The sequence below is a fragment of the Hyla sarda genome, chromosome 2, assembly GCF_029499605.1.
Source record: "Hyla sarda isolate aHylSar1 chromosome 2, aHylSar1.hap1, whole genome shotgun sequence".
Taxonomy (NCBI): Eukaryota; Metazoa; Chordata; class Amphibia; order Anura; family Hylidae; genus Hyla; species Hyla sarda.
Genome location: NC_079190.1, coordinates 446,324,838 through 446,396,926, shown reverse-complemented (window position 1 = coordinate 446,396,926; position 72,089 = coordinate 446,324,838). Strand labels below are relative to the sequence as shown.

General features: G+C 44.0%; 1 protein-coding gene and 1 long non-coding RNA gene across 2 annotated transcripts; both read right to left on the bottom strand.

Moving 5' to 3' along the window:
• Positions 1-15,353: 15,353 nt before the first annotated feature.
• Positions 15,354-58,618, bottom strand: LOC130358051 (uncharacterized). The gene is made up of 3 exons (XR_008889382.1): positions 58,500-58,618; positions 20,941-21,129; positions 15,354-15,416 (listed from the first exon to the last, which is right to left on the bottom strand). It is a non-coding gene; the product is annotated as an uncharacterized LOC130358051 (long non-coding RNA).
• Positions 58,619-60,077: 1,459 nt separating this feature from the next.
• LOC130357496 (uncharacterized) lies at positions 60,078-70,483 on the bottom strand. Its single transcript, XM_056560195.1, has 4 exons — positions 70,087-70,483; positions 69,797-69,967; positions 66,181-66,528; positions 60,078-60,493 (listed from the first exon to the last, which is right to left on the bottom strand). The coding sequence occupies exons 1-4, from the start codon at positions 70,481-70,483 to the stop codon at positions 60,078-60,080; spliced, it is 1,332 nt and encodes a 443-aa protein (XP_056416170.1).
• Between the last annotated feature and the right edge of the window lie 1,606 nt (positions 70,484-72,089).

Here is a 72,089-nt window from a genome sequence, read left to right as displayed (position 1 = left end):
ACTTAATGGGGTAGTCCACCCACAGATGGATAGGGGGTAAGATGTCTGATCGCGGAGGTCCTGCCGTCATGCCCCCTCCCATAGACATGAATGGAGGGGGTGTGGTGTGACATCGCGAGGGGGTGATGTCATATCTCCAGCCACCCAAACCCAGCATTCTAAACATGCTGTTTAGAATACTGGATGCAGCATGGGTGCTTCACAGAGATTTTGAGGGGTCCCAGTGCTGGAACCCCTGTGATCAGACATCCTTTGGATAGGGGATAATAAAATGTCTGTGGACAGAGTACCCCTTTAAGGGGTACTCCAATGGCTAGCATTCAGAACATTTAGTTCCGAATGATGTGTGCGCGCAGGGGTCAGCCACTCAACCTTGTGATCTCAGGCCACGCCCCTCAATGCAAGTCTATGGGAGGGGACAAGATGGCTGCCACACCCCTCCCATAGACTTGCTTTAAGGGGGCATGGCCTGATGGCATGAGGGGGCATCGCCGACCCGACGGCGAACACACACCGTTTGGAACATTCCTGGCCAGTGGAGTACCCCTTTAATGATCCCCTGATAACAAAGGACATATCACTTTAATAGAAAGACTAAACTTGAATATTCACTACTTACATGTAATCATTCTCCTGGATTTATGTGTGTACAATAATCTTTTAAGCAACTGTATTTTTTTAAAGTGACACAATTTCAATTCACATTTATAAAATATTATTTCATATTTCTTTTTCATGACCAAAAAAAAGAAGGAAGCAAAGCAGATTGAAACCTTTCCAGAGAGCAAAAGCATTTCGATGAATTTTAGCAATAGGGATAGAAATGTCATACCTACATTTTATGTTATGTTGTGCTCTTGAATAATTGGTGCATTTTAATTGGCTGTCAGGATTCTTCATCCATATTTAAGCTATATACAATATATAGAGATGAGCTATTTTTTTTTTTAAACTGCTATTTCTGGCCTTCAGAGAGCCTCAATAAGGGTGTAGAACACTTTGCCTTGCTGTAACACGCAAAGGGTGTGTGCTTGGATAGTGAAATAATACTGTTATTCAGTATGACATGCAGATCAGAGGTGTCACTATTAGAATCACTGTCGCAGAGCAGTACAATGACAATGAGTCTGGAGGTGGCATCAGTATGAGGAGACCATATAGTGGCTGAATGACACAGTGTGGAGGTGGCGGAAGCATGAGGAGAACATATAGTGGCTGAATGACACAGCCTGAAGTTGACTGAAGCAAATAGTGGCTGAATGACACAGCCTGGAGTTGGCGGCAGCATGAGAACATACAGTAGCTGAATGACACAGCCTGGAAGTGGCAGAAGCATGAGGAGACCATATAGTGGCTGAATGACACAGCGTGGAGGTGGCGGCAGCATGCAGAGACCATATAGTGCCTGAATGACACAGCGTGGAGGTGGTGGCAGCATGAGGAGAACATATAGTGGCTGAATGACAGTGTGGAGGTGACGGCAGCATGAGGAGACCATATAGTGGCTTAATGACACAGCCTGGAGTTGGCTGCAGCATGAGGAGAACATATAGTGGCTGAATGGCAGCATGAGGAGACCATATAGTAGCTGAATGACAAAGTGTGGAATTGGCAGCATCATAAGGAGAACATATGGTGTCTGAATGACACAGCCTGGAAGTGGCAGAAGCATGAGGAGACCATATAGTGGCTGAATGACACAGCGTGGAGGTGGCGGCAGCATGCAGAGACCATATAGTGCCTGAATGACACAGCCTGGAGGTGAAGGAAACCATATAGTGGCTGAATGACAAAGCGTGGAAATGGCAGAAGCATGAGGAGACCATATAGTGGCTGAATGACACAGCCTGGAGTTGGCGGCAGCATGAGGAGACCATATAGTGGCTGAATGACACAGTGGCTGAGTAACACTTGCCAAGAATGGAATTAATAGGGCGAGAGTAGGGCCTTACAGGGGAAGTTATTACCCCCACCGGCTACAATGGACAAAAAGTTGCTCCCTTGCACTTTTTCGAGGAAAGAGTTACTTATCTTAAAAAGGGCGACCCCACACAGGAACCAATCCCTATTTCCACCTAAAAACCCTTGGAAATGGCAGTGTTTGTTGGTGGAAATAGGGAGATGTTCCTGTGTGGGGCCGCCCTTTTTATGGCGAGTAACACTTGCCAAGAAGGGAATTAATAATACGAGGGTAGGGCCTTATAGTGAAAGTGTTTACCCCCACGGGTTACAATGGACCATATGTTGTTCCCTTCCACCTTTTAGAGGTCTTTACATCACATCAATACTTGGTGGTGTAGGGGGCACATGGTGTTTTGTGCACACCTTTCCTTTGGTTTGATTTAATAAAAAATGTTGGGGCCATATATTTTATAGCATATAATAAAAAGTTCAGTTTTACATAATGCATATCCTCAATACTAACTTGTGCACACTAACACTTTTACAAAAGAGACTGTTTTCTTCTGCCTACCTGCCTCAGCTACTATTCTGATCCTGCCACCCGCCTGATGCCACATAACAGATGCAGAGTTCTCCTTTTTTAACCCACCTACATCACCGGGTACTGGTATTGCCACCCACCGCGCCACTCTGTCATCGGGTCACTTTCAGGACTCCTGATGTTGCTGCTGCCACCTTCAGGCTGTCTAATTATACCACCATATGTTCTCCTCATGCTGATGCCAGCTCCAAGCTGTCTCATACTGCCACCATATGTTCTCCTCATGCTGATGCCAACTCCTGGCTGTGTCATTCAGCCACTATATGGTCTCCTCATGCTGCCGCAACTCCAGACTGTGTTGTTCAGCCACTGTATGCTGCCGCCAAGTCCAGGCTGTGCCATTCAGCCACTATATATTCTTCTCATGCTGCCGCCACCTCCACGCTGTGTCATTCAGTCACTATATGGTCTCCTCATCCTGCCGCAAACTCCAGGCTGTGTCATTTAGCCACTATATGCTACTGCCAACCCCAGGCTGTGTCCTTCTGCCACTTTATGGTCTCCTCATGCTGCTGCCAACTCCACGCTGTGTCATTCAGCCACTATATGGTCTCCTCATACTGATGCCACCTCCAGGCTTTGTCATTGTGCCGCTCTGCAACAGGAATTCTAATAGCGACGCCTCTGAAAACCCTCGGGCAGAATTTAGAATATTTGACACAGTCCTGACCTCAGTATCTGAGGAAAGGGATTTAGAAGTAATTATTTTAGACTTAAATGGGTACTCCGGTGGAAAACTTATTTTTTTAATCCCTTAAGGACTGAGCCCTTTTTCACCTTAAGGACTTGGCCATTTTTTGCAATTCTGACCACTGTCACTTTAAGCATTAATAACTCTGGAATGCTTTTAGTTATCATTCTGATTCCAAGACTGTTTTTTTTGTGACATATTCTACTTAAACATAGTAGTAAAATTTTGTGGTAACTTGCATCCTTTCTTGGGGAAAAATCCCCAAATTTGATGAAAAATGTCAACATTTTGCATTTTTCTAACTTTGAAGCTCTCTGCTTGTAAGGAAAATGGGTATTCCAAAAAAAATAATTTTTATTCACATATGCAATATGTCTACTTTATGTTTGCATCATAAAATTGACATGTTTTTATTTTTGGAAGACACCAGAGGGCTTCAAAGTTCAGCAGCAATTTTCCAATTTTTCACAAAATTTTGAAACTCCCTTTTTTTTCAGGGACCAGTTCAGGTTTGAAGTAGATTTGAAGGGTCTTCATATTAGAAATTCCCCACAAATTACCCCATTATAAAAACTGCACCCCCCAAAGTATTCAAAATGACATTCAGTCTTCATTTTAACCCTTTAGGTGTTTCACAGGAATAGCAGCAAAGTGAAGGAGAAAATTCACAATCTTCGTTTTTTACACTCGCATGTTCTTGTAGACCCAATTTTTGAATTTTTGCAAGCGGTAAAAAGGAGAAAATTTTTACTTGTATTTGAAACCCAATTTTTCTCGAGTAAGCACATATGTCATATGTCTATGTTAATTGTTCGACGGGCGCAGTAGAGGGCTCAGAAGGGAAGGAGTGACAAATGGTTTTTGGGGGGCATGTCACCTTTAGGAAGCCCCTATGGTGCCAGAACAGCAAAAAAAAACACATGACATACCATTTTGGAAACTAGACCCCTTTGGGAACGTAACAAGGGGTAAAGTGAACCTTAATACCCCACAGGTGATTCACAACTTTTGCATAAGTAAAAAAAGAAAAATGTTTGCCCTAAAATGCTTGGTTTCCCAAAAGTTTTACATTTTTAAAAAGGGTAATAGCAGAAAATACCCCCCAAAATTTGAAGCCCAATTTCTCCTGATTCAGAAAACATCCCATATGGGGGTGAAAAGTGCTCTGCTGGCGCACTACAGGTCTCAGAAGAGAAAGAGTCACATTTGGCTTTTTGAAAGCAAATTTTGCTCTGGGGCATGCCACATTTAGGAAGCCCCTATGGCGCCTCGACAGCAAAAAAAAAAAACCACATGGCATACTATTTTGGAAACTATTTTGGGAACGTAACAAGGGGTTAAGTGAACCTTAATACCCCACAGGTGTTTCACGACTTTTGCATATGTAAAAAAAAAAAATGTTTTTTTTTACCTAAAATGCTTCTTTTCCCAAAATGTTTACACTTTTAAAAAGGGTAAAAGCAGAAAATACCCCCCAAAATATGTAACAAAATTTCTCCCGAGTACGGTGATACCCCATATGTGACCCTAAACTGTTGCCTTGAAATACGACAGGGCTCCAAAGTGAGAGCGCCATGCGCATTTGAGGCGTAAATTAGGGATTGCATAGGGGTGGACATAGGGGTATTCTACACCAGTGATTCCCAAACAGGGTGCCTCCAGCTGTTGTATAACTCCCAGCATGCCTGGACAGTCAGTGGCTGTCTGGTAATACTGGGAGTAGTTGTTTTGCAACAGCTGGAGGCTCCGTTTTGGAAACCGTGGCGTACCAGACGTTGTTCATTTTTATTGGGGAGGGGAGGGGGGCTGTGTAGGGGTATGTGTATATGTAGTGTTTTTTACTTTTTATTTTATTGTGTGTTAGTGTAGTGTTTTTAGGGTACAATCACACGGGCAGGGGTTCACAGTAGTTTCTCGCTGGCAGTTTGAGCTGCGGCAGAAAATTTGCCGCAGCTCAAACTTGCAGCTAGATAATTACTGTAAACCTTCGACCATGTTAGTGTACCCTGTACATTCACAATATGGGGGGGGGGGGACATCCAGCTGTTGCAAAACTACAACTCCCAGCATGTACGGTCTATCAGTGCATGCTGGGAGTTGTAGTTTTGCAACAGCTGGAGGCACACTGGTTTGCTACCTAACTCAGTGTGCCTTCAGCTGTTGCAAAACTACAACTCTCAGCAGTCGCCGACAGCCAACGGGCATGCTGGGAGTTGTAGTTATGCAACCAGCAGATGCACCACTACAACTCCCAGCATGCACTTTAGCTGTTTGTGCAAGCTGGGAGTTGTACTTATACAACAGCTGAAGGTACACTTTTCCATAGAAAAATTGTGCCTCCAGCTGTTGCAAAACTATAAGTCCCAGCATGCCCACAAGGGAATGCTGGGAGTTGTGGTGGTCTGCCTCCTGCTGTTGCATAACTACAGCTCCCAGCATGCCCTTTTTGCATGCTGGGAGCTGTTGCTAAGCAACAGCAGGAGGCTGTCACTCACCTCCTGCTGCTGCTCCGGCCACAGGTCAGTCCCGTCGCCGCCGCTCCTGGGGCCCCGATCCCAACATTGACGCCGGGGATCGGGGTCCCCAGCTCCCGGGGTTTTCTTCCCGCACCCGCTCACGTCCTCCGGTAGAGGGGCGGAGCGGGTTGCAGGAGTGACACCCGCAGCAGGCGCCCTGATTGGTCGGCCGGGAAACCGGCCAACAAATCAGGGCGATCGTGAGGTGGCACCAGTGCCACCTCACCCCTGCTGGCTATGGCTGTTCGGGGCCGTCTCTGATGGCCCCGAACAGCCTGTAATTCCGGGTCACCGGGTCACTGGAGACCCAATTGACCCGGAATCTGCCGCAGATCGCTGGACTGAATTGTCCAGCGATCTGCGGCCATCACCGACATGGGGGGTCATCATGACCCCCCTGGGCTATATGCTGCGATGCCTGCTGAACGATTTCAGCAGGCATTGGGCACCGGCTTCCCTCCGGCTAGCGGCGGGGGGCCGGGATTTGACAGGACGTACTCAAGCGTCCTGAGTCCTTAAGGACTCGGAAAAGGGGCCATTTGAGTACGTCCTGCGTCCTTAAGGGGTTAAATCAACTGGTGCCAGAAAGTTAAAAAGATTTATAAATGACTTCTATAAAAAAAATCTTAATCCTTCCAGTACTTATTAGTTGCTGAATACTACATAGGAAATTCTTTGTCTTTTTGGAACACAGTGCTCTCTGCTGACATCCTGACCACAGTGCTCTCTGCTGACATCTCTGTCCATTTTAGGAACTGTCCAGAGCAGCATATGTTTGCAATGCAGATTTTCTCCTACTCTGGGTAGTTCTTAAAATGGACAGAGATGTCAGCAGAGAGGACTGTGGTCATGAAGTCAGCAGATAGCACTGTGTTCCAAAAAAGAAAATAATTTCCTATGTAGTATTCAGCAGCTAATAAGTAATGGAAGGATTAAGATTGTTTAATAGAAGTAATTTACAAATCTGTTAAACTTTCTGGCACCAGTTGATAAAAAAAAAAAAAAATTCCCACCGGAGTACCCCTTTAAAGGTAGGAAGACAATAAAATAAAGGAGCAGGAAACGCTAAACAGAATGAATGTATAGGGAGAGGTATAAGCAGTAGAAAGAGAGAAGTGCTTATGCCGCTGTACTGAACACTGGTGAGACCTCACTTGGAGTATTGTGGGCAGTACTGGAGGCCGTATCTCCAAAAGGATATAGATACTCTAGAGAGAGTTCAGAGAAGATACTAAACTAGTACACAGATTGCAGGATAAAACTTATCAGGAAAGGTTAAAGGACCTTAACATGTATAGCTTGGAAGAAAGAAGAGACAGAGAAGATATTATAGACTTTTAAATACATAAAGGGAATCAACACGGTAAAGGAGGAGAGCATATTTAAAAGAAGAAAAACTACCACAAGAGGACATAGTTTTGAATTAGAGGGGCAAAGGTTTAAAATAATATATTACTTTACTGAGAGAGTAGAGTAGCCTTTCTGCTCCACGAGAGGTTTCTGTCCTCCCTGAGCTCGCCTGATGAAAAAAACAGACAGTTTTGAAAAGCGTTACGTGTACACATAGTTCTAATAAATCTATGAAAATATTTCAGACTCACTTTCCATTCTCGACAGCGAGAGCACCAGCTTCCACTTCTTGCCTCATCACAGACCTCAATTGCCTTCATGCCGATCAGTCGGCATTGGAAGCCGCTGCAGTTGACCGCTTTCAATGCCCGTCTGAGTGTTGTGCCTCTTGAGTACAACCTTACCAGGTGAGCAAGTTTCTTACCAGTCTCTCACCTTGGTGACATCACTGATTCCACACAGGGAGCACTCCGTGTATGTTCTGTTTTGTATCTCTCTGTGCAACAGAATGCTGATGTGACTGGGAGGTGAATCGTTACTGGAAAAATGCTTTTCTGTGCAACACTACAGCGCTGTCTGTCCCTCTCTATCTCTCTGCAATAAAAGGCTGAAGTAACTGGCCGCAAGATGGCTGTTGATTATATAGGGCTGTGACATCACAGGGGTGCCTGGCTGCTGATAGGCTGCATGCTGCATCATGCTGCTGCAGGCTGCATCAGGGTCATCTCACCTACCCTTCTTCCCGCCTTCCCAGTAATCCTTGCCCCATGTCCTCACATGTGGATCCACCATTTTAGATGCCTGGAGCTTGGACCGCATTAAATGGAGTATAACCCCTTAAGGACTCACCGTTTTTTCATTTTTTCTGATTTTTTGCGCCACCAGTTCTTCTTTGCAGTGACATTAGTCATTTTACCAAAAAATCCATGGTGAAACGGAAAAAAAATTCATTGTACGACAAAATTTAAGAAAAAAATGCCATTTTGTAACTTTTGGGGGCTTCCGTTTCTACGCAGTGCATTTTTCGGTAAAAATGACACCTTATCTTTATTCTGTAGGTCCATATGGTAAAAATGATACCCTACTTATATAGGTTTGATTTTGTCGTACTTCTGAAAAAAATCATAAATACATGCAGGAAAATGTATATGTTAAAAAGTCTCATCTTCTGACACCTGACAACTTTTTGATTGTACGGGCCGGTATGATTTTTTTGCACCGTGATCTGAACTTTTTATCGGTATAATTTTTGTATTGATCGAACTTTTTGATTGCTTTTTATACCTTTTTTCATGATCTAAAGAGATACCAAAAAAGACGCTATTTTGGACTTTTGAATTTTTTTGCGCGTACGCCATTGACTGTGCTGTTTTATTAATGATATATTTTTATAGCAATATATAGAAAATAGGAGAGACTCCTATCTGCTAGTCACCTTGATCCGAGCAACATAAATGGCACCTATACCCACGGTGTCGGAAAGTAAAGTGATTAAAAGGAAAATTTAAGCTTAGGATCTTGCATACTGGATAGACATTTATTAATTAATTGTTTAAAATATGTAATGTGCTCTGTGACGCACAGGGCCCTTGTGGGTCAGCGGGGACACAAAATACTATTTAATAAATTATAAAATTACATAGCATAGAATACATTATGATATAAAAGTATGTAATAAAATACAATCATTATAAAAGCCACATGTCTGTGGATATTCCAGCCTTTAAGAATAAAATAGTGGTGCACGTGTCTTTTGAATAGAAATGAATATGTAAAGTGCAAAATTGTACTGTTCAATGCACTGTTTGTAGAATGAGTGGTATCCATTGGCAAGCTTTTACTTTCATTTTAGACACGGCAATCAACTTTGATTGCCGCGTCTAAAGGGTTAATAGCGCGCAGCACAACGATCGGTGCCGCACGCTATTAGCCCAGGGTCCCGGCTATTATTAGCCGCCAGGACCGACCTGGTATGACGCGGGGTCAAGACGGGACCCGTTATATACTGGGACCAGGCGCAGGGCGTACATGTACGCCCTGCGTCCTTAAGAGGTTATTGAAGTGAACCGCACGATCGTGGTGATATTTGCATTCATTGCAAATCAAATTTTTCCTGAAATTCGTAATGAATTCGGATTCGTCAGATTTGATTCGCTCATCCCTAAAAGTATATACAATTTGTTATTTTGTGCTGAATCTGTGTTTTTTAACTCCAGCCTTTTCAATCTACTGAAGCAGAAGTTTTGTTGTTCAAGCCTAGTTGGTAATGCCTCTGTTGGTTTGGACCTTTTGTGCTCGGTAAATTGTCAGCCAGCAAGGAGCATTCATTTTCTTGAACATTTTGAATAAGAAGACATAAGTCTGCCTTTATTTGTTGAACACTATATAGGCCATTTTCTTTCTGGACTATGGTAATTCTCTTCGGAACCATTTTTTCTACAACTTTTCCAGAAATAAATATCTAGTGCAAGTGATCTCAAACTGTGGTCTTCCAAATGTTGCAAAACTTCAACTCCCAGCATGCCCGAACAGCCAACTGCTGGTGCTAGAAGGATACACATTTGTAAAATACTTCTATTTGAAATGTTTAATCCTTCCAGTACTTATCAGCTGCTGTAATCTCCAGGAAGTTGCCTATTTTTTGACCACCGTGCTCTTTGCTGACACCTCTGCCCATGTCAAAAACTGTCCAGAGTAGGTGCAAATCCCCATAGCAAACCTCTCCTGCTCTGGACAGTTCTTGACATGGACAGAGGTGTCAGCAGAGAGCACTGTGGTCAGACAGAAAATAACTCTACAACTTCCTGTGGAGCATACAGCAGCTGATAAGTAGGGGAAGGATTAAGATTTTTAAATAGAAGTTTACATATCTGGATATCAATCCGGCACATGATGATCTGAAAACCTTTTTTTTTCTCCAGAGTACCCCTTTAACCCCTTAAGGACGCAGCCCTTTTTCACCTTAAGGACTGAGTCCTTTTTCGCAATTATGACCACCGGCGCTTTACGAATGAATAACTCGAAAATGCTTTTGCCGAATATTGTGATTCTCAGATAGTTTTTTCGAGACATATTCTACTTTATTTTGGTGGTAAATTTTCGGCGTTACTTGCATCCTTTTTTGGTGAAAAATCCCAAAATTTCATGAAAATTTTGAACATTTTGCATTTTTCTAACTTTGAAGCTCTCTACTTGTAAGAAAAATGGATATTTCCAATAAATTTTATTTTTATTCACAAACACAATATGTCCACTTTATGTTGGCATCATAAAATGGACATATTTTTGCTTTTTGAAAAAATTTGAGGGCTTCAAAATAGAGCAGCAATTTAAAAAAATGTCATGAAAATTGCAAAATCTGAAGGGACAGATGTTACAAAACTACAACTCCCAGCATGCCTGGGCAGTCTAGGCATGCTGGGAGTTGTAGTTTGGCAACATCTGGAGGGCTACCGTTTGGGCACCACTGTAACAGTGGTCTCCAAACTGTGACCCTCCAGATATTGCAAAACTACAACTCCCAGCATGCCCAGACAGCCTTTGGCTGTCTGGGTAAGCTGGGAGTTGCAGTCTTGCCTTCCTAGTGGTTGCCACAGTAAAAATAACTTTACTTTCACGTTCATTTCCCCCCCCCAAAATCCCCCCCCCCATCGTTGTTTCCCTACCTCCGCCTGTCTCCAGCAAGGATCTGCGGTCCCCACGCATCTTCTCCTCCAGGTACCGGCCTCCATCTTCTCCCCACGTTCCCCACAACATCCAGGGGTGGGCAGAATGGGGGTTGCCATGGCAACCCACTGTCCTGCGCTGCCATTGGTCAGAATCAGTTCTGACCAATGGCAGGGGATAGGAGGAGATCGCAGCACTGCAACATCGCTCCTAGCCCTCAGGATGATCGGGGCTGTCACTGACAGCTCCGATCATCCCTATTTTCCGGAAATAGAGACCCGATCAGAACGGAATAGCAGAAAATCGCATGTCTGAATTGACATGCGATTTTCTGCGATCGCCGACATGGGGGGAAGGGGGTTTAAGGACCCCCCTTGGCAATGTGCCGGGATGCCTGCTGAATGATTTCAGCAGGCATCCCGGTCCGGTCCCCAACCGGCTTGCGGTAGGGACCGGAATTCCCACGGGCGTATGCATACGCCCCACGTCCTTAAGGACTCGGGATGCAGGGCGTATGCACATGCCCCACGTCCTTAAGAGGTTAAGGTTGACCTGACTGCAGCACCTGGGTGTGATTGTAATACAGTGAGATAGAGAGTTACACAGACACTTAGCAGAACTAAAGTGTACCCAGAACAGTCAAGCTGGATTTATGCAGCAGATCTAAAAAAGACCCTGTCAGAGGAAAAAAGGTGAAAATGAACAATTTGGTTGAAGGTTTCCAGGCTGCATTACAGCTAAAATGTCAATAGACTGATATTGTCCCAAACCACTACTACCCTTCAACAACTGCAAGTTGATTTAAAAAAAAATGTTTCCACTAGAGTACCATTTTAAGTCTAAACATAAAAAGTATACACAGTAAAAGTTTTCAAGATTGGACATTGTCATTTATTGACTCTAAAAGTTTTCATTAAATTAGAGTTCTACCTAAAACTGAATAAATTAAAAAGAGTTTGTACTAGGGCTGTCAGAATCAGACACAGGCTGTAGCATCAAGCAGCAGGAAGCTTCTTATTTGGACAATGATGAACATTTGGCTTGGAATGATTCACTCGGCATGCTGTTCATGGAGCCTGTCATTTCTGCTCTTCTCTTTATGATATTAAACTCTAATTAAAACCAATCATACTGACCTGTCACGGTTGTTGACTTCTCACAACCTACTTGGTCACAAAGTATGTGGGAGGTTAGGACTATTAGTGGGGTATTGACAGCTTGTTATCATCATACTCTACTTGATTATCACAGGAAAACCAACATTCAAAATAAAGTGATCCCTCAACATATGATGGTAATTTGTTCCAAATGAACCATCGTTACTTGAATTTATCATATGTTGAGGGATCCGTGCAATAATAATAGACAAAGTTATACTCACATGTCCCCACCGATCCGGGCCGTCTCCGCTGCCCTGGATCGTCGCTCTCCATCGCCATCATCCCGTTGCCGCGCATGCTGCTCCTATTGGATGGGGACAGCATGCGCAGCGACGTGATGACAACGAAGGAGAGCGACGGCCATGTAGCGGAGCATGAAGAGGACGGTCCGGAGCAGCGGGACAGATGAGTGACACTCACAGGGGCATATTAAACGGCTATCTGGCGGCAGCTGAAGCAGTCTGCGCTGCTGGATAGCCGTTTATGTGATGGCCATGGCATACAAAAGCATCATATGTTGATGCCGCCTTCAACATGTGATGGCCTCTGAAAGGCCATCGTATGTTGAAATTATCGCATGTCGAGTCACTGTAACCTGCAGTTATTTCATCCAAGCACAAATATATTATAAAAATAAGGAGTAAGGTACCTTTCACACTGCCGTTGCACACACGGCAGTGCGGCGGACATCAGGGAACGCTACTCTCGTGAGAAAACAACGGCACCCAACGGACCCCATAATAGTAAATGAGATCTGTCGGGACCCATTGTTGCCCGTTGTGCCCAGACCGGATAACGGACTTTAAAGGCGCAACAGCAGTGTGAAAGGGGCCTATAATATTGGAGGGGTACTCCATGGGAAAACATATATTTTTTTAATCAATTGGTGCCAGAAAGTTAAACAGATTTGTATATTCCTTCTATTTAAAAATCTTAATTTATCCAGTACTTATCAGCTGATGTATGCTACAGAAGAAGTTCTTTTCTTTTTTAATGGCTTTTCTGTCTGACCACAGTGCTCTCTGCTGACACCCCTGTTCATGTCAGGAACTGTCCAGCAGAGAGCACTGTGGTCAGACATAGAAAAAATTCAAAAAGAAAATAACTTCCTCTGAAATATACAACAGCTGATAAGTACTGGAAGGACTAAGATTTTTAAATAGAAGCAATTTACACATCTGTTTAACTTTCTGGCTCCAGTTGATTAAAAAAATATATATGTTTTTTACTGGAGTACCCCTTTAAAGGGATACTATGTTTGAGGGGTGGTTCACTGAGATATAAAGAGCAAAGCTCCACCCCTATACAGTACTGTACCACGGCTTATGCACTGTATACATTTGTCTGGATTGCACCCTCCCTGCATTGAGAGGTATCAGGTAAGTAAGAGAGCCACAGAACCTTGGCGCACTGTAGTAGTATAATGTAGTGGCACTTTGTTATTTACGACCGGCACATCATCTTTATACACACCAAAAAATTGTGTTATTGGCTAATAGTATTTATCAAATCAATCAGTGAACTTTTGAGGAGAATTCCCATCCCACTTATGGAAATTCCAAAGTCCAAAAAAGCATACCATTAAAACATTTATAAAAAGTGATCAAAAAGTCTGAGCAAAACAAAAATGGTACCAATAAAAACCAGATCACGGCACAAAAAATGAGCCCTTATACATCCCCGTATGTGGAAAAATTTTAATGTTCGAGGGGTCAGAAGAGTTCATTTTGAAACATAGCAATTTTCGTGCATGTATTTGTCTCTGTCTGCTGTCACTATCTTCAGTCAAGTCTATTATAGTCAGTGTGGCTGTCCTAAAGTCTGTTAAAGTCACTGCAAGTCCCAGCAAGCTGTGAGATACCCTGTGTTACTGGTCACCTCTCTGGGATCCTGGCTTAGCTGTAAAGACTGTACCATCTGTCTACCTCAGTAAAGCTACCATTAACTCTGACCTGGCCTTCAACTCTTATTTGCCCTGCCTAACTAGGACTAGCTGTGTTACTGTTCGGGTGGTTATCGGTAAAACCACTCCCTGGCATCACAAACATTTAGGGGTTAATACCTTCTGCCCCTGGGCTACAACATCTGCCCCTACACCTCACTTCACACCCCTTGGCACATCACAACAGACTATTTACTGTTGGAGTTTCTTCTAACACAACTACAAGTCCCAGAATCCCTTGTTTGTAAGTGTTAGGTCACACATCAGCCACTCACCCGTTGCAGTACAGCTGCAGCCCTGTGGGGAATGATCTCCCCCCCTCCCAGCCGTTGCTCCCCCCCCCCCCCCCATTAAAGCACTGCCATGCTCCCTTTCAACAACTGACTAGTGATGTAATGTTTTCGGCCGCACTGCAACCTGGGAAAAGCTGAGACAACACTAATTTTGTATGCTGCTAAAAATGAACATCGGGGCATAGATTGTAACGTCCGCCTATGGCCGTACACAAAGAGTTTAATGGCTTTAGTTGGGCTTGAGCTACTGAACGCTCACTTGTTCGTCTGGTTGTGGTTCAGGAAGGTGTATCCCTGATCACCTTCCTATATAAACTAGGTGCAGTGATCAGTCCAGCATCCGTGAAAGGTTATACCTTAGCTGACACCTCCTGCTTACTGGATATCTGCATGTTTATTGATCTTTTCCCTTGACTCTTCTCTTGCTCTACGTTTTTCTCCTGGTACTAATCTCGACTAGACTGATATTGATTTGACCCTGCGTGTCTTAGTTTATTTCTGTTAGTTTGTGTGCCTCCAGCTGTTCCCAGACTCCATCTGTTTTGTATTTTATTATTTTGACAATGCTGCCTCAGCACTTAGCATGGAGAATTTATCATTGTGGTTGTCAACCTGTCACTTAGGGCGGATAGACAATAGGTAGGGGCAGCGGCTGTGGGTGTAATAGGGCTTCACTGTTCCCTGCCTATCTGTGACATACAGTAGATCCCATAAGAATTGTATGGGATCTACTGTAGCACAGTCAAATAAAAAAAAATCCCAGAATACCTCCTTAAAGATTCATATAAATAGACAAAACTAAGTAACTTAAAAGGTATTAATCCAATATACACAAGTTTTATTAATAGGTAGAGTATAAAACAGAGGGATTCCACCCAGAGGTGTCAAAGTATACATAGGATGTCACTCAGGTGTCATTAATACAACATAATCACAATATATGAGCATTACATATATTTAAATAACAGAAAGTGCAGATAGCATGCATAAAACAGCAAGTGCCCAAGCCAAAACGGCTAACATCATACAATTATTCCTAAAGCATTACCAAAGGGAATAAGAGCAATAGGACACCTGGAGCGGCACCACCCCAATGTGGCGTTTCGGAAGGAATACCTTTGTCGAGGGGTGGTGTCCTCCCAGCAGTATAAAATATTTATAAAGTACTTGTCCAATAAGCTCTTAGAATTTCCATACCTTGATTCAGTTCACCTGAATGTATAGCTTCCCGGCGCATTCACTGTATACATGCCATCCCCAACGACTTCCGGGATCAGCGTCATGGAGCCGGTCACCTGACAGGATCACAGGGAGATCAGCGCATGCAATCTCCAGGATATTAAAGTGTCTGGTCCATGTCACCAGAGCTCGGCCTCCATTAAAAACAATTGATATACAGCTCCCAATAAAGTGCAATAGGAGAATATAATAGCAGCATGATGTATATGTGTATATGTATATATATATATATATATATATATATATATATATATATATATATATACACAGTACAATAAAGTGCAAGTGCATCTTAATTACAAATTGAAAATATGAGTGACATAAAAACAAAGATAACATAATTCACATACTATGGTGTGAATGAAAATATACATAATCAGAAAAGTGTTATGTGAAAAATAAAAAATGCATGGTTGTAAGTGTAAATAGAATATACATTATGAAAAAGTTATTATATAGGGATAATAAGATTAAAAAAAATAATTAAAATAGTGAAAAATCAGTTGATAAATGTAGATCCAAAAGAAAAAGTGCATAAGTACTGCAAATTAGCCCAAAAATAATGCAAAAATCATGTGATATGTATATGTACAGCAAGTGGATTAAAAAAACATAAATCCATAATAAAAGTTAAAACACTCAATGTGTAAAAAACACATAATGTGAACAAGCACCATATTATAGTTTAATATCAAATAATAAATCATGTGAAAAGATGAAAAAAATGTATGAAAAAAACAAACACATTAAAGAGTACCTGCCATCAACTAAACTTTCCCTGATCCCCTTCCCCATCTTTCCCTTACTCTAACTATGCCTATCCCTGTGTTTATTGAGGTTTAAAACACTGTGGAAATACCTTTTTTTTTTATCCCTCTTCATTAGCTCAGGAGCACTGTCTTTCTGAGGGGAGGAAGGAGGCGGGTCCCGGCAGGGTCTGACGGCCCCGAACAGCCATAGCCAGCAAGGGTGAGGTGGCACAGGTGCCATCCCACGATCGCCCTGATTCGTCGGCCGGTTTACCGGCCGACCAATCAGGGCACCTGCTGCGGGTGTCACTCCCGCAACCCGCTCCGCCCCTCTTCCGGAGGACGTGATCGGGTGCGGGAAGAGGACCCCGGCAGCTGTAGACCCCGATCCCCGGTGTCCCTGTTGGGATTGGGGCCCCAGGAGTGGCGGCAGCAGCGGCGAGGGACTGACCTGCAGCGGCGGCGTGGATCAGCAGTTGGAGCTGAGTGACAGCCTCCTGCTGTTGCTTAGCAACAGCTCCCAGCATGCAAAAAGGGCATGCTGGGAGCTGTAGTTATGCAACAGCAGGAGGCTGACCACCACAACTCCCAGCATTCCCTTATGGGCATGCTGGGACTTATAGTTTTGCAACAGCTGGAGGCACATTTTTTCTATGGAAAAGTGTACCTTCAGCTGTTGTATAACTACAACTCCCAGCTTGCACAAACAGCTGGGAGTTGTAGTGGTGCATGCTGGGAGTTGTAGTGGTGCATCTGCTGCTTGCATAACTACAACTCCCAGCATGCCCGTTGGCTGTCGGTGACTGCTGAGAGTTGTAGTTTTGCAACAGCTGAAGGCACACTGGTTGTGAAACTCAGCGTTTTTTTTTACCTAACTCAGTGTTTCACGACCGGTGTGCCTCCAGCTGTTGCAAACTACAACTCCCAGCATGCACTGTACATGCTGGGAGTTGTAGTTTTGCAACAGCTTGAGGCACACTGGTTGTGAAACACTGAGTAAGGGTGGGTTCACACTACGTTTTCTCCCATACGGGAGCGCATACGGCAGGGGGGAGCTAAAACCTCGCGCTCCCGTATGTCACCGTATGCGCTCCCGTATGTCATTCATTTCAATGAGCCGGCCGGAGTGAAACGTTCGGTCCGGTCGGCTCATTTTTGCGCCGTATGCGCTTTTACAACCGGACCTAAAACCGTGGTTGACCACAGTTTTAGGTCCGGTTGTAAAAGCGCATACGGCGCAAAAATTAGCCGACCGGACCGAACCTTTCACTCCGGCCAGCTCATTGAAATGAATGACATACGGGAGCGCATACGGTGACATACGGGAGCGCGAGGTTTTAGCTCCCCCCTGCCGTATGCGCTCCCGTATGGGGGAAAACGTAGTGTGAACCCAGCCTTAGGTCACAAACTCAGTGATACATAACCAGTGTGCCTACAGCTGTTGCAAAACTAAAACTCTCAGCATGTACAGTCTGTCAGCACATGCTTGGAGTTGTAGTTTTGCAACAGCTGGATGTTCCCCCCTCCCCAATGTGAACGTACAGGGTACACTCACATGGGCGAAGGTTTACAGTAAGTATCCGGCTGCAAGTTTGAGCTGCGGCAAATTTTCTGCCGCAGCTCAAACTTCCAGCGAGAAACTACTGTGAGCCCCCGCCGTGCGACTGTACACTAAAAACACTACACTACACTACCACAAAATAAAATAAAAGTAAAAAAACACTACATATACACATACCCCTACACAGCCCCCCTCCCCTCCCCAATAAAAATGAAAAACATCTGGTATGCCACTGTTTCCAAAACGGAGCCTACAGCTGTTGCAAAACAACTACTCCCAGTATTACCAGACAGCCACTGACTGTACAGGCATTCTGGGAGTTTTACAACAGCTGGAGGCACCCTGTCTGGAATCACTGGCGTAGAATACCCCTATGCAAGTCCCTAATTTAGGCCTCAAATGCGCATGGCGCTCTCACTTTGGACCCCTGTCGTATTTCAAGGCAACAGTTCATGGTCACAAATGGGGTATCGCCGTACTCAGCAGAAATTGTGTTACAAATTTTGGGGGGTATTTTCTGCTTTTACCCTTTTTAAAAAAACGAACATTTTTGGGGGAAAACAAGCATTTTAGGTAAAAAAAATATATATATTTTTTTTACATATGCAAAAGTCTTGAAACACCTGTGGGGTATAAAGGTTCACTTAACCCCTTGTTATGTTCCCCGAGGGGTCTAGTTTCCAAAATAGTATGCCATGTGTTTTTTTTTTTTTTGCTGTCCTGGCACCATAGGGCCTTCCTAAATGCGGCATGCCCCCAGAGCAAAATTTGCTTCCAAAAAGACAAATGTGACTACTCCTCTTCTGAGACCTGTAGTGCGCCAGCATAGCACTTTTGAAATTGGGCTTCAAATTTTGGGGGGTATTTTCTGCTATTACCCTTCTTAAAAATGTAAAATTTTGGGGAAAACAAGCATTTTAGGTAAAATTTTATTTATTTTTTTTACATTTGCAAAAGTCATGAAACACCTGTGGGGTATTAAGGCTCACTTTATCCCATGTTACATTCCCCAAGGGGTCTACTTTCCAAAATGGTATACCCTGTTTTTGTTTTTTTTTGCTGTTTTGACACCCTACGGGCTTCCTAAAGGTGACATGCCCCCCAAAAACCATTTCAGAAAAATGTTCTCTCCAAAATCCCCTTGTCGCTCCTTCCCTTCTGAGCCCTCTACTGCGCCTGCCGAACACTTTACATAGACATATGAGGTATGTGCTTACTCGAGAGAAATTGGGCTACAAATACAAGTATACATTTTCTCCTTTTACCACTTGCAAAAATTAAAAAATTGGTCTACAAGAACATGCGAGTGTAAAAAATGAGGATTTTGAATTTTCTCCTTCACTTTGCTGCTATTCCTGGGAAACACCTAAAGGGTTAAAACACTGACTGAATGTCATTTTGCATACTTTTGGGGGTATAGTTTTTATAATGGGGTCATTTATGGGGTATTTCTAATATGAAGACCCTTCAAATCCACTTCAAAACTGAACTGGTCCCTGAAAAATATCAAGTTTGAAAATCTTGTGAAAAATTGGAAAATTGCTGCTGAACTTTGAAGCCCTCTGGTGTCTTCCAAAAGTACAAACTCATAAATTTTATGAGCCAAACATAAAGTAGACATATTGTATATGTGAACCAAAAAAAATATTTTGAATATCCATTTTCCTTACAAGCAGAGAGCTTCAGTTAGAAAAATGCAAAAGTTAAAAAAAAATTTCAACCAATTTTGGGATTTTTCACCAAGAAAGGATGCAACTTACCATAAAATGTTACCACTATGTTAAAGTAGAATATGTCACGAAAAAACAATTTCGGAATCAGAATGATAAGTAAAAGCATTCCAGAGTTATTAATGTTTAAAGTGACAGTGGTCAGAATTGCAAAAAACGGCCGAGTCCTTAAGGTGAAAAAGGGCTAAGTCCTTAAGGGGTTAAAAAGGAACTCCGGTGGAAATAAGTGGAAAACAAATGTTTTCAAATCAACTGGTGCCAGAAAAATATACAGATTTGTAAATTATTTATATTTCAAAATCTTAATCCTTCCAGTACTTAACATGCTACAGAGAAAATTGTGCAGTTCTTTCCAGCCTGACCACAGTGCTCTCTGCTGACACCTCGGTCCATGCCAGGAACTGTCCAAATTAGAAGCATATCCCCATAGAAAAAAAGACAAACAAAATTAAAAGCAATTAGTCTAAAATCAATTAAAACATAGTATGACCTACTGGAAGAGACAAAACAGTCAGAGAAATGGGGCTAAGGGTAAGATATCATTCAAGCCATTCGGGTATACTGTATCAAGGGTCCAAATCCATCGTCTTTCTTTTTGGGCCAAAATTTTGCGGACATTACCATCCCTAATGGCCAGATCTACAATATCGATATCTCTTAAATTCCTTGGTCTCCTAGCTGTAATGGCTTTAGGTGTTACATATTGTTTTAAAACCGGCAGTCCACAGAGACCAATACAGTGGTCCCTGAACATACGATGGTAATCCGATCCAAATGGACCATCGTTTGTTGAAACCATCGCATGTTGAGGGATCCGTGCAATGTAAAGTATAGGACAGGAAATGAACGTGAAAGTAAAGTTATTTTTACTGTGGCAACCACTAGGAAGGCAAAACTACAACTCCCAGCATGCCCAGACAGCCAAAGGCTGTCTGGGCATGCTGAGTGTTGTAGTTTTGCAACATCTGGAGGTCCGCAGGTTGTAGACCACTGTTAGACGAAGTTGTACTCACCTGTCCCCTCCGCTCCGGACCATCACCGCTGCCCGGGATGTCACCATCCATCGCTGTCGCCGCGTCCCTGATGCTCCGGCAAGGCCTCTGCTTCCCCAGCATCCGCGCTCTCCGTCGCCGCCATCACGTCGCTACGCACGCCGCTCCTATTGGATGACAGGACGGCATGCGCAGCGACGTGAGGACATCGATGGAGAGCGCCGACGATGCAGGGGATCCCGAAGAGTATGCTCTGGAGCCCCGAGGACAGGTAAGTGATCGTCAGCGGAGCTCACGGGGCACTGTAAACGGCTATTCGGCGGCAGCTGAAGCAGTCTGCGCTGCCGGATAGCCGTTTCTGCGATGGCCCCGACATAAAAAAGCATCGTATGTTGATGCTGCCTTCAACATGCGATGGCCTCTGAGAGGCCATCACATGTTGAAATTATCGTATGTCGGGGCCATCGTAGGTCATGGGGTCTCATATTTGTCCTTTGTGAGCTAAAATTTGTGACAAAACTCACTGGCTGTATACTGTCCATACTAACCTTCGGTTGCAGAAGTTGTGGTCTGGGGGTGGTTTTCACTCTCTTACATGCTCTTTTCAAGCATCGATGGCTATAGCCTTGATCTCGAAACCGCCTCTCTAAATCATTAGTCTGAAGTTGGAAAGATGTCTTCGATGAGCAAATCCGTCTAGCCCTCAATTGTCCAATTGGTATGGTTTCCATCATATGCTGTGGATGGGTTGAGGATGCATATAAGTATGTATTGATAGGCGTTAGTTTCCTGTACATATCCGTCTGGATCACTCCAGAAGAATCCTTAAAGAAGAACTATGGGATTGAAGGATATGCTAAGATAGGTAGGGGATAAGTTTCAGATCGCAGGGAGTCCGACCGCTGGGGCCCCCCGCGATCTCCCGTACGGGGCCCCGGCTCTCTGCACGAAGCAGCTGCCGACACGCCCCCTCCATACACTGCTATGGGAGAGCCGGAAATTGCCGAAGGCAGCGCTTCGACTCTCTTATAGCAGTAAATGGAGGGCGCGTGTCAGCTGCCGCCTCGTGAGGTGGTCGACATGCGCTCTCTATGTAGAGAGCCGCGGCCCTCCCCCACGATCTGAAACTTATCCCCTATCCTTGGGATAGGGGATAAAATTTTCAATCCCGTAGTTCTCCTCTAATCAAAGTGATATCGGGAAAATCAATAAGATCACAATGAAAATTATACGTGATGTGAATGTTCTTGTTATTACGATTTAAACTGAAAATAAAACGTGCAAACTGAAATTCATCTACCTTCCAGATCATGAGGACATCGCCTGTGTACAGTACAGTACTCATGATCTGGCAGGGGGATGAATTTTAGTTGGACAATATTTGTGGATATTAGATGGATTTAAGTATACACATCACATGATTTCTGCACTTTTTTGTGCTAATTTGCAGTACTAATGTACTTTTTCTTTTGGCTCTACATTTATCAACTGATTTTTCACTATTTTAATAAATTTTTTATCTTATTATCCCTATATAATAACTTTTTCATAATATATTTTCTATTTACACTTACACATACCATATTTTTCGCCGTATAAGACACACTTTTTCTTCCCCAAAACGGGGGGGGGGGGGGGCTGGGGGGGGGGTTGTGCGTCTTATACAGCAAATATACGCCCGAGGCTGCTGCGGGCGAGAGCGGGAAGTCAGCGGGAAGTCAGCGGTAAGTACAGAGGCTGCGGCGGTGCGGTACAGCGCTGACTACCCGCTTCCAGCCCGCAGCAGCCTCATGACCGCCGGTGAATTTTTCACCTCACACCGGCTAGGTTTATTGCCCTACGCCTGGAACATGGAACATACAGTTCCGGGCACCGGGCAGGTGAATTACTAATAACTGTATACTAAAAACCAGGATGCCTCCAGCTGTTGTGAAACTACAACTCCCAGCATGCCCGGACAGGCAAAGGCTGTCCAGGCATGCTGGTAGTTGAAGTTTCACAACAGCTGGAGGCACCCTGGTTTTTAGTATACATGAATTAGTTTTTACCTGCTCTGGCTGGCCCCCCACCTGCAGCCGCACACAGGAACCGGCCCGGGCAGATAATCATAGGTTTTCCTATGCCGGACATCCCTGTGTCCCGAAAAATCTTTTTGGGACATAAGGATGTCCGCGGGTCACTAACCATTCCCCGGCTGATACGCGTCCTCCTCCGGTCCTCCTGCGATCCTCCGCCTCTCTATGGTTGTACGCACGGGACGTCAGTGACGTCCCGTGTGTACAACCATAGAGGCGCAGGAGGACAGGAGGACCGTAGGAAGACGCGCGCCGGCTGGGGCCTGGTGAGTGACCGGCGGCACGTAATCTTCAGTGTTCCGGTCACCGCTCCTCCAGGCCCGGCACCTACTGCTATGGTCCATAGGCCATAGCAGTAGATTGTGACACCACGGGCCAGAGGAGCGGTGACCGGAACACTGTGGGGGCAGCACATGGACATACAGCCTCCAGCCGTACACTGTATATGGCTGGAAGCTGTATGTCTGTGAAGGGGAGCTGCCTACCATTGTGGGGGAACTATACTGCCAACTATTGTGGGGGGGGGGAGCTGCCTACCATTGTGGGGGAACTATACTGCCAACTATTGTGGGGGAACTATACTGCCAACCATTGTGGGGGGGGGCTGCCTACCATTGTGGGGGAACTATACTGCCAACTATTGTGGGGGAACTATACTACCAACCATTGTGGGGGTGGGGAGCTGACTACCATTGTGGGGGAACTATACTGCCAACTATTGTGGGGGAACTATACTGCCAACCATTGTGGGGGGGGGAGCTGCCTACCATTGTGGGGGAACTATACTGCCAACTATTTTGGGGGGACTATACTGCCAACTATTGTGGGGGAACTATACTGATATAAAATATTTTACTACAATATTTGGTTCAGAATCTTTTTTTTCTGGATTTTCCTCCTTTAAAATTGGGTGCGTCTTATATGCCGGAGCATCTTATATGGCGAAAAATACGGTACATAACAGTTTTCTGATTATGTACATTTTTTTTCACACCATAGTATATGAATTATGTTATCTTTTATGTCACTCATATTTTCAATTTGTAATTAAGATGCACTTGCACCTTATTATATATACATATACATTTTGCTGCTATTATAATCTACTATTGCATTTTATTGGGAGCTGTATATCAATAGTTTTTAACCCCTTAAGGACCAGGCCATTTTACACCTTAGGACCAGAGCGTTTTTAGAACATCTGACCACTGTCACTTTAAACATTTAAGGGGTATTCCAGGCAAAAACTTTTTTTATATATATATAAACAGTTAAACAGATTTGTAAATTACTTCTATTAAAAAATCTTAATCCTTCCAATAGTTATTAGCTTCTGAATTTTTCTGTCTAACTGCTCAATGATGATGTCACGTCCCGGGAGCTGTGCATGATGGGAGAATATCCCCATAGGAACTGCACAGCTCCCGGGACGTGACATCATCATTGAGCAGTTAGACAGAAAAATTCAGAAGCTAATAACTATTGGAAGGATTAAGATTTTTTAATAGAAGTAATTTACAAATCTGTTTAACTTTCCGGAGCCAGTTGATATATAGATATATATATATAGATAGATATATATAGATAGATATATATAGATAGATATATATAGATAGATATATATAGATAGATATATATAGATAGATATATATAGATAGATATAGATAGATAGATAGATAGATAGATAGATATAGATAGATAGATATAGATAGATAGATATAGATAGATAGATATAGATAGATAGATATAGATAGATAGATATAGATAGATAGAGATAGATAGATAGAGATAGATAGATAGAGATAGATAGATAGAGATAGATAGATAGAGATAGATAGATAGAGATAGATAGAGATAGATAGAGATAGATAGATAGAGATAGATAGAGATAGATAGAGATAGATAGATAGAGATAGATAGATAGAGATAGATAGATAGAGATAGATAGATAGATAGATAGATATAGATAGATATAGATAGATATAGATAGATATAGATAGATATAGATAGATATAGATAGATATAGAGATATATAGAGATATATAGATATATATATATATATATATATATATATATATAGAGATATATATATAGAGATATATATATATATATATATATATATATATATATATATATATATATATATATATATAAATAAAGGTTTTGCCTGGAATACCCCTTTAAAAACTATGGGATACTTTTAGTTATCATTCTGATTCCGAGATAGTTTTTTCGTGACATATTCTACTTTAACATGGTGGTAAATTTTTGTGGTAACTTGCATCCTTTCTTGGTGAAAAATCCCCAAATTTGATGAAAAAATAGAAAATTTAGCATTTTTCTAACTTTGAAGCTCTCTGTTTGTAAGGAAAATTGATATTCCAAATATTTTTTTTTAATTCACATATACAATATGTCTACTTTATGTTTGCATCATAAAGTTGACATGTTTTTACTTTTGGAAGGCACCAGAGGGCTTCAAAATTCAGCAGCAATTTTCCAATTTTTCACAAAATTTTCAAACTCACTTTTTTTCAGGGACCAGTTCAGGTTTGAAGTGGATTTGAAGGGTCTTCATATTAGAAATACCCCACAAATGACCCCATTATAAAAACTGCACCCCCAAAAGTATGCAAAATGACATTCGGTCAGCGATTTAACCCTTTAGGTGTTTCCCAGGAATAGCAGCAAAGTGAAGGAGAAAATTCACAATCTTCATTTTTTACACTCGCATGTTCTTGTAGACCCAATTTTTGAATTTTTACAAGGGGTAAAAGGATACAATGTATACTTATATTTGTAGCCCAATTTCTCTCGAGTAAGCACATACCTCATATGTCTATGTAAATTGTTCGGCGGGCGCAGTAGAGGGCTCAGAAGCGAAGGAGCGACAAGGGGATTTTGGAGAGTACGTTTTTCTGAAATGGTTTTCAGGGGGCATGTTGCATTTAGGAAGCTCCTATGGTGCCAGAACAGCAAAAAAAAAAACACATGGCATACCATTTTGGAAACTAGACCTCTTGAGGAACGTAAAAAGGATTAAGTGAGCCTTAATACCCCACAGGGGTTTCACGACTTTTGCATATGTAAAAAAAAAATGTTTATTTCACAAAAATGTGGGTTTCCCCGAAATTTCACATTTTTGCAAAGGATTAATAGCAGAAAAGACCCCCCAAAATTTGTAACCCCATCTCTTCTGAGTATGGCAGTACCCCATAAGTGGAGCTGAAGTGCACTGCGGGTGAACTACAATGCTCAGAAGAGAAGGAGTAACATTTGGTTTTTTGAGAGCAAATTTTGCTCGGGGGGCATGTCACATTTAGGAAGCCCCTATGGTGCCAGGACAGAAAAAAAACACATGCCATACCATTTTGAAAACTAGACCCCTTGGAGAACGTAACAAGGAATTAAGTGAGCCTTAATAATGCTCAGAAGAGAAGGAGTCACATTTGCAAACTTTGCTGAAATGGGGGGGCATGTTGCATTTAGGAAGCCCCTATGGTGCCAGGACAGCAGAAAACCCCCCACATGGCATACCATTTTGGAAACTAGACCCCTTGGGGAACGTAACAAGGAATTAAGTGAGCCTTAATACCCCACAGGGGTTTCACGACTTTTGCATATATAAAAAAAAAAAAATCACAAAAAATGTATGTTTTCACCAACATTTTACATTTTTACAAGGGTTAATAGCAGAAAAGACCCCCCACAATTTGTAAATACATTTCTTTGGTGTAAGGACATACCTTATTTTTGAATGATTATGGCTTGGCGGAGGCACAGCAGGTCTTGATATAGTGTGAGGTCAGTCGGGGGCCTTGAGCTTCATATGGAGCCAGGATGTGGGAACCCCCCCCCTCAAGGAGCATTAATGGGGGGAGCACTGAGCCGTAAAATAGGGGAACACTATGGGGGACAACGGGCCGTAACTGGGGTACACAAGTGGGGTACAGAGGCCCTTAATATGGGGTATAGTGGGTCAGAAAATTATAAATCATAATAAAACAGGATATGTTCCCAGAATGATGACCCAGAACATAGCCAAAACTAAAAAAAAATATGCCCGCCCCAAACCCTATGCTCCGAGTCATCATTCTGGGAATGTGATGTGTGTGGCCGTCCCTAACCTGTTGCCTCAAATGTGCACCCGCTTAGGTGGAGAGAGAGCGCTGCGCATTTGAGGCAACATAACAAGTCCCCGATGAGAGTGACTCAGTGACCTATGATCCATTTTTGTTGAAGAAAAAAAACAGATGTCTTCAGGTTTTTTATTTTTTTCAGTTTTTTGGGCAATTTAGTGATTTATGGGGTTAAAATTTGGAATGTACTATGGACTTGGTACATTGGTCAAATTATGGACAATTCAAAATGTAAAGGGAAAATTTAGGGCTCCATGGAAGTGTGATACTCCTTTAAGCAGTCTATGCAGAGGCCTGGATTATGTGGGCAAGTGTCGCCTTGATGGATGGTGTCCTTCCGTATCCCCTTCCTGCGACACACTCTGCATTTTTTTCTGGGATCGTCCCTTCTTTCCAGTGTGGGGGACCTCCCCTGGAAAGTGTTGGCCGGGGACTATCCTGGCGCCTATAACTCCAGACCCTTGGGAAGTCCGGCCTGATCTTTCCCGGATCGCCAAAGATCAGGAACCTTAGGACTTCTTCTTGGTACTGGAGGAATGTCCCTCTGTTGCCAGTATACTGGGATAGTACAAAAGCGTTGTACATGGCAACCTATACCATGTAGACCGCAACTTTTTTGTACCATGCCCGTGTTTTCCGCATGGCGTTATATGGCTGGAGGACTTGATCTGAGAGATCAACTCCCCCCATATACCGATTGTAGTCCAGAATACAATCGGGCTTGAGGACCGGTCCCACAGTACCTCACACAGGGACAGGGGTGCTGCTGTTCCCATGAATAGTGGTGAGTATAAGGACATCCCTCTTATCCTACTATACTTCACCAACAACAGGTTATCATGGGTCAGGGCACGGGACTCACCCTTGGGAATAGGCTACTGGACCAAATTTAGAGGGAGGCCTCTCTGGTTCCTCTGCACAGTCCCACAAGCGGACGTGGATCTGGCGGAAAGGGATTTGAACAGAGGGATGCTGGTATAAAAGTCATCCACGTATACGTGGAAACCCTTATCCAGCAATGGGTGCATAAGGTCCCAAATGATTTTCCCACTAACACCCAGAGTGGGGGGACATTCTGGGGGTTCAGTACGGGAATCCTGTCCCTCATATACTCTAAACCTGCAAGTGTACCCAGAGGTACTCTTGCGGAGTTTATAGAGCTTCACGCCATACCGCGCCCGCTTCGAGGGAATATACTGGTGAAAGATGAGTCTCCCCTTAAAACTGATGAGAGACTCATCTACCGAGAGGTCCCTGAGGGGTACATAGGTCTCCAAAAATTTGGCCCCAAAGTGATCGATGACCGGCCTCACTTTGTAAAGCCGGTCATGGGCGGTATCACCTTGGGGCGGGCATGCTGCATTATCTGCATAATGCAGGCATTTCCGAATGGCCTCGTACCGCCTCATTGTCATCGCCATACTGTAAAGCGGAGTCTGATAGAGGACGTCCCCGCTCCAGTAATGAAGAGTGTTGTAATCAAGTTCCTTTGCTCCACCATGTGAGTAATGGTCCAGGCCCATATGCAGCGTGAGGCCCCAAAATGTCCTAATTTCCGCTGCATCAATGGCGCGCCATTCATTGGACCTGGCCAAAAGCGAATCGGGGTGGTGGGCAATGAACTGCTGTTCATGAAAGTTCGTTTGCTCCACCATGTGATTGACCAGGCTGTCACTGAAAAAAAAACTTTAAAAAGTCCAGATCAGTGAATTCAGCCGTGTCAATCCGGATTCCTGAGTCGCCAACATACTCAGGAATCCGTGGCTGATAACCCTCTGGGGGGCTCCAGACAGGGTCATCGGAAGGGGGCTCTGGTGCACTTGTCTGGGGGGCCGGACTCCTATTACGTGTGGCATTGACACTCGTACTAGTGTCGGCCACTGAGTCACTCTCATGGGGGGTGTGTGGCCTTGCCTGGCGGCGGCTCCGCCGCCGTACAGGGGACTCATCATCACTACTGGATGATGAGGAGGGCGAGGAAGAACACAAAAAAGTAGGATCTTCCTCGTCCTCACTGGCAGATTCGGAGTCGGAGGCTAAAAAAGCGTGAGCCTCCGCTGCCGAAAAATCCCCGGCGGGCCATCGCCTTTATTCTATGGTGGCGGAGGGAGGGGCGGTGGGGGGAGGGTGTGTGTGCGGGGGGGTGGGGCAGGGAAGTATGTAGTGTGTGGTGCTTGGTGTAAACTTACAGGGAAAAAAAAAGCTGCGGCCAAAAAAAAAAAAATGGGTGGCACTCGCAGCACCCTGAACCCCTAATAGGGCCCGGGGACATACGGATCAGGTGACAGCGGACCCTTGGGGTCCTATTACGGGGGAGGGGGGGATTTTTTTTTCACTTTATTTTTTACTTTTTTTGGACACAGAATGCCTACCTTGCCCTGAATACTGCTCTCCCTGATCTAGGGTCTCCTGAGGGGGCTCCGATGGTGCAGAGGGGGGGGGGGGGTCCCGGTCCTCTTGTGGCAGCTCTACCCGCTGACTGAACACAGAGCTGCGTGAGGGGACCGTTAACCTCTCCTCTGCTGGACTACTATTGGCCAGAGGATCGCCGGCCAATAGCAGCGTTGCTGGGGCGGTGACAGTATTGTCACCGCTCCCCAGCTACTGGAGGTGATTGGCGGTGTATTGTACACCGCCGATCACCTTCTTTTTCCAGGTCACAAGTGACCCGAATGACCGGAGTCACAGCAGATCGCTCGCGTGAATTCACGAGTGCTCTGCTGCGATCGCCGACATGTGGGGGTCCCGGGACCCCCCTTGGCATTTGCACAGCATGCCTGCTGAACGATTTCAGCAGGCCTGCCGTTCCGATCTCTGCCCGATGCGCGGCAGGGATCGGAAAACGCCAGGGCGTAAGTTTACTTACGCCCTTGGTCCTGAACAGGTTAAAGGAGGCCAGCCTCTGGAGATATGCACCAGACACTTTAATATCCTGGACACTGCCTGTATCGCAGTGCGCTAATCCGCCGAGCCCCGTGACTCCCTGTGAGCCATGTCATGTGATCCGGTCAGGTGACCGGCTCCGTGACGCTGATCACGGAAGTCGTCCGGGTCGGCATGTATATAGTGAACGATGTTAGATGATTTTGGCTTGGGCACTTGCTGTTTTATGCATGGTATCTGCACTTGCTGTTATTTAAATGCATGTAATGCTCATACACTGTGATTATGTTGTATTAATGACACCTGAGTGACACCCTTTGACCTCCTCTGGGTGGAATCCCTCAGGAGCTGCTTTTGAATTATATTTGCTCAGTTTTTCTATTCCTGGATAACATCTTAAAAGTCTAGTGAAGGAACGATCGTGTTGTAGGGTTGTCTTTCAGGAGTTGGTCTAGACCCATTAGTGCCAGTGAATTAAAATCTTAAAGGGGTCTTGTAGGTTTAGAAAAACAAAACTACTTTCTTCCAAAAACAGCACCTCACATGTCCACAGGTTGTTAGTAGTATTGCAGCCCATCCCCATGCAATTCAATGGAGCTGAGCTGCACTACGGCGCAAGTAAGAAGGCAGATGTGTTTTTCTAATCCCAGATAATCTCTTTAATTCTTCAGCATATCAAGACATTTGGAATAATTTTACTTTTCCAGCTTTGTGTGAACAGTTTGGGTTCAACCCTTTTTTGTTACAACATAGCTGATCCCTAGTGTGCAAGGACATGGAGGGAGAGTCTGGTGTGTAAAAACATATCTGACCTAGAGATGAGCGAATCGAAGTTGACGAACCCGAATTTGTTCCGAATTTCATGAAAAATTCGAAACGCAACGAATACGAATATCGCCGCGATTCTATCGCACGAATCGCTTCATTAAACTCCATTTTACAGCGTTCCAGGCTATTGGAGACCTAAGATGGTAGATCCACATGTGAGTACATGGGGCAGGGGATTATGGGAGGGCGGGAAACAGCGGTGGGAATGAAGGTAGGCGGGCTGACCCTGAATCACATGTGAGATGCAGCCTATCAGTGTTTACTGACCCCTGTGATGTCACAGCCCCTATATAATCTGCGGCCATCTTGCCTCTCTTCATTTCATCTATGCACTCAGATAGAGAGGACGGGACTGTGTGTGTGTCAATAGCTCTTACCACAGGGTTACACTGCAACTGCTAGTCACATCAGCATTAGGGAAAGGCTGGAGTGCAGAGTGCTGTGCTGTTACACTGAGAAGGATCATTGATTGCTAAAACTCCTATTCACGTTATTGAGCAATGCAACAGAGAGGGGCAGATAGCTGTCAGCTGCCTCATACAGATCTCCAAGCTGCCTGAACTTTCTGAAGCATCTTATCTCCTCATTTTTCAGACCAATTGAGTTTATTTTTATTTGCTCCACGAATCTTCTGCTGCTCAGAATTGTGTGACAGAATGCAATTTAGGGTTTAATCTCTGGATTTTTTTATGTGGTGCTGCACTGTTGGGTCCTGCTGCTGTTCAGAAATACGTGATTGTTCAGTGGACTGTAGTGCATTTGCACCATTTTGTACCTGTTAATCTGTCTAGGGGCTGGCTACATACTGTGCAAGTCCAAAAAATACTATTGACCGGCTGTTTTTTTATTTAAACAATTTTTTCTGCGTATAGTTACGCATATATAACTGCCTCATCAGGGCATACCGCATAGGTACATCCAAGTATTGTACCATTTAGTACTTGTTAATCTGTCAAGGTGCTCCATACCGTGAAAGTCCAAACAATAGTATCTCCGGCTGGTGTATTCCAAAAATACAGAGTTTTTTCTGCTAATAGGCCCTCATCAGTGCATACCGCATACGTACATCCAAGAATTGTACTATTTAGTACCTGTTAAGCTGTCAAGGTGCTCCATACCGTCAAAGTCCAAACAATGGTATCCACCGGCTGGTGTTTTACAAAAATACAGAGTTTTTTCTGCTAATAGGCATATTACTGTCCTCATCAGTGCATACCGCATAGGTACATCCAAGTATTGTACCATTTAGTACCTGTTAAGCTGTCACCGGCTGGTGTTTTACAAAAATACAGAGTTTTTTCTGCTAATAGGCATATTACTGCCCTCATCAGTGCATACCGCATAGGTACATCCAAGTATTGTACCATTTAGTACCTGTTAAGCTGTCAAGGTGCTCCATACCGTCAAAGTCAAAACAATAGTATCCACCGGCTGGTGTTTTACAAAAATACAGAGTTTTTTTTTCTGCTAATAGTTAGGCATATTACTGCCCTCATGAGAGCATACCACATACGTACATCCAAGTATTGTACCATCTAGTACCTGTTAATCTGTCAAGGGCCTACATACTGTTCAAGGACAGCCGTAAGTAATCACCTGCTGCTGTTCTAGACAAATACTGTTTAAAGAGTAGTGTAGCGTATTGTAATACCCTCATAAACGCACTGCGTATATCAGGCAGAGAAGTGCCAGGACGTGCACAGAGGAGTGGCAGAGGCCTAAATACTTCAGGCAGAGTTGGCAGCAGACTTGGGGCGAGTGGCAGCAGGAGTCGCAGCGAGAGGCCTGAGCTCCCGTTATCAGCCAGCAGTCGTGTCTCCACCAGCAACCCATCTGCCATCGTGGATTGGTTAACACGCTCCTCCACATCATCACAAGTGACAACAGTCGGTGGGTTCCTCAGACACAACCCTCAGTTGGCATGGCCCGGAAGCACTCCGTGTCCTCCATTGCCTTTGCCCTATGCTGTTCCCTCTCCTAAAGAAGTATCTTATGCTGTGGGTTCAGCTCCACTATTTACGGAGGACGATCCAATAGAGGACAGTCAGCAGCTACTGGACAGCCAAGAAGGGGAGGAGACATGCGCCACTTGCTCCGCTAGGTGGCCAAGTAGTGATGCGGAGAGTGACGTGGGAGGCGGTGTTGCAAGTGTTTAGGGTCCTGAAGCAGACACTGTTGGGGAACCTGAGGAGGACATCAGTGACGTGCACACAACTGTTGATGATGATGAAGCCGATCGCAATTGGGAGCCGGGTGCAGAAGGGGCTTCATCATCATCATCATCAGGAGAAGAGAGTTGCAGGTTGCCCTTGAGGCAGCAAGGCGGTAGCACCGTTGGCAGTCAGCGTGGTGGCAGTAGTGGAAATTCAGGAGCCAAACGTGCCTGGGGGAGACCACCTGCTTCACGGTATCCTACCTTTCCGGGAGGTAGTGGAACAGGGGTTCCTGGAGACGGCGCCAGTAGCAGTCAATTAGTGCGGACTGCGGGTGGGAAAATCAGCTACTCGGCGGTGTGAAAGTTTTTCATAAGGCATCCGGAGGAGGGTCACGAAGCCACATGCAAGATCCGTCGACAGAAGGTGAAGCGTGGCCAGGGTCCCAATGTCGGCACCACGGCCCTGCGTCAACACATGCTTCGCCACCATAAAGTGGCCTGGGAGAATCATGGCTCCGATGTAGTGGTCCAGCCTGCTGCATCACCCAGTGGCCATCCGCTCCATCCTTCATCCAGCCAAGGCTCCACCACCTCAGCCGAAGGGAGCTGTGTGTCAAACCCTCCTTCTGTCACTCCAGCTTCTCCCGCTTTTAGTCAGCCATTCTGCCAACAATCCATCGGCGAAGCCATGTCCATCGGCGAAGCCAAGAGACAACAGTATGCGCCCACTCATCCAACGGCATAGAAGTTGAATGTGCTCTTGTCCAAGTTGCTGGTGTTGCAGTCCCTCCTTTTCAAGTGGTGGACTCTGCACCTTTCAGAGAATTGATGGCTTGTGCCGAGACGAGGTGGAGAGTCCCAAGCCATCATTTCTTTGCGAAGAAGGCAGTACCAGCCCTGCATAAGTTTGTACAAGAGAAGGTGGGCCAGTCCTTGAGCCTGTCGGTGTGTTCAAAAGAGCACGGCAGCGCAGACGTGTGGAGCTGCAACTACGAGCAAGGAAAAATACTTGTCTTTTACGGCTCACTGGGTAAATGTGGTTCCTGCACAGCCACAACAGCAATTTGGACAGCTTCCTCCTCCACGCTCTCGCTCACAGGCAGTTGGTCCTGTTACAGTGTGCGACGCCGCTTCCTCATCCTCCACCGTGTCCTCGGCCTCCACTGCACGTCCAAATCTCGGTGGCCCTTCATCGTACCATGTGTGTAGGGCACGGCGCTGTCAAGCTGTTCTTCACATGGTTTGCCTTGGCGAAAGGAGTCACACAGGGGAGGAACTGCTAAAGTTCATTCGTAAAGAAATCTGAGTATGGCTTACTCCACGAAATCTGGATATGGAAACCATGGTGACCAACAACGGGAAGAACATCGTGTCCGCGCTGCGACAAGGAAGTGTGAAACATGCGCCCTGCATGGCACACGTGTTGAATCTGGTTGTCAAGCGCTTCCTCAAGTCTTCACCCCATTAGCAAAACATCCTGAAAATGGCAAGGAAACTGTGCATGTGCTTCAGCCACTCGTACACCGCCAAGCACACCTTCCTTGAGCAGCAGCGTCAGAACGGTATCCCACAACATAGTCTTATTTTTGATGTTGCCACACGTTGGAATTAAACCCTCCATATGTTGGACAGACTATACGAACAAAGAATAGCAATCACCAATTTCTTGATGATCCAAGCAGATAGGAGTACTCCCCTGTGTAACTTCAATGTGAACGAGTGGCAGCTCATACGTGACACCTGCCGTTTTCTAAGGCCCTTTGAGGAAGCCACATTATTTGTGAGTCGCCTGGATTACACCATGAACGACGTAATTCCACTCCTACATTTCCTACAACAAATGATTGAAACCATGGCTGGTCACGGCAATGGAGACGTTGCACCTACATCTCCAGGCTACATGGGCCCTGTGGGGGCTGAACTGGAGGAGGAGGATGATGAGGGGCAGAGCGGAGCACAGTTTAGGTTGGATGAGATGGCCGGTGTTTCTAGTCTTCGGACAGGAGAGGAGGAGCAGGAGCAGCCAGAGGAGCTGGAGGGTTATGAGGAAGTTGAGACAGAGGACCCAGACACACCGTGGCAGTATGCAGTGGAGATGGAGGCAGGTAGTCCCTCCGAGTCACTGGCGCAAATGGCACGATGCATGCTCAGTTGCTTGCGTAGTGACCCCCGAATTGTCAAAATTCATCAGCGGGATGACTTCTGGATCTTCACCTTATTAGACCCTCGCTACTGTCCCAAAATGGGGGCCTTTTTCACACCCACTGAGAGGGAGGACAAACTGACCTACTACAGAGAGTTTCTACGTAGTCAGTTGTCTGATGCCTATCGGCCACATGGTCCAACCACTCGCAGGTGTGACTCGGGGGGCCCTCTGCGCTCACCTTCCACTGCCATGGCTGCTGGGGAGGGGTGGCAGGAGCAGTACCAGCTCAATCAGCAGCAGCCTGAGTCTACAGTCGCTGATGAGTAGCTTTCTTCACCCTCATAGTGAAGCAACTCATCAGCAGCAGGTAGACATGGAGCAGGACCTGAACCAGCAGGTGGTGGCATACCTTGACATGGCCATGCCAACAACCATTGAAGATCCGCTGGACTTCTGGGCAGCCAAACTTGATATATGGCCACAACTTGCAGAGTTTGCACTGGAAAAGCTGTCCTTCCCGGCCAGTACTGTGCCATCAGAGCGGGTGTTTAGTGCGGCCGGGGCCATAGTCACCCCAAGGCGAACTCGTCTGTCCACTAAAAATGTGGAGAGACTGACGTTTGTCAAGAGGAATCAGGGATGGATCAGCCAGGATTTCCAGCCACCAATGCCAGATGGCTCGGAGTAGATTGACCATGCTCCTACAACAAAAATTTCTCAATTATGGTTGGTTATGAAACCCTCTGGGGCAGACCTGGGCATTGTATGGCCCGCTTGCCATATACGGCCCTTTGATTGGCTCTGACCGACCCGCGCTGACTGGGGGACAACTATGCTGCCTAATCTAGGGGACATCTATGCTGCCTAATCTGGGGGATTTCTATGCTGCCTAATCTGGGGGACATCTATGCTGCCTAATCTGGGGGACATCTATGCTGCCTAATCTGGGGGATTTCTATGCTGCCTAATCTGGGGGACATCTATGCTGCCTAATCTGGGGGACATCTATGCTGCCTAATCTGGGGGATTTCTATGCTGCCTAATCTGGGGGACATCTATGCTGCCTAATCTGGGGGACAACTATGCTCCTAATCTGGGGGAAAACTATGCTCCTAATCCGGGGGACATCTATGATGCCTAATCTGGGGGACAAGTATGCTCCTAATCTGGGGGACAGCTATGCTCCTAATCTGGGGGACATCTATGATGCCTAATCTGGGGGACAACTATGCTCCTAATATGGGGGAAACTGATGCTTCTGGCCTTGGGCTTATCATTTTTTAAAGTTTAGCAGTAGCTAAATACATGCTTAATGCAAATGTGAACATTGATCTTTAAATGTAAGGGGTTATGAAACCCTCTTGGGTACTGCGAATGACTGCTCTAGAAACATTCTGTGTCTTTCAGGAACTACTTGCCTCCCTAGTGCCTCAGGCCTTGGGCCTATAATTTTTTGAAGTTTAGCAGTAGCTAAATACATGCTTAATGCAAATTTCAACAATGATCGTTAAATTCTCGGCGCTCTGCCGGGGCCTTCTCCTACCCCGCCGGGGCCGATCCGAGGACCTCACTAAACCATCCAATTGTTAGTAGAGACATGCGGTGTGCACAAGGGGCAGGGACTTAATGAACCCTAGCTTATGACCCGCACTTAGTTGTGATTCTTCTTTCCTGGCAAAAATGATCCCTATCGCCAACAGGAGCCGGGTGCAGAAGGGGCTTAATCATCATCAGGAGAAGAGAGTTGCAGGTTGCCCTTGAGTCAGCAAGGCAGTAGCACGGTTTGCAGTCAGCATGGTGTGGCAGTAGTCAAAATTCAGGAGACAAACGTGCCCGGGGGAGAACACCTGCTTCGAGGCAGCTTACCTTTCAGAGAGGTAGTGGGTTACCCGCACCTGTCGGTGAAAGATAGAGACACGCTAATCCGTTCATTGGAGCGCTAGTGCGGCCCAGACAACTGAGGCCGTAACACACCTGTTATTGCTCGATCTCGCAATTGATTGTGCAATGTAAGGGGTTATTAAAGCCTCTTGGGTACTGCTGAGGCCTACTCCTGACTGTTCCTGGTGCAATGTATGGGGTTATTAAACACTCTTGGGTAGTGTTATTTTTAAATTTACTGATAATTTTATCAGTAATAAAATAGAATTTTGTAGAATGCTAACCGTTACACAGCGGAACGCTTGTTACGTGTGATTTTTTAATGAAAAAATAAATAAATAAAAATACGGAGAGGGATTAACTCTGCTTAATCATTTTTGGCGAAAAAACTCCTTTGGTGATCTGATCTTTTGGAGACAGATGCGCTTACACACATGTCATATATATATTTTTTTATTTCAAATATTGTGTGGTTTATTATTTTTGAGAAGAAAGTCTTTGGGTGGTCCACCGTCCTGCATTATATAGTCTTCTGGAGTTTTGGATATGTTTTTACACAAAGGTATACATTTTTTTTTTTTAAATTATACAATTTTGTTGATTTTGGGGGGGATTGTGAAGCCCCGGTGTGTACTCGTGCATCAAGCAACTCCAGGCTGTGTCATTCAGGCAATATATGGGTTACTGATGCCGCTGTTGGGCCTGGGTCTGGGAATTTCAAATTTTCTCATAGGTAGCACCCGCTATCCAAAATATTTTCCAAAAATTTCTAAAATTGTGTGTACTGGAGCATCAGCCAACTCCAGGCTGTGTCCTTGAGCCAATATATAGGTTACTGATGCCGCTGTTGTGGGGCCTGGGTCGGGTAATATCAAATTTTCTCATAGGTAGCACCCGCTAACCAAATTCTTTTTCAAAAATTTCTAAAATTGTGGTGTTTTTTGGCGGGGATTGTGAAGCCCTGGTGTGTACTCGTGCATCAAGCAACTCCAGGCTGGGTCATTCAGGCAATATATGGGTTACTGATGCCGCTGTTGGGCCTGGGTCTTGGAATTTCACATTTTCTCATAGGTAGCACCCGCTATCAAAAATCTTTGGTTTAAATTTCTTAATTCATCTTTTAAACTTAGGGATTGTGAAGGCCTAGTGCCTACTCATGCTGCTGGCAACTCCGGGCTGTGTCATTCAGCCACTATATGGTGTCCTCATGCTGCCAACACCTCCACGCTGTGTCATTCAGCCACTATTTGGTGTCCTCATGCTGCCAACACCTCCACACTATGCCATTCAGCCACTATATGGTGTCCTCATGCTGCCAACACATCCAAGCTGTGTCATTCAGCCACTATATCGTGTCCTCATGCTGCCAACACCTCCACGCTGTGCCATTCAGCCACTATATGGTGTCCTCATGCTTCAGCTTCATCCAAGCTGTGTCATTCAGCCACTATATGGTGTCCTCATGCTGCCAACACCTCCACGCTGTGTCATTCAGCTGCTATATGGTGTCCTCATGCTGCCAACACCTCCACACTGTGCCATTCAGCCACTATATAGTCTCCTCATGCTGACAACCTGTCCATGCTGTGTCATTCAGTCACTATATGGTGTCCTCATGCTTCAGCTTCATCCAAGTTGTGTGCTTCAGCCACTATATGGTGTCCTCATGCTGCCAACACATCCACGCTGTGTCATTCAGCCATTATATGGTGTCCTCATGCTGCCAACACCTCCACGCTTTGTCATTCAGTCACTATATGGTCTCCTTACACTGAAGCCACCACCAGGCTCTGTAACTGTGCTGCTGTGCCGCAGTGATTCTAAAAGCGAGGCCGGTAATCTGCATGTAATTCTGAATAACAGTATTATTTCACTAACCCAGCACACTCCATATGCGTTTTAGAACACAGCAAAGTGTTCTATACTCCTATAGAGGCTGTATGTAGGCTTGAAATAGCCTTTTTTAATATAGATTCGCTGCAAAAAAATTCGAAACGAAACAAACTTTTTCTGAAAATTCGGCGAATCGGCCGAATCAAATTTTTCAAAAGTTTGCTTATCTATGATCTGACCTGCACAGAACCCTGACCTCTACCACAATGCACATCTTTGAGATGAAATAGAATGGAGACTGCAAGCCATACCCTTTCATCCAACAATCCCATTTCAGTCCTGCTCCTATACCATGTAACCACTGATCTGACATGCCAATCCCTAAATCATCTGGTGTGTGACCCAAAAGTCACTTTCTCTATTCCTTTCTGGGGCATCTGATGTCAGTCTCAGAATAACGAGTAAAGAAACAGATTTCTGTTTCACACAGTAGATGCTGTTGGATTTGGCAAGTCACATTGGCGGTCAGAATGTGTCAGAGAAGGACTGAAATGGGGTTGTGTATTGAAAAGAAACCCAACAGTAAGGGAGCTATTAGTGGGGCTATGTATATTACACAAAGTGCCCAAGGGGTCCCACTAACAAGGTAAGCCTCTTTAATTCCATAAAAAAAGAAACTCAGGAGCTATTAATAAACAGTGATTAAAAAGTCAATAATTATAACAATACAATAAAATTGTCTCCCAAATCAATTTTGCCTTGTCATTCAGTGAAGCCTACTGCCAATTGTAAAAAAAAAAAAAAAGATTATAGTGCAGGAATGTGCACTATAATTATTTTATTGTCTTTCACTGTTAATTACACCTCTCTTTCTGCATGCGGGAGGGGGAGTTAGGGCTTAATTACTTGATGATGCATCTATCAGCAGCCTTTTCTATAAAATACCTAAAATAGGCTTTATGTCCTTTGACCCCCCTCCCCCTTCCCCACAAAGGCAACGCAACTGTATAAATCTATCTATCTATCTATCTATATATATGTTTTAGGATATATATATATATATATATATATATATATATATATATATATATATATATATATATATAGATATGATGTTGAGTATGTATTTTTAATGCATACATAGCCATTGCTAAAGTGAAATTAATACAAATTTTGGAAAACCAATGAACTTGCCCTTAGGAGTAAAAGCAATATTGATATGACACAGTTATATCATATAAGGATATTGTAGTATATAAATGATGCCCTGTGTGTTCACCTGTGAAAGTCAGCATATTCCTGCTCTTATTACCAGCTGGTGGCAAAGAACACACTATTTCACATGTCAGCATTTAATGCCCGCTAGGCAAAGGCAATTAGAGCATGAATACATTAAGTTACATATAATAGCATTTAGAGACCATAGTATTATGCTGAACACAGTAGTGTCATGTTCACCTCTTCTGTAAGCCTTACTATAATACACTTGAATCTTTTGGATCTGATACAAAAACACACAATTATGAAACTCACATTTTTGGTTGGAAATATTTCAGAATAGCTTCATATTGACTGTATAGTTCTCAAGTTCTTTGCAAGCGACAATTATAGGTTTGGTAGTAATACATGGCTATAATAATTATTATTATTCACACAGTAAGTTTGACGCTACAGAGCAACTAAAAAAAAAGAAACAAGATTTTCTAAGAGGAAACATTTTAGTTTGTGTCACATTTTATATTCACAGACTTGTGTTATGACTTTTAAAGAGTTTGGTTAGGACCCAATAAGTTGAGGTGCAAACCTGGACCTCAGCTATAACCCTAAAACTTGTGTATAACAATGTCTAAGAACCCTAAAAGCCCTGTTTAGCACTGCCAGAGACAAGTTAGGACCAGATCATTAGCCAAACATCCCAGGGATAGGTGTTCTGGTATAGTCAGGAGCATGTGACGCCAACACTGCTCCTGCTTTTGTAGACTTCAACAAAAAGCCTGTTAGAGGAGAGACAAGGTGAAGAGTTAGTCATAATACTAGATTTTTATGGTAGTTTGCCATGTGGAAATTCTCTATTTTTCCTGGGGAAGTAAACCAGGCCCAATACTGAATCTTTAACCCCTTAAGCACGCAGGGTTTTCCGTTTTTGCATTTTCATTTTTTCCTCATCACCTTCTAAAAATCATAACGCTTTCGATTTTGCACATAAAATTCCATATGATGGCTTATTTTTTGCGTCACCAATTCTACTTTGCAGTGACATTAGTAATTTTACCCAAAAATCCACGTCGAAACAGAAAAAAAAAATCATTTTGCGACAAAATTGAAGAAAAAATGTAATTTTGCCCAAATGTCATTTATTTTGCACTTATATAGGTTGGATGTTAAAAAATCTCATCTTCCAAGCCCTATAACTTTTTTATTTTTCTGCGTACGGGCCGGTATGAGGACTCATTTTTTGCGCCGTGTTCTGAAGTTTTTATCGGTTCCATTTTTGTATTGATCAGGCTTTTTGATCTCTTTTTATTCCTTTTTTAATGATATAAAAAGTGACCAAAAATACACTGTTTTGGACTTTGGAATTTTTTGCCATTGACCGTGCGATTTAATTAACAATGTATTTTTATAGTTCGAACATTTTCACACCCGTAGATACCACATATGTTTATTTTTACTTACACAGTTTTTTTTATGGGAAAAAGGGGGTTGATTCTAACTTTTATTAGGAAAGGGGTTAAATGACCTTTAACTTTTTTTTTTCCACTTTTTTTTTGCAGTGCTATAGCACTGCACACACTGATCTCCTATGCTGATCCCTGCAAAGCCATAGCTTTGCACGGATCAGTCAGATAGTGGCTCGATTGCTCAAGCCTGTAGCTCAGGCTTAGAGCAATCAATCGACGATCGGACGTCGCGGAGACAGGTAAGGAGACCTCCGCCTGTGTCCCAGCTGATCGGGACATTGCGATGTCCCGATCAACCCGACTGAGCTGCCGGGAAGCGCTTACTTTCGATTTCAGACGCGGTGGTCAACTTTGATCGCCGCGCCTGAAGGGTTAACTGTGCGCGTCATCGATCGATGTTAGCCCAGGGTTCCGGCTATGATTAGCAGCCGGGACCGACCCGGTTTTAACACCGGGATCGAGCGTATGGCATACAGGTACGCCCTACGTCCTTAAGAGGTTAAAGGGGTACTCCCCTGCCCCAGCGTTTGGAACATTTAGTTCTGAACTCTGGGTGCGGGCTGAGGGGGGTTGTGATGTCATGGCCACGCCCATTCAATTCAAGTCTGTGGGAGGGGGTGTTGCTGTGACCACACCCCCTCCCAAAGACTTGCATTGAGGGGGCGTGGTCATGACCCCTGCAGCCCGCATCCAGCATTCGGAACTAAATGTTCTGAACGCTGATTCAGTGGAGTACCCCTTTAAGCATGAGTAGGTTGTGACCAGGGCATAAATATAGGAACTACAGCTCTAAGTAACCACATAAAGCGGCATCATAAAGCTTCATGGGACAAGCAAAATCACCCACAAAGTGGTCAAAACATGTAATAAGTCTCCATCATCATCATCATCATCATCAGTGTCATCTTATTGTCTTCCTCCTCTATCCCATCAGTTATACATAATCATATATATATATATATATATATATATATATATATATATATATATATATATATCCTGAAAACAGTAGTATGTGCCCAGTCATCCAGTCCAGCTTAATTTATTGTGCAAGAGCTATTTTCAGCCTGTGGAGTCGAGAGCGGACAGAAAATGCTGTCCGGCCTGGCCTTTAGGAAGGTAAGTAGTCTGCATCTTGTCTGATAATGGTACCCAGCAAGATAAAAGGGTGCATTAGTATAAGCCTTAAGCAAAGACATGTCGGCTTATATTTGCATGAACATGGTTATAGCAGGAAACTCAACCCCAAGTTCAGTTGTGCACCTTTGCTGGGGCGGAGGTCCTGCACTTGTCCACCGTTGCTAAGGGCGATATCCACAGCAAAAATTGCATACAATGGAGGATGCCTGCAAACAGTCACAAGTTCCACAGTGGCATCCTGACACCTGATAAACGTGTACGTGGATGCGTTAAACATGACTGACTTTAAACAAACAATTACATTGACGTGATCTAAGGTGATACAAGGTGCTCAAACCCAAGTGCAGTTGGGCACCTACGTTGGAGTGGAGGACCTGCACCTATGGATCACAATATGGTTTCACTACTGTGGTTAATGTAAACAATGACATAAGCTAACCCTCAAAACTGATGTAAAACTGAGACATTAGCCAGTATATCTGTTACGCCGAGCGCTCCGGGTCCCCGCTCCTCCCCGGAGCGCTCGCTTCACTCTCCCCGCGGCAGCGCTCCGGTCACGTCCTCTGACCCGGGGCGCTGCGATTCCGCTGCCAGCCGGGATGCGATTCGCGATGCGGGTAGCGCCCGCTCGCGATGCGCACCCCGGCTCCCCTACCTGACTCGCTCTCCGTCTGTTCTGTCCCGGCGCGCGCGGCCCCGCTCCCTAGGGCGCGCGCGCGCCGGGTCTCTGCGATTTAAAGGGCCACTGCGCCGCTGATTGGCGCAGTGGTTCCAATTAGTGTGTTCACCTGTGCACTTCCCTATATCACCTCACTTCCCCTGCACTCCCTTGCCGGATCTTGTTGCCTTAGTGCCAGTGAAAGCGTTCCTTGTGTGTTCCTTGCCTGTGTTTCCAGACCTTCTGCCGTTGCCCCTGACTACGATCCTTGCTGCCTGCCCCGACCTTCTGCTACGTCCGACCTTGCTTTTGCCTACTCCCTTGTACCGCGCCTATCTTCAGCAGCCAGAGAGGTGAGCCGTTGCTAGTGGATACGACCTGGTCACTACCGCCGCAGCAAGACCATCCCGCTTTGCGGCGGGCTCTGGTGAAAACCAGTAGTGGCTTAGAACCGGTCCACTAGCACGGTCCACGCCAATCCCTCTCTGGCACAGAGGATCCACTACCTGCCAGCCGGCATCGTGACAGTAGATCCGGCCATGGATCCCGCTGAAGTTCCTCTGCCAGTTGTCGCTGACCTCACCACGGTGGTCGCCCAGCAGTCACAACAGATAGCGCAACAAGGCCAACAGCTGTCTCAACTGACCATTATGCTACAACAGTTACTACCACAGCTTCAGCAGTCATCTCCTCCGCCAGCTCCTGCACCTCCTCCGCAGCGAGTGGCCGCTCCTGGGATACGCTTATCCTTGCCGGATAAATTTGATGGGGACTCTAAGTTTTGCCGTGGCTTTCTTTCCCAATGTTCCCTGCATCTGGAGATGATGTCGGACCTGTTTCCCACTGAAAGGTCTAAGGTGGCTTTCGTAGTCAGCCTTCTGTCCGGAAAAGCCCTGTCATGGGCCACACCGCTCTGGGACCGCAATGACCCCGTCACTGCCTCTGTACACTCCTTCTTCTCGGAAATCCGAAGTGTCTTTGAGGAACCTGCCCGAGCCTCTTCTGCTGAGACTGCCCTGTTGAACCTGGTCCAGGGTAATTCTTCCGTTGGCGAGTATGCCGTACAATTCCGTACTCTTGCTTCAGAATTGTCCTGGAATAATGAGGCCCTCTGCGCGACCTTCAAAAAAGGCCTATCCAGCAACATTAAAGATGTTCTGGCCGCACGAGAAATTCCTGCTAATCTACATGAACTTATTCACCTAGCCACTCGCATTGACATGCGTTTTTCCGAAAGGCGTCAGGAACTCCGCCAAGATATGGACTCTGTTCGCACGAGGCGTTTCTTCTCCTCGGCTCCTCTCTCCTCTGGTCCCCTGCAATCTGTTCCTGTGCCTCCCGCCGTGGAGGCTATGCAGGTCGACCGGTCTCGCCTGACACCTCAAGAGAGGACACGACGCCGTATGGAGAACCTCTGCCTGTACTGTGCTAGTACCGAACACTTCCTGAGAGATTGTCCTATCCGTCCTCCCCGCCTGGAAAGACGTACGCTGACTCCGCACAAAGGTGAGACAGTCCTTGATGTCTACTCTGCTTCTCCACGTCTTACTGTGCCTGTGCGGATGTCTGCCTCTGCCTTCTCCTTCTCTACAGTGGCCTTCTTGGACTCTGGATCTGCAGGAAATTTTATTTTGGCCTCTCTCGTCAACAGGTTCAACATCCCGGTGACCAGTCTCGCCAGACCCCTCTACATCAATTGTGTAAATAATGAAAGATTGGACTGTACCATACGTTTCCGCACGGAGCCCCTTCTTATGAGCATCGGATCTCATCATGAGAGGATTGAACTTTTGGTCCTCCCCAATTGCACCTCGGAAATTCTCCTTGGACTTCCCTGGCTTCAACTTCATTCCCCTACCCTGGATTGGTCCACTGGGGAGATCAAGAGTTGGGGGTCCTCTTGTTCCAAGAACTGTCTAAAACCGGTTCCCAGTAACCCTTGCCGTAACTCTGTGGTTCCTCCAGTAACCGGTCTCCCTAAGGCCTATATGGACTTCGCGGATGTTTTCTGCAAAAAACAAGCTGAGACTCTACCTCCTCACAGGCCTTATGATTGCCCTATCGACCTCCTCCCGGGCACTACTCCACCCCGGGGCAGAATTTATCCTCTCTCTGCCCCAGAGACTCTTGCCATGTCCGAATACGTCCAGGAGAATCTAAAAAAGGGCTTTATCCGTAAATCCTCCTCTCCTGCCGGAGCCGGATTTTTCTTTGTGTCCAAAAAAGATGGCTCCCTACGTCCTTGCATTGACTACCGCGGTCTTAATAAAATCACGGTTAAGAACCGCTACCCCTTACCCCTCATCTCTGAACTCTTTGATCGCCTCCAAGGTGCCCACATCTTCACTAAATTGGACTTAAGAGGCGCCTATAACCTCATCCGCATCAGAGAGGGGGACGAGTGGAAAACGGCATTTAACACCAGAGATGGACACTTTGAGTATCTGGTCATGCCCTTTGGACTGTGCAACGCCCCTGCCGTCTTCCAAGACTTTGTCAATGAAATTTTTCGTGATCTGTTATACTCCTGTGTTGTTGTATATCTGGACGATATCCTAATTTTTTCTGCCAATCTAGAAGAACACCGCCAGCATGTCCGTATGGTTCTTCAGAGACTTCGTGACAACCAACTCTATGCCAAAATTGAGAAATGTCTGTTTGAATGCCAATCTCTTCCTTTTCTAGGATATTTGGTCTCTGGCCAGGGACTACAGATGGATCCAGACAAACTCTCTGCCGTCTTAGATTGGCCACGCCCCTCCGGACTCCGTGCTATCCAACGCTTTTTGGGGTTCGCCAATTATTACAGACAATTTATTCCACATTTTTCTACCATTGTGGCTCCTATCGTGGCTTTAACCAAAAAAAATGCTGATCCCAAGTCCTGGCCTCCTCAAGCAGAAGACGCCTTTAAACGACTCAAGTCTGCCTTTTCTTCGGCTCCCGTCCTCTCCAGACCTGACCCTTCCAAACCCTTCCTATTGGAGGTTGATGCCTCCTCAGTGGGAGCTGGAGCTGTTCTTCTACAAAAAAATTCTTCCGGGCATGCTGTCACTTGTGGTTTTTTCTCTAGGACCTTCTCTCCAGCGGAGAGGAACTACTCCATCGGGGATCGAGAGCTTCTAGCCATTAAATTAGCACTTGAGGAATGGAGGCATCTGCTGGAGGGATCAAGTTCTCCTGTTATTATCTACACCGACCACAAGAACCTCTCCTACCTCCAGTCTGCCCAACGGCTGAATCCTCGCCAGGCCCGGTGGTCTCTGTTCTTTGCCCGATTTAATTTTGAGATTCACTTTCGTCCTGCCGATAAGAACATTAGGGCCGATGCTCTCTCTCGTTCCTCGGATGCCTCAGAAGTTGAACTCTCTCCGCAACACATCATTCCACCTGACTGCCTGATCTCCACTTCTCCTGCCTCCATCAGGCAGACTCCTCCAGGAAAGACCTTTGTTTCTCCTCGCCAACGCCTCGGAATCCTCAAATGGGGTCACTCCTCCCATCTCGCAGGTCATGCGGGTATCAAGAAATCTGTGCAACTCATCTCCCGCTTCTATTGGTGGCCGACTCTGGAGACGGATGTTGTGGACTTTGTGCGAGCCTGCACTATCTGTGCCCGGGATAAGACTCCTCGCCAGAAGCCCGCTGGTTTTCTTCACCCTCTGCCTGTCCCCGAACAGCCTTGGTCTCTGATTGGTATGGATTTTATTACTGATTTACCCCCTTCCCGTGGCAACACTGTTATTTGGGTGGTCGTTGATCGATTCTCCAAAATGGCACATTTCATCCCTCTTCCTGGTCTTCCTTCTGCGCCTCAGTTGGCTAAACAATTTTTTGTACACATTTTTCGTCTTCACGGGTTGCCTACGCAGATTGTCTCGGATAGAGGCGTCCAATTCGTGTCTAAATTCTGGAGGGCTCTCTGTAAACAACTCAAGATTAAATTAAATTTTTCTTCTGCATATCATCCCCAGTCCAATGGACAAGTAGAAAGGATTAACCAGATCTTGGGTGATTATTTGCGACATTTTGTTTCCTCCCGCCAGGATGACTGGGCAGATCTCCTCCCATGGGCCGAATTCTCGTATAACTTCAGGGTCTCTGAGTCTTCCTCCAAATCCCCATTTTTCGTGGTGTACGGCCGTCACCCTCTTCCCCCCCTCCCTACTCCCTTGCCCTCTGGTCTGCCCGCTGTGGATGAAATTTCTCGTGACCTTTCCATCATATGGAGAGAGACCCAAAAATCTCTCTTACAGGCTTCATCACGCATGAAGAAGTTCGCGGATAAGAAAAGAAGAGCCCCCCCCGTTTTTTCCCCTGGAGACAAGGTATGGCTCTCCGCTAAATATGTCCGCTTCCGTGTCCCTAGCTACAAGTTGGGACCACGCTATCTTGGTCCTTTCAAAATTTTGTGTCAAATTAATCCTGTCTCTTATAAACTTCTTCTTCCTCCCTCTCTTCGTATCCCTAATGCCTTTCACGTCTCTCTTCTCAAACCACTCATCCTCAACCGTTTTTCTCCCAAATCTGTTCCTCCCACTCCTGTTTCCGGCTCCTCGGACATCTTCTCGGTCAAAGAAATTTTAGCTGCCAAAAAGGTCAGAGGGAAAAAATTTTTTTTAGTGGACTGGGAGGGTTGTGGTCCTGAAGAGAGATCCTGGGAACCTGAGGACAACATCCTAGACAAAAGTCTGCTCCTCAGGTTCTCAGGCTCTAAGAAGAGGGGGAGACCCAAGGGGGGGGGTACTGTTACGCCGAGCGCTCCGGGTCCCCGCTCCTCCCCGGAGCGCTCGCTTCACTCTCCCCGCGGCAGCGCTCCGGTCACGTCCTCTGACCCGGGGCGCTGCGATTCCGCTGCCAGCCGGGATGCGATTCGCGATGCGGGTAGCGCCCGCTCGCGATGCGCACCCCGGCTCCCCTACCTGACTCGCTCTCCGTCTGTTCTGTCCCGGCGCGCGCGGCCCCGCTCCCTAGGGCGCGCGCGCGCCGGGTCTCTGCGATTTAAAGGGCCACTGCGCCGCTGATTGGCGCAGTGGTTCCAATTAGTGTGTTCACCTGTGCACTTCCCTATATCACCTCACTTCCCCTGCACTCCCTTGCCGGATCTTGTTGCCTTAGTGCCAGTGAAAGCGTTCCTTGTGTGTTCCTTGCCTGTGTTTCCAGACCTTCTGCCGTTGCCCCTGACTACGATCCTTGCTGCCTGCCCCGACCTTCTGCTACGTCCGACCTTGCTTTTGCCTACTCCCTTGTACCGCGCCTATCTTCAGCAGCCAGAGAGGTGAGCCGTTGCTAGTGGATACGACCTGGTCACTACCGCCGCAGCAAGACCATCCCGCTTTGCGGCGGGCTCTGGTGAAAACCAGTAGTGGCTTAGAACCGGTCCACTAGCACGGTCCACGCCAATCCCTCTCTGGCACAGAGGATCCACTACCTGCCAGCCGGCATCGTGACAATATCCTTATATGAAGGACACATTTGAGCCCGCACACCACGCCAAGGTTTCTCAGATGGTGCGGGACCTATCAGCTAGGAACTTCCTATGAAGCATACAACAGCTGATAAGTACTGGAAGGGTTAAGATTTTTAAATAAAATTAATTTACAAATATGTTTACATTTCTGGCACCAGTTGATTGTTGCTCTATACACTATGTATTCTCTTTTTACTATTATTTGCGTTTGTGTTACATACACTTTATTAAGCAATTAATGTTTGATACAAGTGAGACATATGAAAAGATGTTTTTTTTCTATATTTTCTCTGCAGAATTTTTCTATGGAATGGATGCTAGAACCGTGACCATTTCCCTTTATTTGTGACTATATTTGGGGATCAGATGAAGTGCTCTCTTGACCATTTATACTAAAATATACACACATACCATTTTATTCTTTAATTATTATTTCATTATTTTTATCTTTTAATTTAGGGCTTTTTCTACCTTTCAAAAATAAAATCAGCTTACAAGGAAAATTAAAGTACAACTAACAATCTATTGGTCACGGTTTCTTTTTCATGGAAACATTGCACATTCTAAAATGTTGATGGCTCCTAAATAATGATGGTACAATGGGAAATAAAGATATTTGATTGCCTAATTTGCATTCTTCGATTTTTAAAAATGTAGTGACAAGTCGGAGAAGGATGTCTGGTAAGAGTTATGATTCCCCCATGTCCTGCCTCGGTTTAAATTATATTTCTATCGAAATGTTTCCCTAGCTTTGAATGTCAGCGAGTGCTACCTCTAAATCATCATATATCTACAGGAGCTTGCTGGGAAAACCTCCGTCAACCTTATTAAACTTGGTAATCGCTTGACCCAGACAGTTAGGAACAGATTGGTTAATCAATCTCACATCCCGGGCTATTAAGGTAGCATGCCTGTTACATGGTTGGATATTTATTGTTTAGCGCCTTCTAGCTTGTCATTAATAAACATTTGCTATTTTATAATGCACAGATTTATGGAACATATTATTTACAGTCCGGCATACAAGGCAAACATTTGTAAAGTGTCATGGTCTCCACGGACAACTTTCTCTCTGCTTGTAAACAGAAAAGTTCTGCACCTTCAGATGACACTTATTTATCAGAATTCTGGCTTATCTGTCATCTTCTTATATAATCAGGAAATGTCAGGGAGTGTTCCCCTTTCTCTTGTCATTCTTTTGATCAATGGGCATTTGTTTGCTTTTGGCTTTAATTCCAAAAGATGACACAAAACTACAAAACTGCTTACTAACTTTTTAGCACACGGGTCAGTCTTGGCCTTTAGAACAATTTTTCCAGCATGTACCATTTTTGGGTGTATACTGCAATAAAGAGGTATTCTGAAATATATAGTTTACATTTTACATAGTAACATAGTAATATAGTTCATAAGATTAAAAAAAAGACCAGGGTCCATCAAGTTCAATTAATAACCCTAATGAGTCCCTACTGAATTGATTCAGAGGAAGGCAAAAAAAACATCATCTTAGAAGTAAAAATTCCTTCAGACTCCAAATATGGCAGTCAGAATAAATCCCTGGATCAACTTTCTGTCCCTATAAATCTAGTACACATAACCAGCGATGTTATTATTCTCCAAAACTGCATCCAGACCCCTTTTGAACTCTCTTACAGAGTTCACCATGACCACTTCCTCTGGCAGAGAATTCCATAGTCTCACTTCTCTTACAGTAAAGAATTCCTGTCTTTGCTGGTGTAGAAATGTTCTTTCCTCTAAACGTAGAGGATGCCCCTTTGTTATAGATGTAGTCCTGGGTATAAATAGATCATGGGAGAGATCTCTGTACGGTCACCTGATATATTTATACATAGTTATATGGTCTCCCCTAAGCCTTATTTTTTCTAAACTAAATAACCCAAATTCTGATGATCTTTCTAGGTACTGTAGTCCTCCCATTCCCCGTATTACCCTGGTTGCCCGTCTTTAAACCCTCCCCAGCTCCACTATATCTTTCTTGTACACTGTGGCCCAGTACTGTACTCAGTATTCTATGTGTAGTCTGACTAGTGATTTATACAGTGGTAATATTATTTCCTTGTAGTGGGCATGCCCCTATTGATGCACCCCATGATTTTATTTGCCTTGGCTGCAGCTGCCCGACACTGATCACTGCAGCTAAATTTACTATTAACTAAGACTCCTAAGTCCTTTTCCACGTCAGTCGTCCCAAGTGTTCTCCCATTTAGTACATAATCCCATCCCGGATATTTCTTCCCCATGTGCATTACCTTACATTTATCAGTGTTGAACCTCATCTGCCACTTCTCAGCCCAAACCTCCAAACTATCCAGATCCATTTGTAACAGTGCACTGTCCTCTATTGTGTTGACCACTTTACAGAGTTTAGTAACATCTGCAAAGATTGCTACCTTACTATTCAACCCCTCTAAAAGGTCCTTAATTAATATATTAAATAGAATAGGACCCAAGACTGACCCCTGTGGTACCCCACTAGTAACAGTCACCCATTCAGAATAAGTACCATTAACAATCACCCTCTGTTTCCTATCACTGAGCCAGTTACTTACCCACTTACACACATTCTCCGCCATCCCAATCCCTCATGGCACTCTCATTTTATGCACCAATCTTTTTTTGTGGCACCGTATCAAATGCTTTGGAAAAATCCAGATATATGATATCCAGCGATTCCCCCTGGTCCAGTCTGGAGCTCACCTCCTCATAAAGCCTGTTCAGGTTAGTTTGACAGGGCCGATCCCTCATAAAGCCCTGCTGATATTGAGTCATACATTTATTTTTCTCAAGATACTCCAACATCGCATCTCTTAGAAAACCCTTAAACAATTTACATACTGGTACACAAAAAAGTACCAGTATTGCCTTAAAGGGGTATTCCAGGATTGTTATTTTTTTATTTGACTAAGCATCAGGGGATGTAAAGTTAGTGTAGTTCGTAATATAGTGTCTGTACCTGTGTTTCATGATGGTCTTGCATTTCTTTTGGGATTTTTGCCCCAATGTTTAATTTTAACAGCATGCAAAACGAGTGTCGTCTCAGGATTTCCCAGGTTGCAGTGTGGCCAGTCTTTGCTTTAATGGGGGGAGCGACCACTGGATGGGAGGAAGATCATTCTGAGAGGAAATGTAGTTTTGCAACAGCTGGAGGTCCTAAAACACTGGTCTACTGCATGGAAGGGAGTACAGGTGTGTTTCAATGGGTGGGGTGGCTGATATGTAGGAGGGGGGGGGGGGCTGAAATAGCCATTTCACAAAAAGATAGCCACAGCATTATGGTTGACTTTGAAAATAGTTGTTTAGCGTCAAGACAATCACAGATTCTTCCTAAGCATGTCCAATACTGTCTGGCAGGTAAGTACTAAAATAACCCTATGGTGCATAACCTCTTTCACCTGTTGGGGACGAAGGACGTACAGGTAAGCCCTCGCATCTTGGAACTTAAGGACGAAGGGTGTACCTGTACGCCCGTGGGAATTTTGGTCCCCGCCGCGCGCTGGGCAGGGACCAGACAGGAATGACTGCTGATATGTATCATCAGGCATCCCGTGGCAATGCCTAGGGGGGTCCTGAGACCGCCGATTTGGGGTGATTCCGGGACAATAGGGTCACTGGTGACCCCGTCGCCCAGAAAATAACTCTGACCATGCTAAAGAATAGGAGCGAGGTGTCAGCGCTGCCACCTCCTCCTATCCCCTGCCATTGGTCGATCAGGCTGACGGCCAATGGCAGTTGGGGGCGGGAGGGTTAAAGTTAATTTCCCCTGCTCTGACCACTGATCGAAGTTTGTTCAGAGCGGGGAGAAACAAGGGGGGGGAGAGAACTGGCTTACCGGAGCACCAGAGCGGCATTGGCGGAGGCGGGAGAGACATCAGGAGTGCGGCCGGAAAGTGCAACAGAGGAGGCTGCAGTGAAGATCACCAGTAAATTATCTTCTCTGTGGCCTTCTAAAAGTTGCTAAACTATGACTCCCAGCATGCCCAGACAGCCAAAGGCTGTCTGGGCATACTCTGAGTTGTAGTTTTGTGTAGTGGTCTCCAAACTGTGGTCCTCCAGATGTTGCAAAAGTACAACTTTCAGCATGCACTGACTGTCTGGGCATGCTGGGAGTTGTAGTTTTGCAACTTCTGAAGTGGCACAGATTGGAGACCCCTATACGGTGGTCTCCAAACAGTAGCCCCCCCCAGATGTTGCAAAACTACAATTCCCAACATAGCCAGACAGTCAGGGATGCTGGGCAGTGTAGTTCTGCAATATCTGGCCTTTCATATGTTGCAGAACTACAGCTCCCAGCATGTCTGGACAGTCTGGGCATGCTTGCAATTGTAGTTTTGCAACATCTGGAGGGATACAGTTTGGAGACCACTACTTAGCGGTCTCCAAACTGTTCTTCCCCAGTTGTTTCATAACTACAACTCCTGGCATGCTCAGACTGTCCAGACATGCTGGGGTTGTAGTTCTGCAACATCTGAAGGGCTAGACATTGCAGAACTAGACCGCCCAGCATCCCTGATTGTCTGGACATTCTGGGAATTGTAGTTTTGCAACAGCTGGAGGCACACGGGTTAGAATCACTGAGCTATAGTCTGTTTCCTAACTCAGTGGTTCCCCACCAGCGTGCCTACAGCTGTTGCAAAAATACAACTCCCAGCATGTACGGTCTGTCATTGTGCATTCTGGGAGTTGTAGTTTTGCAACAGCGGAAGGTATGGAGTGCACCCCCCCCCCCCCCCCCAATGTGAATGTACAGGGTACATTTACAGTGAGTTTCCTTCTCCACTCAGCTCAAACTCCCAGCAGAGAATTCACTGTAAACCCGGCCGTGTGAATGTACCCTAAAAACATTACACTACACTACACTACCACATTATAAAAAGTAAAACACTACATATACCCTTACACAGTTACCCCCTCCCTCCCCCGAATAAAAATGAAAAACTTCTCATATGCCAGTGTTTCTAAAACGGAGCCTCTAGCTGTTGCAAAACAACAACTCCCAGTATTGCCGGACAGCCATTGACTGTCCTGGCAGGCTGGGAGTTTTACAACAGCTGGAGGCACCCTGTTTGGGAAACACTGCCATAGGGTTTAGGTGGAGACAAGACCCATCCTTGTATCCGGGTCTGCCCCAATTGCAAAGTCCTGATTTTGGCCTCAAATGCACATGGCACTCTCTCTCTCTTCAAAGCCCTGTCGTATTTCAAGGCAACAGTTTAGGGCCACATATGGGAAATTTTCGTACTCAGGAGAAATTGTGTTACACATTTTGGGGGGATTTTTCTCCTTTAACCCTTATGAAAAGGTAAAGTTGGGGGCTACACCACCATGTTCGTGTAAAAAAAATACATATTTTTACACTAACATGCTGGTGTTGCCTCATACTTTTCATTTTCACAAGAGGTAAAAGAAGAGGTAAAAGAAGAGGTAAAAGAATTGCAAAGCAATTTCTCCTGAGTACAAAAATAACCCATATATGGGCGTAAAATGCTCTGCGGGCGCACAACATGGCTCAGGAGTGAGAGAGAGCCATGTACATTTGAGGCCTAAATTGGTGATTTGCACAGGGGTAGCTGATAGTAACAGCAGTTCTGACATTAATGCAAAAAAAAAAAAACACCCACGTGTGTGGGGTATATAGCGAGCCTTAACACCCCACATGTCTTTGATGAATTTTCATTAAAGTTGGACTTTGAAATTAAAATGTTGTTTTTTTTCCCTGAAATGCTGGTGTTACCTCAAATTTTTCAGAGTAATAGGAAAAAAGCCTCCCAAAATTTGTAACCCCATTTCTTATGAGTAAGAACCTACCCCCTATGTGGATGTACAGTGCTCTGCTGGCGAAATACAAGGCTCAGAAGAGAAGGAGCACCATTGGGCTTTTGGAGAGAGAATTTGGCTGGAATTGAAGGCCATGTGTGTCTACAAAGCCCCCATGCTGCCAGAACAGTGGACCCCCCACATGTGACCCCATTTTGGAAACAACACCCCTCATGTAATATAATAAGGGGTGCAGTGAGCCTTTACACCCAACAGGTTTCTGACAGATTTTTGGAACAGTGGTCCATGAAAATGAAAAATAAAATTTTTCATTTGCACAGCCCACTGTTCCAAAGATCAGTCAAACGCCAGTGGGGTGTAAATGCTCACTGCACCCCTTGTTACAACCTGTGAGGGGTGTAGTTTCCAAAATGGCGTCACATGTGGGGGGGGGGGTCCACTGTTCTGGCACCATGGGGGCTTTGTAAACGCACATGACCCCCGACTTCCATTCCCATCAAATTCTCTCTTCAAAAGCCCAATGGCGCGCCTTCTCTTCTGAGCATTGTAGTGCCCCCGCAGAGCACTTTAAATCCACATATGGGGTATTTCCTTACTCCAAAGAAATGGGTTTACAAATTTTGGGGGTCTTTTCTCCTATTACCCCTTGTGAAAATGAAAAATTTAGGGTAACACCAGCATTTTATTGATTTTTTATGTCCCATTTAGCGAAAGTTCGTTAATCACCTGTGGGGTGTTAAGGCTCACTGTACCCCTTGTTACGTTCCTTGAGGGGTGAAGTTTCCAAAATAGTATGCCATGTGTTTTTTTTTTTTTTTTACTGTTCTGGCATCATGGGGGCTTCCTAAATGTGAGATGCCCCCCAAAAACCATTTCAGCAAAATTCGCTCTACAAAAGCCAAATGTCGCTCCTTCCCTTCTGAGCCCTCTAGTGCACCCAGAGAGCACTTCACATCCACAAATGAAGTATTTTCTTACTCAAGAGAAATGGGGTTATAAATTTTGCGGGCATTTTCTCCTATTACTCCTTGTGAAAATGAAAAGTTTGGGGGTAACACCAGCATTTTAGTGTTAAAAATAAAAAAAAATCATTTTCACGTCCCAATTTAACGACCGTTTGTCAATCACCTATGGGGTATAACGACTTAATTCACCCCTTGTTACGTTCCTTGAGGGGTGTAGTTTCCAAAATAGTATGCCATGTGTTTTTTTTTACTGTTCTGACATCATGAAGGCTTCCTAAATGCGACATGTCCCCCAAAAAACATTTCAGCTAAATTCGCTCTCCAAAATCCCATTGTTGCTCCTTCCATTCTAAGCCCTCTAGTGCACCCACAGAGCACTTTACATCCAAATATGAGGTATTTTCTTACTAGAGAGAAAATTAATTGTAAGTTTTGGGGAGCCTTTTTACCCTTTACCCGTTGTAAAAATTAAAACAATGGGGCTACAATAACATGTTAGTGTAAAAAATGGAGATTTTGATTTTTCTCCTCCATTTTGCTGCTATTCCTGTGAAAGACCTAAAGGGTTAACAAACTTTTTGAATGTCATTTTGAATACTTTGACAGGTGCAGTTTTCATAATGGGGTCCATCATAGGGGATTTCCAACATAAAGACCCTCAAATTCCCTTCTAAGTTTAACTGGTCCCTAAAAAATTCAGATTTTGAAATGTTTGTGAAAAATTGGAAAATTGCTGTTATACTTTGAAGCCCTCTGATGTCTTCAAAAAGTAAAAATATGTAATCTCTATAATGCAAACATAAAGTTAACATATTGCATATGTGAATCAATATGTAATTTATTTGACATGTCCCTTTTCCTTTCAAGCAGAGAGCTTCAAAGTTAGAAAAATGCTAAATTTTTCCTGAAATTTTGGAATTTTCACCACGAAATTATGCAGGTATCAATGAAAATTTACCACTAACATAAAGTAGAATATGTTATGAAAAAAAATCTCTGAATCTAATTTATAAGTAAAACCATCCCAGAGTTATTAATGCATAAAGTGATAGAAGTCAGATTTGAAAAAAAGGCTCCCTTCCTTAGGGTCATAATGGGCTCCATCCCCCAAGGGGTAAAAAAAAAAAAAACTGAATTCACCTTCAACTGATTCCCCTCTAGTGTGATTCAGATTATGCTATTTCGTGTTAGTACTTCCTCTTCTCTGTCCAAACACATAGGAAGTGCCTGCTCAGCCAATTATTGGCCACGGCTGATATCCCCTGAACGAGTGATTGCCCAAGTGGGCATTTCCACCATGGCAGAATGGAGAAGAATAAGCAATGACAGCAGGAATCAGCACCATTAAAATGGCACCAACAGGGGACTGGTGGCATGAAAGAACAAGATTTTTTTTAAAGTAATAAATAATAATAATACCACAATATCCCTTTTAAGGCTAGGGTTACATTTGCTTCTTCATATTTTCCTAACTATTGAAGGCAATTGTTAACAAAATCAGCTGCAGAAAATATTCAGCAAAATACAGCACGAGTGACACTACCCTAAGGGTATATGCAAATGTGGAACTTGTTGCATGGTGGGGGAGGGGGGGCATGGTGACATCCATCCTGGATCTTCATAGTAACTCCTCCCCTGTGCTGAGTCTCCTCAATTGAACTCCACTCTGCAGAGACACAGAGAAGGAGGATTACTATGAAGATCCAGGACACATGTCACCTCACGCCAGGGGCTTGAGGATGGCCTCTGTGCACCAAGCTCCCCACATTTGAATACACTGAAGAATGGGGATTACAGAAGGCTAAAGGCACAACACGAGGAATAATAAATATGATTTTGATTAGTGTCACCCACAATATAAGCTTTTACCAACAGTTTAGTGCTGGTGACACTGATGACAGATTTCCTTTAAAAATATTGATTTATGTTCATAAAGCCAGGCTCGGGGCCCTGTGTTTCTGACGTTTCACCACGCCCCCTCCATTCATGTCTATGGGAGAGGGTGTGGCGTCACGAACACAGAAGCCCAAGTTCTGAACATAGGGGATAATATGTTGTTGGGCATTAATGCGTGTTGCATCTTTATACTGTATCCATTTATTTACATTCTTGTTTTTGTTTCTTATTCTGTAACAGTAATTACAAATCCAACAGCAAGAGTAATAATAAATCTAATTAAACATGTTAAATATTTTTCTTAGTAGAGCTAATAACTGTTTTTCCAAAGAAAGAATAGAAGAAATACGTAAAAGTGAATTATAAATTATGATACACAATTCTAGGTGCCTATGTAGGAGTCGCAGCTTTTAAATTGTGTTTTTTTGACAACCTCTGTAGGCAAGGTAACAGAAGGCTACTAATCTGGATTTAAATTAATAACCCTAAGGGTACAATAAGCTATAGCTATAGAAAGATTGGGAGCAACGCGCATGTAGCTGGTGATTGCACAGGCTGACAGCTGGCCTTTATCCATCAATTTACAACTACCAGATTGAGGATTTCATATTGGTAAGCAGCGTAGCATCCGAATGCTAACCAAAACAATCTCTATGTCTTGTACTTGGCATTTCATTCAGCACTAAATTTTAATACGTAGCATAGCCCCCAGACACAAGATACATTGTCACAGTCTCTTCTATCTGGACAGCAAGAAAATTTATGTTTTTCATTGGGCCCTGGTAAATGGATGAAGCTCAAAAGTTTTCGACTGATCTGCCAATATATAATATACAGATCTATGTAGGATAAAATGGAAGTTTGTTGTTTATTTCAATACAATTTTTGTTTACTTTTGTATGTTATACTTAGCTAGTTTTTATGCTGCTTGTTTGGAGTTAAAATATTCTGCTGTGTTGTACAGAGACAGTATCATGTATATCAATATCTGACCCCAGTAGAGCTCACAATCTAATTTTCCTATCTCAGAATAGACATATATGAATAGGCAATTTATTGGAAGTCAGTTCACCTATGTGTTTTAGGGTTTGATTAACTGGAGAGTAGTGAGGAATAGATATTTCTCGTCAAACTGTCACCGGAAGTTGGTTGACAGGTGCCACACCCCTTTCCACGCCCCCTTACAACACGTCAGCCGGCCCCTTCCGGTGATGTTTGACATGTACCATGCCCCTTACTACGTGTACTAACAATGCCCATAGCTTGTCCCATGTCTCCCACGACCCCCGCCTCTAACAACAGATGTCACTCTGCTATGCCAACTACACTCCAGCCCCCACCAAAATAATACAGCTGCTTTTCATTTATACCAAAGTAAATCATGCAACGACATACACACATTATACCACATAGCAAATTATAATAGGATTTTTTTTACTATGTGGTATACTAAAAAAATACTGACACTAACTCACAGATATACAATGCATATTCAATATACTGTAAAAGCAATTCACAGACACGCAGCTATATTTCTAAAAAGAACCCTAAATCTACTAACCTTTTTAGGGGGTGAGAAGACTATACGTTTGCTACTCGCAGTGATGAATCTTTCTGAATGAACTGCATAGCTTTCATAGGGCGAGCTTTGTGTAATAGTAGGATGTGGCTAAATTGCTTATCTCTATGCGGCCCCCTATGCAGACAAGTCCGGACATGTTTTGTGTAATAACATTCCATATTTGTGACGTGTGCAGGATAACCTCCCATATCTGTGACGTGTGCGGTATTCTATGTCTGAACATGTTAGGGCATGCCTGAAAGTTCAAGCCAGCAAGGACCGACCCATATACGTATAACCTTTATACATAATCAAACGGACCAGTAGTGCAAAGTTTAAAAAGCTTTATTGAAGAGATAAAATAATACTTAATCATATAAAAGTATATATTAGATATAATATTTATTTACAAAACAATATAGTACATTAATATTCCAAATATTCATAGAGTTAACCATGCAGTTTGTAAAATTGGTGGGGTCCTTTTTTTAGGAAGCAAACTTCCACTTGTCAGTATCGGCGGCCTAGAAGGTGTAATATACATTTGGCGTTTAGGGGTTGCGGTTCCTGTAGGATTATGTAATTCCATTTTTATTCCATCCAGAATCTCTCTAGTGCCTGAATTACCCACAACACTAGATGGTATGTTTAATTCAGCCATGGCATGGATAAATGTTTCCCATCCTGGAGGGATTTTGTTTTTAAGAAAACCATGACTTTGTGTTGTGTTACGCACCAAGTCCACCATATTAGATCCTAGAAGCACATTACCCTTGTAAATAAATTCCCCTCACTCCATGCCGTAACGTCTTTGTTCTGGACCAGCCTGCTTAACAACAGCTCTGCATTTCTTTTAAACCGGGGATTGACATTATTCACAATCTGAGCCACATCATCACCATTATCAGCCCTGGCAGTTGTCAATTGTTGTGGACCAGGAGGAGGTGCCGTAATGAGGTTTAAAGAAGTTACCTCTTTTGCAGCCTGTCTAGCAAGAACCAAGCATCTTTGTAGTATATCTGTTTATCTTTTAATTTTCATGTCATCAGGTAAATCCCTCCGCTGTAAAACATCACTAATTTCACTAACTTCTAATCGCTTATTACACTCTGTCGTATGCTAGCTGTAGGTGTAATGTACTGATTTATCTTGTTAAGTTCGTGTTTAGGCACCAAGTACATTTTCTCCACATGCTCCATTATTTGTTAAAACGCAGGCTTGTATATTAATGGAATTGCAAATCCCAACAGCGGACCTATGAACCCTCCGGTTTGACTCACTAAGCGCTTCTTTTTCTTTATGGGGAGTGTCTTATCACTCAGATTTCTTATAGCTTTACGCCACTTCTTTAGTATATTTTTCTGCCGCTCTTTTAGGGGAATACGGCCTTTTAAGATGTTTAAAGCAATTTCCCCTATGGCAGTTATTAAATCATCACTAGCGTTACGCAAGATAGATTTTCTGACTGAAGGAGTGGATTTCACTAGGGTTTTTAAGAGATCCCAATTACGTCTTAATCTTTCCGACATCTTACCGCTACTATGTACATCGCATAGAATGCGGTGCAGTGTGAAAGCATTACTTTTTTGAGCTATTTTTCTTTGGTATATACACAGCTGGTAAAGCTGGTGGGAAGAACCCCGACCCTAAACGATACTGTTCTGGAGTAATGCTTTGTAAATCAACTAGTAAGTGCCCGTAAGGCTCACGTGTGGCATCCTCAAAGGCCTCTAAAAAGAAATGAGTTTTACCGGGGTACATTTGTCTCGCTGATGTAAGAATTTGCAATTTATCATGCAGGTTATTAAAAAGAACCATGTACTTGGTATTTAAATTTATGGTTCTGCTCTTTTTACCCTGGCAAAATATGTCCTGCACTAAATATAATATACTTAGATTTCTGTGATGAACATACTTGGTAAATGCTTTATCTATTTCGTTATTCTCACTAGCGCTCTCCATGAGGTCATCAACAATTGTCAAATTTACCTTGTCTGGGGGAAACAGATCATCGTCAATAAATATATGCGGCAGACCTTCAATAAATCTAATATTAGGGAAAGAATGAGAAAGGTCATCGTACAATTTTTGCCAACACGCATAAAACAAAACAATATTTTTGGGGGTTTGGGAAATGTGTGTTTTAGCATTATAAAGCAGCTGTTTTACAAAATAACTCTTTCCAGAGTTGGACGGGCCCACTAAAATACATGAAAAGGGATGTTGTAGTCGGGTGTCCATGCTCATAACCAAAGAGTGTTTAGAAACCGAAAGGTAGCATTGTATATTCGTCTAAAAACTGACTCTTTGTGTAAACCCCTTCCGGCTCACTGATTCTGAGCTTCTGAAAAATGTCTGTGACTTCAGGTTCATGGATCCTGAGCTTCTTAAAAAGTTCTTCAATCTTGTCTGAAAAAGAGGGATGTAGCTGTGTGAACCCTGCATTAAATACCAAAAGGTAATGTTGTGAAATCATTCACTCTCTTTGTATATACACACCTCTGGGTCTTACGCACAGGTCCCGTTCCAATTTCCCAGAGCATCTTATGCCTAACAATACCCGGTTGTTCCAGTGTTATACATTTTTGGTTTTCAGCGTCGGGGTTACGGGTAAATTCTAAAACTAAGTCCTTAAGGCTATCAAAATTGATGTATTCTGTATTTGCAACATTTAATGTAATGCCCTTAACCTTTAGGACTGTTTTACCGGTATTCAGTTTGTACCCGTAGGTTTTTGGACCTGCAGATACAAACTCTGTGATGTAGGTACCATCAGGGATTTCACTGGTTAATTCCCCCAAGTAATCACCTAATGGCGGGTTCCACTCACCCTCTTTGTGGACAAAAATTACAGAATCTGTGTGGTGATAAAGGCACCTGTCCTGTAGTCTGTCCAGAAGCATGTACAACTCTAGTCTGGCATAGGCAGTTGTAAAGCAAGCTATAAAAATGTTTGTGTTTTTATTGACTGTGTGGTGCCCGTCTGCGTATTTCCAGTTCACAGTTGCTGTTTCATCGTCAATAAAATTTAGCCCAGAAACCTCGTAGTAAGATACAAAGACATACTTAAATAGCTCATCAGGGTCATTCACAATACTGGTGCAGGGCAGATTAGATCTCTGTGCAAACTTACCCCATAAAGAATTAAAGAAAAGTTTGGAGATCTGTCTATATTTGCAGCATCTAATTGCACACCTTCTTTCTCAAGAAAAGAGTCAATGTATTGCTGTTTCTTATCATCATCCGTGCACCAGCTAGGGTAATCTGATGCCTCTTGCTTGTCCCTTAAATTAAGTTTAATGTAGGGTGCAAAGAGATCCTGTACCCTTTTTCCAGAGCCATCTCTAGCTCAATTGTACACCATGTACCTGTCAGAGAGCGCTCCTCAACACTGTGCATACATTCAGTTGTTTGAGTGTTTACAGCACATGTATAGCAAAGGGGAAACATCAATTTTTTGTTAATTTTTACAGGGAGGACTGGAAAAAACAAATCTCTTGGGGGGGGGGGGAGGAGGTGCACCTTAACTCGGGCAATGCTAAAGTAGTTTTTGATGTGATTAAAATTTTCATATATGATGCGTGGGTGACCTACAGGATACATTTTTGTTTTGTTGACAAACGGGTACAGACTTGTAAAATCATAGTAATGTATCGTCTCACCATCAGCCTGTTAGTGATAGAGCTTTATGGCGTTAGTTAGCCTGCCATAAAGAGCATCACGAGGATCGAGCGACTTTGGAAATGTCATTTTATGGAGAAATGCTTGGAGATTATAATCTTCTTTAAGCATTTCATTATACTCATGTTCCCACAAAACACGTACTTCGTACCCGCAGCTCTGTAAATAGCGTTTTTTCATCAAAAAAGTGTGGTACAGTTGGCTGTAGTTAGTATTCGTAACTGTATTTGTGTCATTTTCATTATAGCAGGTAGGACAGCCGTGGTAAAAACAACCCTGAAATTCAAAAGCTATGTCACGATCAGCATCTTGTGCATAACCATCTAAAAAATATCGTCCAATCTGCTTTTCACCGCCTCTCAGAGCGTCTTGGATAACAAGGTTCTCTGTATGAGTTACATACATGAGCCATTGAATAGCAGGGGAAGAGAAACGCTTTTTTGTTTTATGATAATTGTCTGCAGGTACGATAGCAATTTTGTTTTTAGGGAGAAACTTAAATTGATACATAGCCATACATACAGAAGCCAATGTGATCAATGGAAATGGGTCAATACACTGAACCTCCACAACATTTTCTTTAGCTGTCTGTTGTATTTTGAAATGTTTTTCCTAGTCGTATCCATCACTCTGTCTCTGAATCGCTCACAGGCCTGTCTCAAAACCTCAACATCTTGTTTACAGTAGGCCTTGAGCTCTGCTTTTAAATTAAAAGTATTGTTTTTTTGACCTCCATACCACTCCATAAACTCCGCCTTCTCATCGGGCATCATGTATTCAACCCCATAATACATATCAGGGGGTACAGTCCCCACATAATCCTGATTCTGGGCTGTATTAAAAAAGTGTGGAAAATGTCCCTTTGACCCTGGAAAACCCATAGCTTGAGGTAATTTGCTGAGTTTCATGGGAATGAAATTTAGGGAGTCTATAAACCGTATTTTCAGGTCTGGTAGTGTCACGCATAAAAGTCGCCCCCCTTGAGAAATCATTTTTACCTGCAACTTTTCACGAATCAGTTCCTTTACAATAAAGTATGCATCATATCTACCTGCATTGTGTGCTATAAAGGTATAACCTGTAAATTTACCGTTGGTAAAGAACTTTACAAAGTCGTGTTTACAGGTTTTACCTTCAAATTCCCAGGAATTAGAGCCGTACAAAGTTGTCACATAAATGTAATTCGGCTGATGATATTTTTCTTCTTGTGTACATTCATAATCATAAAAAACATATAGATCCCTTTGTTTCTTTGCTTTGTAGGGCTGCATATAGCAGAGATGATTGTCAAATTTATACATGCGCCCACCACCAGCGCTACACTTTAACCCGCTACATTTCTGTTCCTCCTCACGATTGTACACAAAGCCACAACATTTGTCGCAAAATGTTTTATTTCTACAAAAGTCTGGGTTATCGCCTGCTATGCATTCGTGTATCTCTAAACACTTGCTGGAGCGACAAAACACGCGGCCCCACACTATCAGAACATGTTGCCCGTTCACATGAAAGGCAAAACAGCTGATATGAGTGGTTATTTTTATGGTGGTACACTGAAGTGCAGAGATTACAAAAATAGCACTCCCCTATGAAACCCTTAATATTTTTAATGCCATAGTAATGGTCATCGTTGTGTAGAATATACACAATTTTGTCTGTGGCCAATCACCGTTATTGGGGTTTAACACTTTAATGGTGATGTTCATAAATTTTTCTAAATCTGCAATGCTACTAAAACTCACTAGCTCGTTGTCTGGTGTAGACAGAGCGGCGTGTATCTGACGGGCCTGCTCCAACAAAACAGTGTCGCTAATATCGTCACTGCCTGTCAGAGCGTATAAACGGCCAGACACAGATTAGTGTTGTAATTGTTAAAGGGTAGCTCCCACCATCACTTTTTTTTCTTTTTTCCGTCCCTGCCTATTACCCATCTATCCCTAACCCCCTCCATGCCTTAAATTTTTTTTTTATATATTAAAAATGCCTTTTTGTCTGCCTGGTACCTCCCCCTGCCCCGTCGTGATGCTTAACCCACACCCCGGCAGAAGAACAGTCACAGCAGCCCACAACCCCCCCCCCCCCCCCCGGGCAAAAGAACAGTGACAACAGCCCGCAACCCCCCAGCAAAAGAACAGTGACAGCAGCCCGCAGCCCGGCTGGCCTCGCCCCGCCGCTCCGCTCAACCCACTCCCCCACCCCCCTTAGTTCACCTATTCAGTGTCCTTCCAGCTGTTTCCCCACTACAACTCCCAGCTTGCCTTGACATCTATTGGCTGTCAGGGCATGCTGGGAGTTGTAGTGGGGAAACTGGAGGCATACAGTATAGGTGAACACGCAACCCCCCCGGCATAATACTTTACTTGTCCCCGGGAGCCTGCGCACATCCACTTCCTTCAAAGCGTTCGCTCCCGCCTGTCTGTCTGATTGACAGGTGGGAGCGAACACCGCAGTGACTGAATTTCGACTCATTGCCAAGCTTAAATGAGTCGAAATTCATTAGTGACGTCACTGCCGAGTGCATTCGGCCACTAGGAGGGCGACCCCTAGTGGCCGAATTTAAAAGTGATTTTAAACTAGTTTAAAATCACTTTTTTTTATTAAAGTATATTAGAGATATGTTGTAGTACTTAAGTACTGCAACATATCAATTTTTTTTTATTTCATGACAGTGCCCATTTAAAGTCATACAACCAACGCTTTTTCTGCTTGATTATCTCTGTGTACGCAATAGACTTCAACCGTCGCTTAGCACCACCTCTTCTATTTCGCACTACAGTGACTACCAGTTTTAGACTTTCTGAACCCAGACATTGTGTGTTACTCTGCAATGCTGCAGCAACGGCATTTAGAAACTCTTCAACAATAAACTTATTTCTAGATTGTTTTATCCAGTATATCGGATCTAAGCTACCCCACCTTCAAGACGGACCTGAATAAAATCAACATTATTGAGTGTATTGATTAGACTACGCAGCAATGTATGAATAGCATTATGCACTACACTCACGGCCTCTACAAAATAATGAATACGGTGTAAGTTCACAAATCTGAAGTGATCTATATGTTGAATAGCGTTGAATGAATCAATCTCTCTCACTCTATGGAATGAATGTTCTGATATTTGGGGATTGACATCATACTGAACAGAGCTCTCTGTCTGGGAGTGAGTTGTAAGGCTTTGTGAATGTTGCGAAACGCTGTTGTCCGTCTCTAGTGAACTGTCAGTGTTCTGTGATTGTGAAGTATGATGCGTGGTGCCCGGGACTTCTATCTGTTGAGAAACACTTGTCCGTCTCTAGTGAATTGTCTGTGTTCTGTGATTGTGAAGTATGATGCGTGGTGATCGGGCCCTCAAACTGTTGGGAAATGCTGCTGTCTGTTTCTACTGAATTGTCAGTGTTCTGGAGTTGTGTTTGTACATGTTGCAGGCTGCTTGACGCTTCTAAAGGGTCGTTAACAGGCGTATTTGTTCGTTGTGTTGTAGTTGTTATCTTTTGCCCCGCAAATTTCTGACTCCCCCAGCGAAGTTTTGTTACAGTGGTTCTCTTAGGCCAACCAAACATTTTTACAGAGTGTTTTCTAACTGTTGGTATTTTTTTAAGTGGAGATTTACCCTTTTTGCATTTGGGTAATCCACCACCAACCATACCTAGTCATAAGATAGCAGCCTCTGATCTCTCCCGCAAAACACTGGAGTATACATGCTGAAACAATTGGGCAAGCTCTGCTAGCTCCAGTATCTTGTCATGGTCCGGTATACAAGAAGCTAACCTTGTATAGTATTCCATTAATTTAGTCAAATAGTTAATAACATTGCGTAAGTGAGTAGCAGCTTTGCTCATTTTTTGTAGTGCTACTCGCCACTCTTGAGGCCAGATACCATTGCTAAGGCATGTCTGTGCTGAACTAAGGGGTGTGGATATATACACACTATGTGTATTAATCGGCTGCTTATTCCGACAAACCCGAATATTGTTTGGCTTTATAAAGTGTGACTCACCGCTGCATCCTTGATTATCCTCTGTTGCAAACTGTAACTGTACTCTTTTAATGGGTTTATGGCGGAATTTCCTTTGGTTTGGTGAGGTGGGCGTCTTTATAGCTTTGATTGGACATTTCCTGCACGGAACAACACGATTATCGTCTGTACACCCATTTCTTGATAATGGTGTTCTCCAGCCAAAACTATACGCATGATCCACACTGGTAACATTTGACGGGGGTGTTGTTTTGCAGGGGCCTGCGTCTACTGTAGTAACATTTGAAGGTTGCGGAGTTTTGTAACTTCTTGATTCCGCAATAGACTTATTTGCCGCGGGTGTGGTTTTGCAGGTACCGACTTCTTCATCTAAAAGAATGAGATAGATAGTGTTAACCCCTTAAGGACTGAGCCCTTTTTCACCTTAAGGACTCGGCCATTTTTTACAAATCTGACCACTGTCACTTTAAACATTAATAACTCTGGAATGCTTTTGGTTATCATTCTGATTCCGAGATTGTTTTTTCGTGACATATTCTACTTTAACTTAGTGGTAAAATTTTTTGGTAACTTGCATCCTTTCTTGGTGAAAAATCCCAAAATTTGATGAAAAATTTGAAAATTTTGCATTTTTTTTTTTGAAGCTCTCTGCTTGTAAGGAAAATGGATATTCCCAAAAAAAAATTTTTATTCACATATAAAATATGTCTACTTTATGTTTGCATCATAAAATTTATGAGTTTTTACTTTTGGAAGACACCAGAGGGCTTCAAAGTTCAGCAGCAATTTTTCACAAAATTTTGAAACTCGCTTTTTTTCAGGGACCAGTTCAGGTTTGAAGTGGATTTGAAGGGTCTTCATATTAGAAATACCACATAAATGACCCCATTATAAAAACTGCACCCCCCAAAGTATTCAAAATGACATTCAGTAAGCGTTTTAACCCTTAAGGTGTTTCACAGGAATAGCAGCAAAGTGAAGGAGAAAATTCACAATCTTCATTTTTTACACTCACATGTTCTTGTAGACCCAATTTTTGAATTTTTGCAAGGGGTAAAAAGGAGAAAATTTTTACTTGTATTTGAAACCCAATTTCTCTCGAGTAAGCACATACCTCATATGTCTATGTTAATTGTTCGGCGGGCGCAGTAGAGGGCTCAGAAGGGAAGGAGCGTCAAATGGTTTTTGGGGGGCATGTCACCTTAAGGAAGCCCCTATGGTGCCAGAACAGCAAAAAACCCCACATGGCATACCATTTTGGAAACTAGACCCCTCGGGGAACGTAACAAGGGGTAAAGTGAACCTTAATACCCCACAGGTGATTCACGACTTTTGCATATGTAAAAAAAAAAATAGAAATGCTTGGTTTCCCAAAAGTTTTACATTTTTAAAAAGGATAATAGCAGAAAATACCCCCCACAATTTTAAGCCCAATTTCTCCCGATTCAGAAAACACCCCATATGGGGGTGAAAAGTGCTCTTCTGGCGCACTACAGGTCTCAGAAGAGAAGGAGTCACATTTGGCTTTTTTGAAGGAAATTTTGCTCTGGGGGCATGCCGCATTTAGGAAGCCCCTATGGTGCCAGGACAGCAAAAAAAAAAAAACACATGGCATACTATTTTGGAAACTAGAGCCCTCGGGGAATGTAACAAGGGGTTAAGTGAACCTTAACACCCCACAGGCGTTTCACGACTATTGCATTTGTAAAAAAAAAAAAAAAAAAATTGCTAAAATGCTTCTTTTCCCAAAAATTTAACATTTTTAAAAAGGATAAAAGCAGAAAATACCCCCCCAAAATTTGTGACACAATTATATCCGAGTACGGCGATACCCCATATGTGACCCTAAACTGTTGCCTTGAAATACGACAGGGCTCCAACGTGAGAGCACCATGCGCATTTGAGGCATAAATTAGGGACTGCATAGGGGTGGACATAGGGGAATTCTACGCCAGTGATTCCCAAACAGGGTGCCTCCAGCTGTTGTACAACTCCCAGCATGCCTGGACAGTCAGTGGCTATCTGGCAATACTGGGAGTAGTTGTTTTGCAACAGCTGGAGGCTCCGTTTTGGAAACCGTGGCGTACGAGACGTTTGTCATTTTTATTGGGGAGGGGGGCTGTGTAGGGGTATGCGTATATGTAGTGTTTTTTACTCTTTATTTTATTTTTTGTTAGTGTAGTGTAGTGTTTTTAGGGTACAGTCACACGGGCGGGGGGTTCACAGTAGTTTCTCGCTGGAAGTTTGAGCTGTTGCAGAAAATTTGCCGCAGTTCAAACTTGCAGCCCGATACTTACTGTAAGCCTCCGCCCATGTGAGTGTACCCTGTACATTCACATGGGGGGGGGGGGGGGGGACATCCAGCTGTTGCAAAACTACAACTCCCAGCATGCACTGACAGACTGTACAAGCTGAGAGTTTTAATTTTGCAACAGCTGTAGGCACACTGGTTATGTATCACTGAGTTTGTGACCTTACTCAGTGTTTCAAAACAAGTGTGCCTTCAGCTGTTGTAAAACTACAACTCCCAGCATGTACGGTGCATGGTGTAAGGTGACTGCTGGGAGTTGTAGTTTGCAACAGCTGGAGGCACACCGGTCGTGAAACACAGTTAGGTAAAAAAAAAAAAAAAATGAGTTTTACAACCAGTGTGCCTTCAGCTGTTGCAAAACTACAACTCTCATCAGTCACCGACAGCCAATGTGCATGCTGGGAGTTGTAGTTATACAACAGCTGAAGGTACACTTTTCCATAGAAAAAATGTGCCTCCAGCTGTTGCAAAACCATAAGTCCCAGCATGCCCATAAGGGAATGCTGGGAGTTGTGGTGGTCTGCCTCCTGCTGTTGCATAACTACAGCTCCCAGCATGCCCTTTTTGCATGCTGGGAGCTGTTGCTAAGCAACAGCAGGAGGCTGTAACTCACCTCCTGCTGCTGCTCCATCGCAGGACTGTCCCTCGCCGCCGCCATCGCTCCTGGGGCCCGATCCCAAAACTGACGCCGGGGATCGGGGTCCCCAGCACCAGGGGTCGTCTTCCCGCACCCGCTCACGTCCTCCGGAAGAGGGGCGGAGCGGGTGCGGGAGTGACACCCGCAGCAGACGCCCTGATTGGTCGGCCTGTAATCCGGCCGACGAAACAGGGCGATCGTGAGGTGGCACCAGTGCCACCTCACCCCTGCAGGCTCTGGCTGTTCGGGGACGTCAGAGACGGCCCCGAACAGCCAGTAATTCCGGGTCACCGGGTCACTGGAGACCCGATTGACCCGGAATCGCCGCAGATCGCTGGACTGAATTGTCCAGCGATCTGCGGCGATCGCCGACATGGGGGGGCATAATGACCCCCCTGGGCGATATGCCGGGATGCCTGCTGAACGATTTCAGCAGGCATCCGGCTCCGGTCCCCAACCGGCTAGCGGTGGGGACCGGAATTCCCACGGGCGTATGGACTTTGAATGCAGGGCGTATCCATACACCCTGCGTCCTTAAGAGGTTAAGAGTAAATTATATACATAATATACACACCTTGAATAGTTAGCGGGCGTTTATATACACACCTTGAATAGTTAGCGGGCTTTACTTGTACAACACAGTTCATGCAGGGACAATAATAAAACCAAAGCATACATATATTACTTACATGCAGTATTCAGAGCGCTCGGACCGTGTGTGTTGTAGGTTGCGGTTACTGCACTGTCAGGTATACTAAATGCATCACCTTCCCTGGCGCTTGCTCTTTCAAAGTTTTGGGGTCTTGTTATCGGAAAAGTTGTCTTAAAAGCCTGGCGTCGGGGTTTTGTAAATTTAAACACTAAAAAAAATGAAGACATAAATATGCATGAATAAATATAACATAACGAATTTAACAGAGTATTTTAAACTCTAATAATATTAAACTTACATGACCTTTTTTAACGTTTTGATGGTTACTCGCAGACTTCAGCTGTGACACCTTTTTTAGTAGGTTTGAACACGCTGGAACTTCAAAATCAGTTTGCTCAACCACTGGATTGAACGGCTGTGGAGGTTCCAAACACAGCTTAACAAGTACAGATGGAACAGCAGGTTTGAGAACGGTCGTAAACGTCTGATCATCTATGGTTAACACTTCGTTATCGGGTATATGATGCGGCTCGGAAACCTCTTGATCGATGGTCAACATTTGACGATCATGAACGTGTTGAGTTTCCGAAATCTCATGAGCGTTAACCAACATCTGGCTGTCGCTAACGTGATATGCGTCCAGGAGTTGATCATCAGCAGCTTTCGTATCGCCATTGTTATCGTGCTGTTTTCCCAGCCACACAGTGGGTGATAAGTCCTTCATAGCATCATCTTTAACAAGAATAGATAATATTCATTAATGATAAGTGTGTGTGTGTGTGTGTAGAAAACAATGAAAATATGATAAATACTATATATTTAACTAAGCTATCAATATCATCGAATTCGGTCCTAGCAGTAAGATTTTTTTGATGTGCCATCTAGGAATAAAAATAAATAAATAATTTATAGTAAATGAAATGTTCCAATTCATTACAGAACACTATAAAAAAATCAACTAAACTACACCTGCACTAAACATGGACAGTTAAAAATATATTCCCCATATACCTAGAGGTATGGATATTCGCTACATTAGCTATCCATGTATGAAAGAATCATACAGATACAATTTAATCATATTGAAACATAATTATATTAACTAATAGTGTTGCTCACGAATATTCGCAATTCGAATATTATTCGCGAATATCGCATATTCGCGAATTCGCGAATTTCGCGAATATAGCGCTATATATTCGTAATTACGAATATTCGTTTTTTTTTTTTTTTTTTTTTTTCTTCTTTTCTTCACAGTACACATCACAGTGATCACCCCTCTCTGCTTCCAGCTTGTGTGGTGTAAAGAAGAAGGCTGTAATACTACTGTGTGAGACTGGCGCGCGAAAATTCGCATATGCGAATATTCACATATGCGAAAATTAGCACATGCCAATTTTCGCATATGCGAATTTCCGCGTATGCTAATACTCGCATATGTTAATATTCACATATGTTAATTTTCGCATACGCGAATGTTCGCATATGCGAAAATAAAACGAGAGTATAACTAATATGCGAATATTCGCGAATATATGACGAATATTCGTCCATATATTCGCGAATATTCGCGAATTCGAATATGGCCTATGCCGCTCAACACTATTAACTAATTTGATATATGTTTATATAAATACTAACCAAGTAAAACACAAAATTTATATTAACTATACAATCATGCAAAACTAGATAAAATTACTAATAAAAACCATAAAACCGCATACAGTCGTCATTCATTTACAAAATGACCATGAAGTGTAAATAGTATTGAAAAACTGCTAAAATAAGTAGATGATATAACTACAATATACTCTATATTGCCCATATACCTAGAGGTATGGATAATCGCTACATTAGCTAACCATGCATGAAAAGAAGTGGCGTAAAGCTATAAGAAAGCTGAGTGATAAGACACTCCCCATAAAGAAAAAGAAGCGCTTAGTGAGTCAAACCGGAGGGTTCATAGGTCCGCTGTTGGGATTTGCAATTCCATTAATATCAAGCCTGCTTTTTAACAAATAATGGAGCATGTGGAGAAAATGTACTTGGTGCCCAAACACGAACTTAACAAGATAAATCAGTACATTACACCTACAGCTAGCATACGACAGAGTGTAATACAGCGATTAGATAGTGAAATTAGTGATGTTTTACAGCGGAGTGATTTACCTGATGACATGAAAATTAAAAGATACACAGATATACTACAAAGATACTTGGTTCTTGCTAGAAAGGCTGCAAAAGAGGTAACTTCTTTAAACCTCATTACGGCACCTCCTCCTGGTCCACAACAATTGACAACTGCCAGTGCTGATAACGGTGATGATGTG

Excerpts from the sequence above, each read along its gene's own strand:
- LOC130357496 (XM_056560195.1), bottom strand. The coding sequence starts at position 70,483 with ATGAAGGACTTATCACCCACTGTGTGGCTGGGAAAACAGCACGATAAC. Across the intron at positions 69,968-70,086 it reads GTCACAGCTGAAGTCTGCGA|TGTTTAAATTTACAAAACCC; the intron begins GTAACCATCAAA and ends CATTTTTTTTAG. Across the intron at positions 60,494-66,180 it reads GGATAATCAAGGATGCAGCG|ACAAGGTAAATTTGACAATT; the intron begins GTGAGTCACACT and ends TGTTTCCCCCAG.